We start from the raw sequence: 72089 nt of genomic DNA on the forward strand, positions 1-72089 counted from the left end.
CTTAGGACATCACACACATCCATGCCCGAGGCAGGATTCAAACGTGCGACCGTAGCGGTCACGCGGTTCCAGACTGTAGCGCCTCGAACCGCTCGGCCACTCCGGCCGGCACAGAACTTCATTGCTCGAACCAATGCACAGTTTTCTCTTCAAAACAAAATAGATCAATTCACGGCTGAGGGCCCAAGTAACTTCTCTAGAATAAGTTTCAATGATTGCATGATTGCTTTCAAAACACCAGGATTTAGAGTAACGACTGAGGGCCTTACTTAAGTAAAATTACAATATCTTCTCGGCTAAAGGCCGAAATAATATTTCCGATCAAATAAGGAAATTCTTTAAAAGCCAACTATTTACAAATTCCGTCCAAAGGCCATATTAAGGAAAATTCAAGTTAATTCTTCGGCTGAAAGCCCAATTCAAAAAATTTTCTTTGCATAATAAAACAGAGACTTTAAAATTAAGCCTTTACGCAGTACAACAGAAAATCATCTTACGAAAACTAGAAAAATCTTGTCGGCTGAAGGCCCAAGCAATTACTCAAGAATAATTAAAGACAACCTTAAGATAAACATTTACAGAACACGGGTGAAGGCCGTTTCAAGAATTCAGAACAATTAAAGAGAAACCTTACAGACAAGGATTTACATATTAAAGCCATAGATTCTGAAACAAACGCGGCTAAAGGCCTAAATAAAGAGCAACAGGAATTTAAAATGAAACATGGCTGAAGGTCTAATCTTAAAGTTGTTACGAAGTTCGGCTGAAGGCTACTCCGGTACGCAGACAGCATTCATCTGCTCAGCGAAAATCGCAGAAGCTACACACAGTTCGAAGTAAACACTGCTCACCGTAAATCACAGAAACTTCACACAGTTCCACGTAAACATTTGCACCAAGAACTCCGACAATCCTAAAACCAACCAACGTGGAACAACAAGGAGAAATGACAAGTCACACACACGGAGAGTTTTCATAAGCGGTCGGCGACCAAATACGCGTCGTCCGATGAGACGACCGACCGAACGACTAAACAAGGTCGTTCCCACTCCAATCTCCTTGCGTCGGACAGTTCATGTATGTGGCCAGTGGTCGGCAAGGTTCAAATGGTTCAAATGGCTCTGAGCACTATGGGACTCAACTGCTGTGGTCATAAGTCCCCTAGAACTTAGAACTACTTAAACCTAACTAACCTAAGGACAGCACACAACACCCAGCCATCACGAGGCAGAGAAAATCCCTGACCCCGCCGGGAATCGAACCGGGGAACCCGGGCGTGGGAGGCGAGAACGCTACCGCACGACCACGAGATGCGGGCAGCGGTCGGCAAGTACTGGCTGTCCGCGCCTCACTGGCGCTCCGTCCCCAGCTGAACTCCAGACACACGACGACCCGGAAATACTGGCGGTCGCTCCAGAAATAGTACGACAGTGCACTTATCGATAAGCGCTGCTGTTGTCACTCACGGCCAAGCAAACCAGCAACCTAGTGAGGCCAGTAAATCGAATTAAACTAAAACGAGGTGACAGAACCGTAAAAAAAAGATGACGTGTAATAATCGGCTTGACCGAGAGCCGCACACGGCTCAGTGGCACGAGTCGTTTCCATAAATAACCGGAATCGTCGCAAGAGGCAACTCTTGCAATAAGGCAACATCGACATCTGTCACACAAACAAGGTCTCAGAGTAATTGTATCTTCACCGTACTGCAAATCATATTATTATTGACTGTGGTCACATTGTACGCTTGTCCCAGGGTCGCTGAAAGTTGGTCCGTCACAGCTAACTGCAACGCCAGTGGGATCGCCGACGCAACTTCTTCATCGTCTCCCCATTCCGTTGTGGCACAGGAGTGTGCATAAAGTCTTCCCCTGTGACGGACTGGTGGTACAATGCCGACGGGGAGACCACTTTCTCTAGCCGTACGTTGTTCCTTATGCTGTCCACAGTGCGGACGGGCGCTATCGTGATCGTTGCGCAAGGTAGTCAGCCACTGTTACTGTCGGCTGACACTGAGAGATGGGCGTCGTCCGTGCAAGTGACGTCATCATCCTTTTGCGTCGGAATGTCACTGGTTCCTGGTACAGACCTGCACCTCTGCCTGCACCAACGTGGCGAATGTTGCTGCCGAACAAATCCTTCTGCGTCAGACGACGGCGACTCCAGCCGTCCAGGTTCGGAAGTTTCCGTCGGCACTACAGGTGACCCATGGGGGGACACGGTGGCAACGATAGCCGTGGTGATCGGTGAAGGAAGCCGCTGTGTGGCGGCCTCCCTGTCTATTAGTCCCTTTGCACTGTCCAAAACTTCACTTTGCAGTGGCTGTTGAGGGCTGTTGGCGGCCAAGCGCCCGGTTTCGTGAAATAGTGGCGGCGATGAGCACCGCAGAACAGTCGAGTTGGGTAGAGGCATCATGTCCATAGTCGGCAATTCTGCGATACTTCGCTGTATTGTTGAGTGGTACTTAAGCAAATAAATTAGTGAAATCAAAGTGAACTAGAAATTAGAATATAAATGAAAAACTTGGTTTAGTTTAGAGAGTTACATACACGCAAACAGCGGGCAGAACAGCAGAACAGAAGAGACAATGACTGTAAAGTCAGCAAGTTCCACATAAGCGGGCGCTGTCGATTCAGCCATCAGGGCATCGCCCGACCGGCTCACGTGTTTCTCAGTTGTCGCATGTGAGCAAAGGCCCTCGCCTACATCCCAAGAGCCAATGACCGACGTTAAGAAGATTCTTCGAGAAGCTTTTCAATGTGACAGAAGAGGCAATGACCGGCTCACGTGTTTCTCAGTCGTCACATGTGATCAAAGGCCCTCGCCTACATTCCAAGAGCCAATGACCGACGTTAAGAAGATTCTTCGAGGAGCTTCTCAACGTGACAGAAGAGGCAATGACCGTGAAGTCGTTCACCTCCAGTAAACTGAAGTGAATAAATACGCGAGACGCAGTGGGCCAGCTAGACGAAGACGGAGACGGGGATGGAGACGAAGACGAGAGAAGAAGGAAGAAAAGAAGAGTAGTAGTAGTTTTCAGTCAGTTTCGGTGCTGAAGACCGTCCTGCAAGAAGAGTCTGCATCATGCACAGACGAACCAACTCCGCCGCTGTAATGGAATAGCAAGCAGCAGCCGCGGCGCCAGAAGACAGAAGTTACAAGGTATTTGAAGTCTGATTTTTATGTACCTGGGTGACTCGTGGGGACGGGAAGGAGACGGCCTCACCTCAGAAGTCTCCTGTGAGCTGGGATGAAGACCTGACAGACGAAGACTGGCAAGCGGGAGTCCGTGGTTCGAGTCCGGGACACTGGCCTTCCCCCGCCGCGCCGCTCCGCTGGCCGACGCACAACACACGTGGCGGCTTAGAGAAGAGAAACACTGTGACGCCACATTCAAGGTATCACCATCCGATGCACGACTTCGCTTGCAATAATTAAACGGGCCACCTCGCGCTGCGGGTCTCCAGTCAGCTGGGCGAGACGGCGACACGAGATACACACTGCCACGCGTAATCAGACGCCGCCGCCGCCGCCGCTGCCGCAGCAGAAGACTTCGCAAACGACACAGCTGCCGCTCTCCGAGCCAGAACATCGAGTAAGATACAGTTGTACGAAACTTTCAATAAAAGTTATCTTATGTAAAAATGATGTTTCATTCGACCTCATACCCGAGCCAAGGAAGAACCCACCCTGCCCACATGTTGTTAAGAGAGAAAAGTTAATTACTTTAATATTTTCGCCCTGACAGAATGCTTTAGAATGCTCATCCTGACAATTGACAGCCTCCAAAGGGAAAACCCAGTTACATTTAGTGACGTGTCACATTTAGTATCACAACTGTTACATTTAGTGTCAGAGAAAAACCCTTGGTTCGATATGAGGTGTGAATGACAGTCACTAAAGGTTCACAGTTAGTATTGTTTAATGTGTGAAAGGATAGAGGTTTGCATAGTAGTCGTAATATTTTCTTTATTTAGAAATGTATTCTCTCTCATTATTTTAAGAGTTTGTTGAAAATATTTAAACATCCTTTTCATTCAGTGTGGTAAGATTATGTAACTAACAGTTTGTAAAATGACACGAAATCGTACAAAGGCAGAGTCAGCACCACAAGCGGTTTCTACTGATGAAGCTATTCAGAGCTTAGTTAATCAAATAGCACAGCTTAAAAGTGATAACAATGCATTATTTAAACAGTTGTGTGAGGTTAGGCAAGCCAGTTCAATCCCTCCCACCCTAGATTCCTCAGCAGCAGCCTTAGTAACTCCTTTTCCAGGTAAACCTGGCGAGGACATAACAGCCTTTTTTGATGATTTAGTAGCAGCTGCAAAGTTAGGATCATGGTCAGATGAACAGCTCTTACAAATGACAAAGTTAAGATTGCTAGGAGAGGCTAAAGCACACGTATTATACCATGAAGAATTACGGAATGCTCCAACATTTGAGGAACTGAAGAAAGGATTACTTAAACGTTTTCAAAAACAGAACAGCTGTAGATTTTATAGGGAACAGTTAAACACTATCACTCAGAGGCAAAACGAGTCTTTAGAAAGTTTTGTAGATAGGATTAGAAAAGTTAATATTAACATCTATCAGTTGACAACTAGTGATGAAGCAAATAAAGTTATTTTACAAGAGGCAGAAAACAGAGCTCTGGATACATTTTTACGTGGGTTACCTCCTGAAACGTCCCGTCGTGTCAGGGTAGAGTTTCCTAAAAATTTAGCAGAAGCTGTATCTGTGGCGACGGCTTTCGAAGAAATAGCCACTGCCACCAGATACAAGGAGAAGCGAAATGTATTTTCAGCAGGAGTACAATGTTTTAGGTGTGATCGACAGGGCCATATAGCAAAAAACTGCAGACAACCTCAAAGCACTAATTGTCAAAGAATAGGTCACACATTCAAGGAATGCCGGTCTAAGAAAGTTTTTGGAAATAGAAATCAGTTAAACTCAAACGGGAATTTCATGACATTAAGGCGAATGTGAAGGCGGAATGCTGGTTATCTGCTACCATACAGGATAAAGAGGCAAGGATACTGGTGGATACAGGCGCAAACGTATCAATAGTGAGTAATAAATGTGTTGGAGAAAAGAAATATGACCCTCCAAGGTATAGATTGAGTGGAGTAGGAGGAGGTACAGTGAAGTCATTAGGATGTACATCACTGATTTTCTATATTCACGGTGTATAATTTCAAGAAGATGTAGAAGTGGTAACAAAGGTAACTGACGGGTACGACGCGATCCTAGGGTTGGATTTCCTGAATAAACGTCACGCTAAAATCGACCTCAGACAGCAAACTGTAGAACCTAGCGGAATAGTGTTTCAGCTAGGTGATACCGCTGCAAAGGGCCCGCTGCCGCAATATTTCCCCAACCGGAAGGCGAAATCAACTACACTGCGTGCAACGTCCTTGAAGGTTGATTCGCGGGATCAGATACCATCTGGCTCAGGAAAACTTTTCTGGATGACCGTTGACCCCGAGGTACCTACAGATACAATATGTCTAATAGAGCCATTAGAGGAAAACGAGGAATTAGATGTATCACATTGTTTTGTACGTAGAAGTGTTGTACGGGTTCAAGACGTTGAGGGAGAAAGAAAAGTACCGGTACATATTGACAATTTCGGAGTGGAGGACAAAGAGTTGCATAAGGGAATATTAGTAGCTACAGTCAGTACTTTTGAAGAAGAAGATTTCATTTGGTCAGATATTAACGATGGTCAGAAACCAGACGCCTATAAAACCGCATTACGGCAGAAGATTGAGCATTTGAAAGGAAATGATAGAGACACGATAGAAGCAGTTTTAGTTGAGTTTCAAGATTTATTTAATGCAGAAGGTCCACTGCCAGCAACAGATATCACACAGCATAGGATCCCAACAGGAAATAGCCCCCCAGTTTATAGGAAGCCTTATAGAGTTGCGCATCACTTACAGCCAGTATTGGATGAATTTGTAGAACAGCATTTAAAATATGGAATTATAGAATATTCTGATTCGCCTTATAATTCAAATATCGTAATTATTCCAAAGAAGTCTCCCGACGGTACGAGACGATATAGATTTTGTTGTGACTACAGACACCTTAACAAACAAACTATCTCAGATGTTTATCCTCTTCCAAACAATACAGATATCATTGACAGTTTGGGTAACAGTAAATACTTTTCAACAATCGATCTACGTAGCGGATATCATCAATTGGAAGTTGCTCCTGAAGATAGGCATAAAACAGCATTTTCAACCCCTGGAGGCAATTGGCAATTTAAAAGAATGCCTTTCGGTTTGAAAAATGCACCAGCAACTTTTCAAAGACTACTCAATGGAGTATTGTGAGGACTCAAAACTCAGCAATGTTGTGTATATCTAGACGATATTATTGTATTCTCCAAAGACATTAATGAACATGCCGTGTGTCTGCGTAATGTTTTTCAGAGACTTAGAAAAGCTAAATTAACATTAAATATGGAAAAATGTACTTTTGCATTGACAGAGGTTACATACCTAGGGCATGTCATTAGTGAAAAAGGAATTAAAACAGATCCTCGATTAATTTTGGCAGTTAAGGACTTCCCAACACCACAACGCGTTAAGTAAGTACAAAGTTTCATTTGTCTCGCATCGTACTACCGGAAATATGTTCAAAATTTCGCTGAAATTGCCCGACCCTTAACCCAATTATTGAAAAAGGGTGCAAAATTTCATTGGCCTGAAGATTGTGAATCAGCATTTCAAACCCTTAAAGATAAGTTAACACACAGTCCAGTATTAGCCTACCCAGATTATAATAAAGAATTTATTTTATCCTGTGACGTAAGTGGTCTTTCAGTAGGAGTTGTTTTGAGTCAGAATATTAATGGCGCGGAACACCCCATAGCCTATGCTTCGAGACAACTAACAACTGCAGAAAGAAATTATTCCACAACGGAGAAAGAATTGTTAAGTGTTATTTATGGCATCAAATACTTTAAATGCTACTTGTATGGTAGGTAATTCAAGGTTATTACAGACCACGCAGCTTTAAAATGGTTGCTTGTGTTAAAGGAACCATCTAGTCGTCTCACACGTTGGGCCCTATGTCCGAAAATAAAATGGATTTCGAAGTTATCCATAAACCAGGCAAAAAACAGACGAATGCAGATTGCCTAAGTCGGAAAATAGCACTTTTGGAAGCAACAGGCCGAGATACTGAGGACTGGAGAAAGGCACAAGATGAGGATACAGAATGCAAAAAATACGCAACTCAAAAACAATTTTGCTTTGAAGATGGTGTATTATGCCGTAAAACAAAACTTGGACCGCAAATTGTTGTTCCCCTACACCTTAGACAAGAAATAATGGCAGAGGCCCACGATCATATCCTTTCAGGACACGGTGGACAGCGGACAACCAAAAGACGTGTAGCAGAGCGATTTTGGTGGCAAACCAGAAAGCAGGATGCTGCGCAGTAAGTTCGTAATTGCATTGCGTGCGCACAACGAGCTGAACTTTCTCGTTCAAAAATACCCTTACAGAGGCTCCCCGAGGCTTCATGTCCATTTCAAATCTGCGGAGTGGATCTCTACGGGCCATTTCATAAAACACCTGCTGGTAATAAGTATGTTCATACAATTATAGATAACTTTTCACGCTATCTAGCTGTGGTGAGTCTCTCAGATCAGCAAGCAAATACAGTTGCCCAAGCTTTAGTTAACAACTGGATACTTAAATTTGGCGTACCTGAAGCTATTATCACAGATCAGGGATCTAATTTTATGTCTGAATTAATGAAACAGCTATGCCACTTACTAAAAATACGTAAATTACGCACAACACCATTACACCCTCAGTGCAACGGGCGCACAGAAAGAGTTCATCGGACAATTGGCAAGATGCTTAGTTATTATATTAACGAACAACATTCTAATTGGGATACGTATTTACCAATAATTGTGTCGGTATACAACGCCAAAACGCATGAAGCAACTGGCATGTCACCTTATGAAGTGGTCTATGGCAGAAAAATGCCGTCCCCTTTTGATGTAATCAGGCAGAAAAACGGAAAAGTCGGAGAAACAGTAAGAGATTTCAGTCGAATGATGAAGGATGTATGGAAAAAGGTTCAAAAATCTAATACAAAGGCTTTGGAACGACACGAAAGATTAGGTGATACCCAAGCTAAATATCCAAATTACAAAATCGGTCAGTGGGTGATGCTGTCAACTCCATACATTGCGAAAGGAAAAACGAAGTAATTTGTAACAAACTACAGAGGACCTTATCAAATTATTGAGATCACGTCACCAGTCAACGTTAAATTGCAACTGCCCATCCGAACTACCATTGTCCATGCAAGTCGTTTAAAACCTTTTAAGGGCGCTCCAGATGTAATTCCTTCAACAATAGTGTCTGCTTTTCCGAGGGGTGGAGGAAGTTCCCGTAAAGGAAAAAGAGTGGCCACGCCAGCAAAACATACAGACATGGCACCATACAATTTTCGATCAAGGGTGCGAATGTCCTAGTGGAATCTTAGTAGACTGTGGATAATATACAAATGTGAATAATTAATACATGATAATGGTTTATTTTTTAAGAAAGAAAAGTTGAACGTAGAAACATGTAGATCTTGTAGTTAACAATGTATTCCTTCTTTTCTTTGTTTTTCTTTTTACTAGGTTGGTAGGTCCATAACCATGTTGTTTGCTTTTTCAGAAAACGCCATGGAAGCATTTCCTACATAAAACCTCTCCTACCTATATTACTCCCTTGACAGTTCCCTTCTGAAGTCATTAGATATGTTCATAAACTCGCAGCAAGGCAAAATTGATGCCAATTTTATGATGAAACATGTCTTAAAATTAAAAAGTGAACACAAAACTAAAATTATAATGCTAGGAATGGGTATATCTGGAACCTTTGTGTTGGTGTTTCTGCTTTGTACAGTTTTCTTTTATTTAAGACGAAAAAATAAGCCAAATAATAATATACCACTTCATCAAATCCCTGTTAACTTGATACCACACTCTTAACTGGTGTACTTCAGTGGTTACTTTTGAGCATTAGTGTATTAATTTTGTTTATTGTACTTCACTCTTTACTAAACAGTCTTATGTTAAAGTAACCAATACTGTAGAATAGATATTCTTGCATTAATATAGGGTAGATTAAACAGGTGTTGCTATGCAACTTTCTAAGTGAATAATCTATTTTTGTTTATTCATTGTCATCAAGATTTGATACATTTATTACAACGATTTGTGTGTACACTATGTGATTCATGACCATACAGTGCTTTAGTAAAGTGATAAAGTATTTTCAACATACTTAATGTGAAGCGTGTGTAATCTTCTAAGTCGAGAGTTTTCATTGCTTATGTTAGTGCTTTTGCCGTGTGAAGAGTGGAGGTATGTTGAGTGGCAAATTCGAGGGCGAATTTCTCCGAAGGGTGGAGGAATGTTGAGTGGTACTTAAGTAAATAAATTAGTGAAATCAAAGTGAACTAGAAATTAGAATATAAATGAAAAACTTTGTTTAGTTGAGAGAGTTACATACCCGCAAACAGCGGGCAGAACAGCAGAACAGAAGAGACAATGACCGTGAAGTCAGCAAGTTCCACATAAGCGGGCGCTGTCGATTCAGACGTCAGGGCATCGCCCGACCGGCTCACGTGTTTCTCAGTCGTCACATGTGATCAAAGGCCCTCGCCTACATTCCAAGAGCCAATGACCGACGTTAAGAAGATTCTTCGAGGAGCTTCTCAACGTGACAGAAGAGGCAATGACCGTGAAGTCGTTCACCTCCAGTAAATTGAAGTGAATAAATACGCGAGACGCAGTGGGCCAGCTAGACGAAGACGGAGACGGGGACGGAGACGAAGACGAGAGAAGAAGGAAGAAAAGAAGAGTAGTAGTAGTTTTCAGTCAGTTTCGGTGCTGAAGACCGTCCTGCAAGAAGAGTCTGCATCATGCACAGACGAACCAACTCCGCCGCTGTAATGGAATAGCAAGCAGCAGCCGCGGCGCCAGAAGACAGAAGTTAAAAGGTATTTGAAGTCTGATTTTTATGTACCCGGGTGACTCGTGGGGACGGGAAGGAGACGGCCTCACCTCAGCAGTCACCTGTGAGCTGGGATGAAGACCTGACAGCCGAAGACTGGCAAGCGGGAGTCCGTGGTTCGAGTCCGGGACACTGGCCTTCCCCCGCCGTGCCACTCCGCTGGCCGACGCACAACACACGCGGCCACTTAGAGAAGAGAAACACTGGGACGCTACATTCAAGGTATCACCATCCGATGCACGACTTCGCTCGCAATAATTAAACGGGCCACCTCGTTCAGCGGGTCTCCAGTCAGCTGGGCGAGACGGTGACACGAGATACACACTGCCACGCGTAATCAGACGCCGCCGCCGCCGCCGCTGCCGCAGCAGAAGACTTCGCAAACGACACAGCTGCCGCTCTCCGAGCCAGAACATCGAGTAAGATACAGTTGTTCGAAACTTTCAATAAAAGTTATCTTATGTAAAAATGATGTTTCATTCGACCTCATACCCGAGCGAAGGAAGAACCCACCCTGCCCACATGTTGTTATGAGAGAAAAGTTGATTTATTTAATATTTTCACCCTGACAGAATGCTTTAGAATGCTCATCATGACAACTGACAGCATCAAAAGAGAAAACCCAGTTATATTTAGTGACATAAGTGTCACATTTAGTATCACAACTGTTACAGTATACATTTTGACCGAAGATGTCATTTTCCGAATACCAAGATGACAATAGCTCGGCAGCCCCCTTTGCGGATGTGGGATGCCACATGCCTACGGATATGTATACTCACTTGGACACCATTCAACAAAGTATTTGTATATACTAAGATGGTATGTGTTCTTTCGGGCGTGTCTGAAAGAACAGATACCATCGGTGACCATGCAGCTCGTTAGAATGAAATTACAGTGAAATGAACATCCTTAGCTGCTTACATGCTTTGACATTCGTCAACCGGGACAGATGAAAATGTGTGCCCCGACCAGGACTCAAACCCGGGATCTCCTGCTTACATGGCAGACGCTCCATCCATCTGAGCCACCGAGGGCACAGAGGGTTGCGCGAGTGCAGGGATTTATCTCTGGCACTCCTCCCGCGAAACCTACATTCTCAACGTATTGTCCCGCACTACATTCGTAGTGCCCCCCGCCATTATAATCATTACTCGCGGGGCGTTGCCGATTCCCGTAAGAGTTCGGGCACTGTTTGTGCATTTGCGCAGAAAATGAAGATGGTCAAGTGGCCGGTGAGCCTTAACTATATATATACTAAGATGGTATCTGTTCTTTCGGACATGATATTAATTTATTACCATGATATTCAAAAGCACCCCATTTGCGTATATTGACTTCATTGGGATGGAAAATAGCTCCATTGTGAAAGAGAATACTTATTTCTATTGTTGCCGTGACATGTTTGGGAGGGAGGACATGGGCGAGGGAGGAGAATAAATATTCAAATGGTTCAAATGGCTCTGAGGACTATGGGACTCAACTGCTGAGGTCATTAGTCCCCTAGAACTTAGAACTAGTTAAACCTAACTAACCTAAGGACATCACAAACATCCATGCCCGAGGCAGGATTCGAACCTGCGACCGTAGCGAATAAATATTCTAGTCTGCCATTGACAGTTTCTTCGTTCTCAAATCATAATATCAAATTCTTAAAGGTGCATCTACGACATCTCGGCATCTCGTGTGTGTGTAGTATATGGCAGAACTATGGTACAACAGCGAGGAGTGGATGCTCAACACTCCGAATGCATATATGGTAACTGGTTTTTATTTCGTACCGACAAGAATAAACTCGTTTCAAATGCATAGATTTCTGCAACTAAATTCTCAGTCGTTACTTGACAGAACATTACAATAAAATCAAAATGTTATTCTTTCTGAGGTTTTGCAACTATTATTTATTCAGTCATGAACCAGTCTTCGGCATCCAGATGATAAGTGAATGAAACAGCTACAGACATGATAGGGATAGGGATACTGTCGATAAACACACGAATGTTACAGAGGAAAGTACTATTTCTTACATTATAAAGGAAATCGTTACGTTTGAAAAGTGAATAAAACTGACAAGTGAATAAGTGAAAATCACAGTAACAGTTGAGAAAATAGTAAATTCTGTTTGGTCATTTACAACTCATCTGACATTCAGTGTCATATTCATATTGGTTTTACAGTAGAGTCATCTTTCAGCTTGTTTTAACAGTACGTAAACCGTCACAAAGGGCCGTTTTCTGTTGAAAGGTGAACACTTGTCACGTCATGATTTATTTCTTTATATTTTCATTCATAAATTTACGTACATGTTTGTGTTTCATAATTTTTATTCGTCAGTGATTAGTCTTTCAGTGTAGGAACATATTTTTAGCAGTTCTTAATACAATTTTCAGCGTTAACTCCAGGTTCTTCATGACCCATCCTGTACGCCTTACGCAGTTGGTCTGCTGAAGAACGGAATTCCGAAACCATTGCATAAGCCTACCTGCATATCTCTACGTGATGGGACGTCCCTGGAAGGCAGTTCATTTTACTGTCACAAGAAATTTACGTTGATTGCTGACTGAGGATGCGAACAGAGACAGTACCATGTGACATTTTTAGTTGATCATCTCTTGTGGAATGGATTATTTGCTGACAGAAAAATCCTGTCATAGCTTCTCAACTGACAGACTGCTCCTTTTATTTATAAGTGAACATGTTAGCTACACTACACAAAATTTCTGCTGCACGTGTTCCGGAAGACACTTCCTGACGAAACAGAGCAGATACCGCGACCACAAGGTTTCCCTACACCGCGAGATAACGCAATAGCTGTGACACGTGAAACATCCTCGTCCAGTTGGCACCTTTATCATTTCCGGACTTTCTTTTTTAGTTGTGATGTTACAAGATGTCTAATAACCTTCTAAGAGGTGGAGGATGGCACAGGAGTGGGCTTTAACGAGACAGAGTTCTTCCAGTCTACGATACATGAAACATTCATAATAGTTAATATATTTCGCATTCTATACATTACAACAGCTGTTGCGAATTTTGGGTGAAGAAGTAACAAAATTGGGAAGCAAACTGAGTATGATTTGTCCCACTCACATTAGCATATGTTTATGTAGGACACAATTTTACATCAGCTAAGTTCTTAACAAAGGAAACCTTCATAGAAACTTCTCCAGAACATTTGGGGAACGTGCTTTCCTTTTAGTGGTACTGGAAAAATGACGTTTATGCCCTGTGTCACATACAACTGAAAACATCAGCCACTCTAAATAATTTTACTATTGTAATTGTTTTTTAATATCTTTGTGATAATATATAATTGCAATATAAACCTATGATTTTAATAAAGAGAGTCTGGGCATTACGGGTAAAAGTAAATTCAGGTGTCATAAATACAACATACTGTGCACTACACCCTATCACCTCTCTTGGCTCTAGCCCGAAAAACAAGTGAATTTACCTAACTCAGCCCAGTAATTGAAATATTGTGATAAATTAGAACGAAAATGAAAAACATACAATATGCTGACTAAATAACTACAGAAATTATAGTCTCCAGTAATCAGAAAACAAACAAAATTTTAAAATAAGAGGAAATATTAGCGTTTTATTTCCCGACTATGCAGGTGTCATTGACACAAGTTCGGATTTGGGAGAAAGTGAAGGAATTCAGCCGCGTTCATTTCAAATGAACCATCCCGACATTTGGTTTGAGTTATTTAGGAAATTTCACTAAATGATCGGATGGGGATCTCAACTGCTGTCCTCAAAAACGAAAGTCCGCGAGCTCGGTCAGTCTCAGAGTTAATACTCACTCAGTGATTTGTGCAGAGAATCGTTCAAAACCTGGTTAAGATACAGAAAATACGACAGGAAATAAATGAAATGGGCAACGAACGCTCCAAACAAAATATAACTGTTTAAGAGGTCCATGATTAAGGAATCTGTTGCTAGCGCACTGGAGCAGATGTGATTTCGGTGGATTGCTCGCGCTGCCTGCGATATGTAAGCTATAAGAGAATCTCAGACCAAAGAGCAGTGTTGTATGCAGTAGGAACTGTGTAGCAGGAGGAGTAAGTAGTAGCTGGCAGTTGTGGGTGTGGAGTTGGCTGGACCGGTCGTGGGGAGCGATGGCAGAGCCTGAGCGATATAATATAAAGTAAAAGCAGCCTCGCGCATATGTACTATTGTTATGTCAAGCCCCATGTAAATGTTTTTAAAAAATCTCTTAATAATAACCTTTCTTATAAAAAATTAACTTTTGATAATCATTCAACTCAATTTAAAGAACTAACTAATTTCTCCAATCCATGGTCATCCAGATTATTGTAAAGAAAAATCAGTTGTTTCTCTTTATACATGAGAAATCTATCGGCCAGCATTGCACAGGGATGTGCCAGAAAAATTTCCTATAGGAGCAGATATATACGCGTTATCCGGCGACCTTATTGAGGTAAGAATTTTCAGTTTATTCAGATTGATCTTTCAGGGCCATGACGCAGCGCTGCTGACGTCCAAAATTTACCAGTTTAAATTCACAGTCAATTATTGAAAGGTTATCTATGAGTCACATTTTTTTTATTAGGAGATTAGTCACATTTTATTGTTCCAAGGTTACAGAATTTATCTGTGGGAGGTTACGCTAAATGTGAATTATATACTTATATTTTTTACTGTTGGGAGGTTATTAGACATATTTATCTGTGGGGAGGTTACAACTGTCACTACTTGTCACCTTGTTCAATGAAACACTCACCTATCACACTTGGTGTGCTGTCGTAAAGAGAATGCGTAGCCACACGAAAGTTGGCAATGGGAATCATAACACAGACGTTAGCGACAGGTCACTGCTTTCTGCAACGACGAATGGCAGTAGCAGCTCCTGAAGGCCACGCCTCCCCTCTCAGCACGCAGCGCCCTCACACTAAGGTCAATATAGCGTCCAGTTAGCATGAGTTCCGCACAGTTCGTGACCTCATCTGAATGACTTCATAGGCCTTTCTTCCTTAATAAGTCTCGAAAGTCTCCTAGGGTTTGCTGCTGGATCCTAAAATCTACTTGATTCAGCATTTTGGGGATCCAGCCGTCTGCGATCTTCAGGAGAGTGCTGCAGCTGCTCTCTCCACACAGTGGTGAACAATGAACATTCTGCAAATTACGCAGCATGATGCCGACTAACCAATGCTTTGAGAAAGAAATACACCGACATCAGAATGCAATAATGATTTCAGAATAAATGGCGCCCGAGAAAGTGACCGAGTTTTACTTTAATATTTCATATTAAAATCTTAGCTCGCAGCAAATCTTAAACACCTGTCGCATAAGTACTCTTGTTGCATTATACCGTTACGAAGATCCAGGATACATTGTATCTAACATCTGAAGTGATGCAAATTAAGGTATTGTATCTAACATCTGAAGTAATGCAAATTAAGGTATGCCAACTGCCGACAGGCAGTTACCACACGTTAGATGATTGGATGGTGCCTGTTTCCGGAACAGAACTCTTTTGAAGTATTCTCAGTTGTAGAACAACGCGTCTAACGACAGTGATACGTGCCTCGGGATATGCCGGTATGTATAGCTCACATAAGATCTGTTGACTCTCTGATAAACAAAAATGCAAATCTGAATTTCTTTTCGTACCCGCTCTAGTTGTCTGGCTTTAGGTCGGAAAGATGTAGAAAAATATCTTGAAAGTCAGCAGCGTTTAGCAGTGTCGAAATTGAATCTAATACACGTATGTTGTCACATTGCGGGAACTTAAACGCAACCTGCGATATCTGAGTGGAAAACCTGTATGACGTACCATTCTGTAAGAGACTGATGGTTATCTATCAGCAACAGATATACTGAACGACTTACAAACATTTCCATCTTATGTCCTTCAGTATGTAGTACCTTCCATTCTTATACACCCCATAGTGTGGACATAAAATTGTAAAAACAATCATTTATGTTACATTTCACAAACTACTTGTTAGAAAACTTAAATGGATAAATTTATTCATGCTCTATAAAAAATAAATTTCTTTGGTATCGTCACGATGTTTTCTCGTCCAGAACATATGTGGCTTCGTAATTTCTTCTCGTCTTAATCAATATCAGCACATAACGAACTTATTTCTCTTTATGAAATTTATTAGCCCTCTAGCAACAGTATCATTAGAGGCATAGCAACAGCATAGATTCTTCTTGAAGGCAGGTGAAAGTTCTAACAAGATGTTCAAGGAAAAAACAGGAAATTGCTTTTAAGTGGAATGGAACTTGAAAAAAATTCCTTCTTAATAGTATTTGGTGCAGTGTAATGTCTGCGTCCAACTTTCAAGATAATTTATATGAGAATTAAATTGAATACTAATAACTAATGTATACAGAATAATTGTTGCGATCAGGCAAAATAAAGGTACTTTTGTTTCCGTTTTGTAGTTTAAATTTTTTATTGTTACCACACAAACACAAAGTTTTGGTTTTCTTTTTTGTTAGACTCTTCACATGGCGGCAATAAAACGAATTGCTCTTCAGCTCATAGACACGATTCCCCTCTTTTTGGGCTTCAGTATGTCACCAAACTGGGAAAATATCCAGACACATTGTGCGAATTGAGGATTTTCTCCGATGTTGCCTGTAAGGAAGGAAAATAAAGCTTTGAACTGTTTATAGAACTCTGATCTGTATACAGAGTGTCCCAACAGCAATGGTCAATATTTTTGTAGATAACAGGAACGATCATTCAAGCAAATAGCTCCTGTAAACAAGTGTTGTACAATGCGTGTCTTTGGAGCTATGACCACTTCTCCGTCTTCAATAATGTGAAAGAAATCTCGTATGCGGCGACGTCTTTGCTTTTCATATCTTGGCAGTGATAGTATGGAACAAGAAAAAAACCCTAATGAACTAAGAGCCCTTGCTCATCCTCGCTGCTGCGAAAAACATCTCGCCTACTGAACAAATGCTCATAGCTCTTAAGCTACGTATTTTAGAACCATATTTACTAGACTTCCTTGCTCCGAGTGATCGTTCCTGTCAGGCCCCTGAATACTGACAGTTCCTCATGGGACACACTAATAGTGTTACAAATATATTACGAACTGTAGCACAGTAACAACGGACAATTGTACAAAAGTGGAACAATGAGGTATCATTCGAATGAATGAGAGACAAGTATTCAGTAGCAAAATTTTACATTTCTACAGAAAGTGTATTTCCTATGGCACGAATCTCTGGTCACAGTTGGGCATCCCTCGCAGCTAATAGAGACACAGACATGCCAAAATTTGTTATTCTGTTGCGGAATGGGTGCGAGAGACATGTTAACACGAAATCGTTCCGCAGAAACATTGATAGACAGGGACCAGAGAAGGTCCATGTTTGCTACGGTCAACCAAGCTTACACACTACGTAACCTAAACTATCCTAAGGACAAACACACAGACCCATGCCCGAGGGATGACTCGAACCTCCGCCGTGATCAGACGCACAGTCCACGACTGCAGCGCCAAGACCGCTCGGCTAATCCCGCGCGGCCCTTCTCTACTATTTCCTTCCGTGTCCTTTAACTCTTATGACTGCCGTCTTATTGATTTACAAGTTGTAAATAATCTTTCGCTCCTTACGTTTTCTCCCTCACAAATTCGCAGTTTTAGGTTATTCCAGTCAACACTGGCAAAAACTTTTTCTAAATCTGCTAAAGTAGTACAAGAGTGAGCTTTTCCCATTTTCTCTAGCTCCGTCCTGCTTATTTTTTTAAAAATCAGCGGATAATTAGACGTTCTAGCCTACTGATAATGCAGAGTCATCTCTGCCTTATCGTACAACGTAATGTTGCAAGCTGCATGCGACGATACAAGGTATCCATGTAGATTCTGTCTGGGGAGACTGACCTGCTCTAGCGTACCGCAGGAAGATGTCATGGGAGACTTCACTACGATAAGTACCACACGCTATACACAGTATCTGGAATTTCAAAAGTCGACAAAACGGCACGAAAGGTGCAGTGAGCTGCATTCTCCTATACACAGTAACATATTCACACTAGGTATTCGCACTGCTGTCTTGGACGCATTGTCATCGAGATAAATTAAAATTAGCTCAAATTTCCCTGAGCCCATCAAGATTTTAGGCAGCATTTCCTTGGTTGAAGCCGCGCGGGGCAGCCGCATGGTGTGAGGCGCCTTGCCACGGATCGCACGGCTCCCCCTGTCGGAGTTTCGAGTCCTCCCTCGGGCATGGATGTGTGTTTTGTCTTTAGTGTAAGTTAGTTAAAGTTAGATTAAGTAATGTGTAAGTCTAGGGACCGATGACCTCAGCAGTTTGGTCCCTAAGGAACTTACCACCACCACCTTGGTTGAAAAACAAACGCTATGGCGAATAGTCCTCTCCAAAGATTCCCAAAAGGTAACCTCCTGTCTCAGTCCCATTTCACTGGGATCTGGTGTAAACAGACAGCCGTATCTTAGAACAAGTGTGTTGTGTTGTGTACTTCATTCCGAATACTGGCTTCATGTGGCGCTCCAAGCTAGTCTATCCTGTACGAGCCCCTTTATCTTTTCATAAGTTTGCAGCCTATATCCATTTTAAATTGCACACAGTAGTCTGCTATTTTTTCCCACACATACTTCCGTCCGTCACCAGATCGACGATTTTTTGATGTCTCAGGATCAATCCTATCATCAACCTCTTCTTTTAGTCAAGTTGTGTCATAAATTTCATTTTTCTCCAGTTAGTTCCCCTACCTCTTCATCACTTCTTCTATCTATCAATCTAATATCTGCATTGCTCTGTTACAGCACATTCCTAAATCTTCTATTCTACTGTTCTCTGTACTGTTTATCGCCCACACTTCATTACACTACAGAAAAGTATTCTAGGAAGAGCTTCATAATACTAAATTTATATTAGCTGATAAACTACGAGAGCGCGCAGAAAAGAAATGCCTCCGAATTTCTTATGTAAAAACTCTTAAAGCTTTGTAAATGAAACAAGTGTTATTAACATTCTACATCTTTATTCTTCATATGTTACTCCATTACTCTCTTATTTCTCAACACGTCGCCGTGGTGAAGAACACATTCCTTCCAACGAGAGACGAGTTTGTTGATACCGCCACTGTAGAATGTTAGACTTTCTACATCTACATCTACATTTATACTCCGCAAGCCAACCAACTGTGTGTGGCGGAGGGCACTTTACGTGCCACTGTCATTACCTCCCTTTCCTGTTCCAGTAGCGTATGATTCGCGGGAAGAACGAGTGCCGGAAAGCCTCCGTGCGCGCTCGAATCACTCTAATTTTACATTCATGATCTCCTCGGGAGGTATAAGGAGGGGGAAGCAATATATTCGAAACCCTCTCGAAGCCTGGACAGCAAGCTACACCGCGATGCAGAGCGCCTCTCTTGCAGAGTCTGCCACTTGAGTTTGCTAAACATCTCCGTAACGCTATCACGCTTACCAAATAGCCCTGTCACGAAACGAGCCACTATTCTTTGGATCTTCTCTATCTCCTGTGTCAACCCGACCTGGTACGGATCCCACACTGATGAGCAATACTCAAGTATAGGTCGAACGAGTGTTTTGTAAGCCACCTCCTTTGTTGATGGACTACATTTTCTAAGGACTCTCCCAATGAGTCTCAACCTGCCACCCGCCTTACCAACAATTAATTTTATATGATCAATCCACTTCAGATCGTTCCGCACGTCCGACCGGAGTGGCCGACCCGTTCTAGGCGATGCAGTCTGGAATCGCGCGACCGCTACGGTCGCAGGTTCGAATCCTGCCTCGGGCATGGATGTGTGTGATGTCCTTAGGTTAGTTAGGTTTACGTAGTTCTAAGTTCTAGGGGACTGATGACCTCAGAAGTTAAGTCCAATAGTGCTCAGAGCCATTTGAACCATTTGAACCGTTCCGCACGCATACTCCCAGATATTTTACAGAAGTAACTGCTACCAGTGTTAGATCCGCTATCATATAATCATACAATACCGGATCCTTCTTTATATGTATTCGCAATACATTACATTTGTGTACGGTAAGGGTCAGTTGCCACTCCGTGCACCAAGTGCCTATCCGCTGCTGATCTTCCCCTAGATCTTTCTTGAGAGAGCCACTAACCTGGCCTCTGCGTGCACCGATTCATCACTATCAAAGCGAAGTCATAGAAGGTCTGTAACAGATGACAATTGGATGGGGCCATGTCGGGACTGTAGGCAGATGTCTCAAGACCTGTATGCCGAAGAGCATATAACGCAGTAATTTACCTGTTGATGAGAAATCCTGGCTGGTCGCGGCGCATCTTGCGAAACTGGTCCCGCTACCCGCGTCCGCCGTTAAGCTTCCTCCTCTGGGTCTCTGCGTGAATCCTGGCTGCAGCCGCCGCAGCGCTGCAAGCAACAGGACTGCAGGTTACACTGATGGATGCACCGTCATTCTACCACTAACACATTATTCACAAAAAAGGAAACAGGAAATTATTAACCGAATCAGTGCTAGCAGTACGTCACCTCGAAGGGAACGATGTATTGATGCGTAATCAGCATGGTTTCAGAAAACATCGTTCTTGTGCAACGCAGCTAGCTCTTTATTCGCACGAAGTAATGGCCGCTATCGACAGGGGATCTCAAGTTGATTCCGTATTTCTAAATTTCCGGAAAGCTTTTGACACCGTTCCTCACAAGTGACTTCTAATCAAGCTGCGGGCCTACGGGGTATCGTCTCAGTTGTGCGACTGGATTCGTAGTAATAGACGGCAAATCATCGAGTAAAACTGAAGTGATATCAGGTGTTCCCCAGGGAAGCGTCCTGGAACGTCTGCTGTTCCTGATCTATATAAATGACCTGGGTGACAATCTGAGCAGTTCTCTTAGGTTGTTCGCAGATGATGGTGTAATTTACCGTCTAGTAAGGTCATCCGAAGACCAGTATCAGTTGCAAAGCGATGTAGAAAAGATTGCTGTATGGTGTGGCAGGTGGCGGATGACGCTAAATAACGAAAAGTGTGAGGAGATCCACATGAGTTCCAAAAGAAATCCGTTGGAATTCGATTACTCGATAAATAGTACAATTCTCAAGGCTGTCAATTCAACTAAGTACCTGGGTATTAAAATTACGAACAACTTCAGTTGGAAAGACCACATAGATAATAATTTGGGGAAGGCGAGACAAAGGTTGTGTTTCATTGGCAGGACACTTAGAAGATGCAACAAGTCCACTAAAGAGACAGCTTACACTACACTTGTTCGTCCTCTGTTAGAATATTGCTGCGCGGTGTGGGATCCTTACCAGGTGGGATTGACGGAGGACATCGAAAGGGTGCCAAAAAGGGCAGCTCGTTTTGTATTATCACGTAATAGGGGAGAGTGTGTGGAAGATATGATACACGAGTTGGGATGGAAGTCATTAAAGCAAAGACGTTTTTCGTCGCGGCAGGACCTATTTACGAAATTTCAGTCACCAACTTTCTCTTCCGAATGCGAAAATATTTTGTTGAGCCCAACCTACATAGGTAGGAATGATCATCAAAATAAAATAAGAGAAACCAGAGCTCGAACGGAAAGGTTTAGGTGTTCGTTTTTCCGCGCGCTGTTCGGGAGTGGAATGGTAGAGAGATAGTATGATTGTGGTTCGATCAACCCTCTGCCAAGCACCTTAATTTGAATTGCAGAGTAATCATGTAGATGTAGATTTACATGTAGATGTAGAAGTAGAAAACACGTTCCGGAAGAAACCTATTTCTTCTTTCAGTTTGTGAGTAGCTAATTTTCCTCTACCCAGCACCTTCACTAAGAAGAAAATATTCTGTAACGTAACACGTTGCGAACAGAAAACGTTTTTAAATAATAGTCCAGTTCCATTACTGAATGTGCTTTAAGTTTCGTCAGTAAAAACATTTATTTTTCAACAATGCCTTATTATCCCACGAAACAGAGTACAAAATGCGTATGCATTATTGACCAGACAAAACGTTGCAACGTAACTTCCCGTCTACCGTATACTTGGTATTCTGTCATGCAATAGCATTAGCAATACCAAATAAAATGTCAATTAATTTTTCAGTTAACTTGACACAGTCGACAGGTAGCGCCAGTTTTCTATGGAACGACATTACAATATCATGCAGAAAAAATTTAAAGATTTAGTCGACAGTGAAAGAGGAAAAATTATAACAATCAACAGACGGGATTCTTTGCTCTGCACATCAGGAAGCACTTTGTGCTAAATTTGCAGTTTTGGTGTGATGATGATGGAGGTCCCATACTCCGAGGAGAGTAGGGGACGATGTGGGAGACCCGCAATGCCGCACTAGGCAAGGTCCTAGCGGAGGTGGTTTGCCATTGCCCTCCTCCGACCGTAATGGGGATGAATGATGATGATGAAGACGACACAACAACACCCAGTCATCTCGAGGCAGGAAAAATCCCTGACCCGCCGGGAATCGAACCCGGGACCCCGTGGGTGGGAAGCGAGAACGGTACCGCCAGACCACGAGCTGTCTTGGTGTACGTGAAGAAATAGTGAGTACGAATAGTAAAATTTTTGAAGCCGCATCCATGATTTCACCGTCAGTTGCCACAGTTTTAGATGGAACTGAAATAAGGTATGGACACATTATATATAACTGCAATGTAGGTTCGTTAAGCCAAGGAGAATAACTAGAATGTTTTTTCGATTCAGAAGCCACTATTGTGGAATTTATGAAGGACAAAGGAGTCCAGGATGGAAAAATACAACGTCCAGAATGGATAGCAGACCTCGCGTTGTATGGGGACTTGACTGCACACTGCTCACAATAAGACAATGCAAGGTGAGAAACCACTTATTTCTGATTTGATGAGGATACGTTTCAATAGAAAATCACACTGTACAAGTGACATGTTCTGACTATTTCATACCAGTTTCCTAAGCTCACTGGTGTTAAAGAAAACGCGAGATTAGAAGAATTAATTCTGGCCTTGAAAGAATTATAAGGACACTTTTCCGAACATTATGAAGACAACGGCAATGTTAGATCTGTTTCTGATTTGTATTAGAGACTGCCATTTCAGTTGAAAGCGCCTCTGTGCAAGTGCTGATGTAACTGATTGATCTGCAATATAGTTCCCGTTTTAAGGACAAATCCTCTTACGTTAAAACTGCCCAGGGCGTCTACGTCGTTTTCCTCGTAGAGTTTCCACGTCTCCATAATGAGGTTTCAAAGGTACTATAATATTTCGACCAACATATGAGTGTGAAAAACCTTTTTTCGATTATGAAACTAAGTAAGTTCCTATTACATGGAAGTCTGAGTGCGAAAACTGTGTAATTTTCAGCGTCTGTCCACATGCTGACGGTCTCTACCAGATAAAAATTATATTATGTCTTCTAAGCGGCAAAAATAATGAAATACGATTTAAAATTAGTTTTGCTTGTGAAACATGTTGTTGCGAAATGTGAAATACACTCCTGGAAATGGAAAAAAGAACACATTGACACCGGTGTGTCAGACCCACCATACTTGCTCCGGACACTGCGAGAGGGCTGTACAAGCAATGATCACACGCACGGCACAGCGGACACACCAGGAACCGCGGTGTTGGCCGTCGAATGGCGCTAGCTGCGCAGCATTTGTGCACCGCCGCCGGCAGTGTCAGCCAGTTTGCCGTGGCATAAGGAGCTCCATCGCAGTCTTTAACACTGGTAGCATGCCGCGACAGCGTGGACGTGAACCGTATGTGCAGTTGACGGACTTTGAGCGAGGGCGTAGAGTGGGCATGCGGGAGGCCGGGTGGACGTACCGCCGAATTGCTCAACACGTGGGGCGTGAGGTCTCCACAGTACATCGATGTCGTCGCCAGTGGTCGGCGGAAGGTGCACGTGCCCGTCGACCTGGGACCGGACCGCAGAGACGCACGGATGCACGCCAAGACCGTAGGATCCTACGCAGTGACGTAGGGGATCGCACCGCCACTTCCCAGCAAATTAGGGACACTGTTGCTCCTGGGGTATCGGCGAGGACCATTCGCAACCGTCTCCATGAAGCTGGGCTACGGTCCCGCCCACCGTTAGGCCGTCTTCCGCTCACGCCCCAACATCGTGCAGCCCGCCTCCAGTGGTGTCGCGACAGGCGTGAATGGAGGGACGAATGGAGACGTGTCGTCTTCAGCGATGAGAGTCGCTTCTGCCTTGGTGCCAATGATGGTCGTATGCGTGTTTGGCGCCGTGCAGGTGAGCGCCACAATCAGGACTGCATACGACCGAGGCACACAGGGCCAACACCCGGCATCATGGTGTGGGGAGCGATCTCCTACACTGGCCGTACACCACTGGTGATCGTCGAGGGGACACTGAATAGTGCACGGTACATCCAAACCGTCATCGAACCCATCGTTCTACCATTCCTAGACCGGCAAGGGAACTTGCTGTTCAAACAGGACAATGCACGTCCGCATGTATCCCGTGCCACCCAACGTGCTCTAGAAGGTGTAAGTCAACTACCCTGGCCAGCAAGATCTCCGGATCTGTCCCCCATTGAGCATGTTTGGGACTGGATGAAGCGTCGTCTCACGCGGTCTGCACGTCCAGCACGAACGCTGGTCCAACTGAGGCGCCAGGTGGAAATGGCATGGCAAGCCGTTCCACAGGATTACATCCAGCATCTCTACGATCGTCTCCATGGGAGAATAGCAGCTTGCATTGCTGCGAAAGGTGGATATACACTGTACTAGTGCCGACATTGTGCATGCTCTGTTGCCTGTGTCTATGTGCCTGTGGTTCTGTCAGTGTGATCATGTGATGTATCTGACCCCAGGAATGTGTCAATAAAGTTTCCCCTTCCTGGGACAATGAATTCACGGTGTTCTTATTTCAATTTCCAGGAGTGTATAAAACCAAGCCCGTGAGCAGTGCGACTGCACTGCCATTTAAATGTGAGGCATTCACAGGTTCCTTCTCCAACCCCTCCTCACTCACAGACAGCGTGCTATGGAGTTGGAAGAAATGGACAGCGAGGCTGAGCGCTATGGCACTCGTGTTAGGGCATGCCTAACGATCCGAATTCTTGTCCGGCCCTGTTCTAATGTTTTCGTCCGCAGCTCGTGGTCTTGCGGTAGCGTTCTCGCTTCCCACGCACGGGGTCCCGGGTTCGATTCCCGGCGGGGCCGGGGATTTTCTCTGCCTCGTGATGACTGGGTGTTGTGTGTCTTTCATTAGCATTTCATCCCCATCGACACGCAAGTCGCCGAAGTGGCGTCAACTCGAAAGACTTGCACCAGGCGAACGGTCTACCCGACGGGAGGCCCTAGCCACACGGCATTTCCATTTCTAATGTTTTCAACACATGCAAAACATTTGTCAGTCAGCGTCAGCGGCCCTATAAGATTGTTTTCTGGCGGTGTGGTCATGTACAGGAAAACATCATCATTGGACCGTTGTAAACAGATGCAGGAAGATAAGTACAAAATTTCCACGTAGGGTAATGAATGGTAGTTCTTCTTAAATGTGGATAAATGTAAGATAATGCCCTAAATAAGGAGGAAGTACCGTATAGTACCCCACTACAAGATTAGTGGTTAAAGTGTCAAGTATATTCCAAGTTAGAAAAATGTAGAGGTCATTCTAATCAGCGATCTGGAATGAGACCGCCACATAAAACGATTAATCACAGGACTTTTGGATGGTTCTGGGAAAACAAAATTCATCTGTAAGGTCAACCACATACAAGACAGCAGAGTATTGTTACAGTGTTTCGAGATGTGATCAAATGGCCATGACAACAGATAATGATTTCAGAGACGCCATGCTGGGATCACAATAGGTATGTATAGAACAAGTGAAAGTGTAACTGAAATGCTTGCGGAACTTAAATCAGAATCCTTATTAGGAATACGAAAGTAGTTCTAGCAAAATCCTATTGGGTAAATTTGGTTAACGGTTGTCAGAAGAACACTGTGCACCAGTTATGGCGTCGTCAACATCGTACATCACACGTAGGGTTTGTGTGAATAGGGTAAAAGAGATTAGTGTACATGCGGAAACATGTGGGCAGACATTTTAGACTCGCTGAGTACGCTAACGAAATTGAAAAGAAAATGGATATTATTTTTTTGATATTCCTTCTTACACAGTAAACTGCCCTATGGAGCATCTGTACGGATGTAGAAATATTAAACTATGTGTATTATTTATTTTCCAGTACGTCTACATCTGCATACATATTCCGCAAGCCACTGTATGGTGCATGGGGGATGGTACGGCGTACCACTACTAGTCTTTTCCTTTCCTGCCCCATTTTCAAATAGAGGGGGAGGCGACTGCCTATACGCCTAACTTCTCTTATGTTGTCTTCGTGGTCCTTAAGCGAAATATACTGTACATTGACGGCAGTACAATCGTTCTCCAGTCAATTTCAAATGCCAGTTCTCTAAATTGCCTCAATAGTGTTCCTCGTGAAGAACACCGCCTTCCCTCAAGGAATTCCCATTTGAGTTCCCGAAGCATATCCGTACCTCTTGCATGTTGTCCAAACCTACGGTTAACAGACATAGCAGCCCGCCTCTAAATTCGATGTCTTCCTCTAATCTCACTCGGTTCGACACGCAAGTCGCCGAAGTGGTGTCAACTCGAAAGACTTTCACCTGGCGAACGGTCTACCCGATGGGAGGCCCTAGCCACACGGTATTTTTCTGACTCGGTGGGGAACCCAAACAACTGAGCGGTACTCCAGAATGGGTCGCACATGCTTTCTCTTTTACAGATCAACCGCGCTTTTCCAAATTTCTCCCAGTAAACCGAAGAAGACCATTCACCTTCACCACCGCAAGCCTGACACCCCTGTGCATTTCTTATCGCTTTGCAACGTTACCCATAGATTTTTACTCGACGTGACTTTGTCAAGCGGCACACTACTAATGCTGTATTTGCACGATACAAGTTTCGTTTTCCTATTCATCTGCACTGACATACATGTTTCCACATTTAGAGCGAGCTACTACTCATCACACCACCTACAACTCTGGATCTTCCATAATCACTGAATCGTCGACACCTTCCTGTACACCACACCATCATCAGCAAACAGCCGTAGAAAGCTGATCACCCTGTCCGCCAGACCATTTATGTGTAGTTAAAATAATTGCCATCCTGTCACACTTCCCTGGGGCACTCCTCACGATAGCCTTGTCTCTGATGAACACTCACCATCGAGGACAACGTGCTGGGTCCTGTCACTTAAGGAATCTTCAAGTCACTCACATATCTAGAAACCTATTTTGTATTATCGTACCTTCGTCAATAGTCTGCAGTGTGGCACAGTGTCAAATGCTTTTCGGAAATTTAGGAATTTGGAATTGGGTAGTGCCCTTCATCCATAGTTCGTAGGAAATCAAACGAGAAAAGGGCTAGCTGAGTTTCGCACTAGATTCTTTCTACAGCCATGCTGATTCGTAGACGCAAGTTTTCCCGTCTCAATAAAATTTATTATATTCGAAATGAGTAAATGATGAAATCTATGTTAACGTTCTTGGTCTGTAATTTTTCGGATTCATTTGTTTACCCTTGAAATGAAGAAGATAGATATAGCTGATGGATACGTTAATGTAATAGAGACAATGTACAGAGGAAACAATTGTAGAACTAGAACACCACTGGGGAACTCTGAATACTCGAAATAAGATAAGGACTTAAGCAAGGGAGTATTCTATCTCCTGCACTTTTTAATGTTTTGATGAAGGGAATTCATAGGGCAGTTAAAGATATAGTAAAAGAAAAAAGACAAAAAGCTCATTTTTGCAGATGATATGGTAATATCGGGTGATAAAGAGGTAAACAGGTAGATGTACAGTTACAAGTTGATGCGTGGAGGGAAATAATGAAAAGGCTTGGATTAAAAATAAATAAAGATAAGAGTGAAGTAATCGTATTTGGAAGAGAAAAAGAGATCAACGGGGAATATTACCTTAAATGGAGAACTCCGAGAACCCCTCAAAGTGGTAGAAAGTTTCATTTATTTAGGGAGTGAAATATCTAAGGATGGAAGAATAACTAACGAAATTAATAGGAGGTTACAGGAGGGAGGCAATTTCCACCAAACAATAAAACACCTGATTTGGAATAAGGAAGATTCAGAAAAAGCAAACCTCCTGATGTGTAAGAATTATTACTTCCCTATTGACACCTACGGTGGAGAAACATGGAAAATGACAGAAAGGGACTGGAGCAGACTGTAAGCAGAGGAAAAGAAATTTCTGAGAGCAGTTAAGGGAGAAACAAGAATGGACAGAATAAGGAATGTAGAGATTAGAAAGGACCTTAAACAAGAAAGTATGAGAAGAAATTGAAGAAAAGAGGTTAAGATGGTATGTGCGTGTTAAGAGGATGCATGGGCAGAGACTCCCCAAAATTATGGAAGAACTAAAGATGGATGGGAAAAGACCTAGAGGGCGCCCAAGAACACGGTGGAAAATGGGAGTGAGAATACCTGTGGAAAGAAGAGGTGTGACCTGGCAGCAAGTGGAAGAAGAAAAGTGGCGGGAGGACCGAGCCAAATGGAGAGGCTTCGTCAGCACCCAGACCCGGCAATAGCTGGAGCGGGATCCGGATATAGATACAAGAGTCACCTACACTTTTTCCAGTCACTTAGGAATATGCACTGGATGAGAGATCGTAATAAATGCAGGCTAAGTAGGAGACCAATGCCGCAGACTGCTTCTCATTCATCAAGGAAGGCCGTCCGTTCGACTAATGACCCGTTTTCGACACAGTGACTTTTCAGCACGCTGACAATGGAGCAGAACTAGTTCCAACTGGGAATACTTGACATCAGGATAGGGTCTCCTCTTTAAGGAATTTACCTTAAAACCTAGATAAACCACCTGAAAACCTCGGTATCAACTGGGTAATGGGAGTAATGGGAGTTATTTTTATTTTTAATGTAATTCTGGGACAGTAAGTCTTAACCTAATTTTTCAAAAGCCTAGTCTGTATAAGAAAGTATTTTTTAGGTGTATACAGAGGAAAGTCGATGACTTTATTGAGATGTACCGTGTACCTATGGGTCTGCCTTCCGCACTATCTGCGGAGTGATTTCTGTGTTCGCATTTCGGCTCCATGCCGTAAATTCCTCTCGAAATCCATGGGATAAAATAATAGAAAGTGTTTCGCATTAATATGCAACTTAAGTATCAATGTTATGAAAAGGAAAGTTGCTACTCACCATATAGTGGAGATGCTTAGTCGCAAATAGGCAAAAAAATTAAAAAAATAAGAAAATGATTGCCATAAATAAAGCTTTCGGCCATTAAGGCCTTCGTCAAAAGTAGTCTGCAGACACACACACACACACACACACACACACACCCATGCAAACGCAACTCACACACAAGACTGCAGTCTCAGGCAACTGCGCTTTGAAGTTGCTTTGAAGACACCTCTTCCGCCTGTTTAGTCGTGTCAGAGGATTCCGCTGCCCCCGAACTACCATTGGTTTCTTCGATATTAGAGACAGGGAATGAAAATGAAAGATATCTAATGACGTTGGGGTAGGAGAAAAAAGAGAGTTGTCAAGGGAGGCATATAGATAACAAAAGTCTGACACAAGTAAGTGGAAGAAATGTCAGACTTAACTAATGATCTTTGTGGTTGCCACCCACATGCTCACAAGAAAGAAATCCTCTAGAGGGACTGAACCTTGTCTGGAATCTCAACAAGCTACAGTCCAAATATATCTGTAAATAAAATTAAAACCACAGCGCTTTCAGATTATTCACCCGGTACGAACAAAACTAGTCCTCTACAAAAAAAAACCGATAGGGCAGGTAACACATTTCGAGTGTTTAGGATGCAACATATCATACGAAAAAGATACGAATATACAGAAAAACAATTAATATTAACCAGCGTATATGTGGCAGAACAAGAAGAACACCAAAGGGTACTGCAAGGAAAGAGACGAAACTGAAATTTTATGAAGTCATGGTAGTTTCTACTTTACTACATGGGGCGGCAAGTTGGACGCTGAGAACGAAAGATTTAAGGGAACCAAATGCATCAGAAATGAGATTTCTAAACTCTGTGAAAAACTACGCTAGGGTAGACAGAATTAGAAACGAAATAGTTAGGGAAGAATTACTTAACTAACCAATAGTCCAGAAGGCAATCCAATACAAATAAAAATGGAGAAACCACGTTGTTCGTATATAGACACAAAGACTCCTAAACCGGCAATAGACCATAAGCCATCGGGAAAGGGAAATGTGGGAGGACCGAGGATGAGATGGTGGGACCGGGAAAGACTCTAGGCCTAACCCTGGAGTAGCAGAACGGGAAGAAATTTTGACGGACTGACGTTCTCACGTCAAAAGTAAATCAGTCTGACCTGTCTTGCCTTCTGGCCGCCTCCTGAGCCCTGGACAGCTGTGGGGACCTGCCGTAGCGTCTGCGGCCGAGCCCGCGGTTCCTGGACAGCGGCGGCAGGTCGTACCAGGAGCGCAGCAGCAGCACGCCGCCGGGCAGCCGCTTGTAGCCCTCGAGCAGCTGCAGCTTGCTCGCGTCTGCGCGCAAGTCGGCTTCGGCCACCATGCGGCACCTCCTCCTCACGCCGTCCCGCAGGATCACGAACTCGGCACCCTGCGGCTCCTCCAGGTCGCCGGAGCTGGCGTCGCACTGCAGCTTGCGGTTCGGCCTCACTATCTCCGGGTACATGGACACCAGCCGGCGGAAGCGGTACGCGTCCGTGGTGCCGCGGTAGTCGCGCATGTTGTACGTGATGAACTTGCACGTGTAGTCGAGGCCCAGCAGCCTGTCCAGCTGGAAGAAGACGCCTCTGCTTCCGGAGGGCGGTTGCTCACCTTCGAAGCAGCCGATCTCCGTCGTCTTGGGGAAGTAGATCAGGAGCTGCGGCTGCGGCTGTGGTTGCATTTCGGACTCGAGACCTCGGACGTCGTGGCCGGAGGGCACGTAGGCAGCCGCCGGGACGACTACGGCGGCACCGACCGCCAGCAGGAGGTACGACACGGCGGACATCTCAGGAAGTGAGCGCGCGCCGCAGCCGCCAGCTCCTTTATTGAGTCAGACTAGGAGGAAGTGCGTCGCTGCGCCGCCGACCGGTCGCGGTGGTTACCCGCCAGTTTCTCTCTGCTCCAGTACCGTGCCGTGCCCAGGTCACTGACCAGCAGTGGTTCGTCCTGTTTGCTACTACTCACGTCTGGGGTTTCCTTCAAAACTGTGGTACACATGCGGTGGTTTGTAACGAGTGATCACATTTTCACTGGCCGAGCGAAGATTTTCGCTGCACAGCGAAGTGCATAAACCCATGTCAGAACAATTAAGGGTTTTATATACAGAAGTGTGAAAGTTACTAGACTCAAGATTGTGTTGTTGCGTTCTTCAGTCCTGAGACTGGTTTGATGCAGCTCTCCATGCCCCTCTATCCTGTGCAGGCTTCTTCATCTCCCAGCACGTACTGCAGCCTACATCCTTCTGAATCTCCTTACGGTATTCATCTCTTCGTCTTCCTCTACGATTTTTACCCTCCACGCTGCCCTCCAATGCTACATTGGTGATCCCTTGACGCCTCAGAACATGTCCTACCAACCGATCCCTTCTTCTAGTCAAGTTGTGCCACAAACTCCTCTTCTCCCCAATCCTACTCAGTACCTCCTCATTAGTTATGTAATCTACCCATCTAATCTTTAGCAGGCTTCTGTAGCAACACATTTCGACAGCTTCTATTCTCTTCTTGTCCAAACTATTTATCGTCCATGTTTCACTTCCACACATGGCTACGCTCCATACAAATACTTTCAGAAAAGACTTCCTGACACTTTAATCTATACTCGATGTTAACAAATTTCTTTTCTTCAGAAACACTTTCCTTGCCATTGCCAGTCTACATTTTATATCCTCTCTACTTCGACCATCATCAGTTATTTTGCTCCCCAAATAGCAAAAATGCTTTACTACTTTAATTGACTCATTTCCTAATCTAATTCCCTCACCATCACCCGATTTAATTCGACTACATTCCATTATCCTCGTTTTGCTTTTGATGATGTTCATCTTATATCACCCTTTCAAGACATTGTCCATTCCATTCAACTGCTCCTCCAAGTCCTTTGCTGTCTCTGACAGAATTACGATGTCATCGGCGAACCTCAAAGTTTTTATTTCTTCTCCATGGATTTTAATACCTACTCCGAATTTTTCTTTTGTTTCCTTTACTGCTTGCTGAATATACATATTGAACATCGGGGAGAGGCTACAACCCTGTCTCACTCCCTTCCCAACTACTGCTTCCCTTTCATGTCCCTCGACTCTTATAACTGCCATCTTGTTTCTGTACAAATTATAAATAGCCTGTCGCTCCCTGTACTTTTATTATTTTAAAAAATGAAGACATTTTTCAGTTTAGAAACATTTATTCTCCAAATTAAAATACATTAGTACTTTGTGTTCATACTTTGTTCTTGTTGAGCAATTCAACACGTCTTGGCATTGTTTCTATGAGTCTTGAGTATAAATTTTTGTCACTTTCATCATGGTGTCATATTTGTATGAGTTTCATCATGTAACTTCGATGTAATGTTGATCTTCCTCAACTTCTGCTGAACAGTTGTCTACGGATTCTCTATAGGGTTCATGTCTGGACTATTCCCAGGCTATGCCAAGGTTTCTACAGTATTTTCAGCTAAGAACTGCGCAATTGATTTAGCTTCATGACACGGTGCACCATCGTGCATGAACACAGTCACCGTCAGGAAACCATTCCTTCACCTGAGGTAAAAGCCTCTTTTCCGAAACTTTCCTATACTGATTCTGATTCATTGTGCCTTACACAGTGTAAAGTCTTCAGTTCACTTTGCTGACACGACACACTACACCATAACAGATGTGGGATGTTTTACAGTTTGCGCTATACAGAGCCCAGAAAACTCTTCGTCATCCGTTCTTCGGACATACTGCCTACTTTCTTCAAATACGGAGAATATTGACTAGTCAGAAAAGCAAACCTGAAAGGAATAAAACTTTTTTCATCATGAAAAGTCTGTTCTTTCAGATATTATATGCTCATATGAACTTTACTGTACATAAGAAAATTTCTCCATGTCTTTGTGGAATACCTTCTTGAAAACAATTATTCATTTTTCAAAAGAATTTTCACATATAGATTCTCAACTACTTTAAATGAAGTTTATTTACCTTGCTCCAGTTCTCCTCAAACTTACTCCTAACTTCATGAACCCATTTAAGCCTCTTTGCGCTCATTACAGGGGTAAGTTTTGCTTTTTTGCATGGACGATTAGCTGGAGCCCTTGCACTAATAAACTTTCTGCGGACTGTGGAAGTACAAACATGGACTCCATAGTTCTCCAAAGCCTTCTTCAAATCTTGACATGTAGCTCTTCTGTTGTCTTTCGCCATATGGACAAGTTTGCGTTGAGTTCTAGTGGAAATTTTTCTCTTGCGTCCACACTTTCCTCGACACGCTCTTCTGAAATTAACGCCATCTTTCTCTGCCTGGTAAATGCGGCTTACAGATTTTTGTGAAATCTGTAACCTATTTGCTATTTCTCGCCGTGAATACTATTCCTCTTCGACTAACGGTTGTACAGTCGCAACCTTTATTGGTGAAATATCACGTTTTCGACCCATAACCAACAAATATCCGACAAACAAAAGAATTATCCATACAATAAAAATATTTATATTTTATCACTAACAGTGAAAGTAGAAATACTCATTAGGTATTGTTTAAGGATAGATTATACAAAAAAGACCGTAAGAACGTCCCAGCTGAATTGTACTGTCTCCAAAACAGTTGCAACCATGCAATCTTTGCCTCAACAATGACAATTGACTGCTTTGGGAGTGCTGCCAACATTGTTAATAGCATAGAACTTCCAACGGCAAATGTAAATGTCGGAATATGGATGTAAGTCAGTGAAAATGCTGATATCACATGGCTGAATAATTCTAGAGTGAAAGAAACTAGGAAATATCCATATATTCGTTTTGAGTCTAATAATTTTCACATCTCTAAGTCTGCAGGCTTTAGTGGCCTTTGACGCTGAAGTTAAAATCTTCTTGGTTGTTAGGTCGCGTCATATTTCTACTGTACAATCAACGTTTCGATTGAAGTGTACTCCGGTGTTACATGTATGTAACCATACTGTAAACATTTCTTTGCAGGTTTAAAGTTGGAATTAAACTAGATTCAGAGGGTGGAGGATTCTGTTTGTGGACAACTTTTCAGCAAGTAAAAGGCGTCGATGTGATGAGTTATTGCACATGTAGCACTACTTAATTATTTTTACTTCTAAGGGAGATGAATAATTATAATTTTTCTACGAATGTTGTACTACAGCTTGTAAGTGTTTAAGTGACATCATGATCCCAAGTGGCTGGCTGAATAACATCATAATTAGCTCCAAAACATTGAGGCGGTCTGTAGAGTTCTCGTACGATATCAACAGTTATACTTCGCGAACTTCTTGAAATTTTAGCAAGGTGCCTGCTTTTATTAGCCCCAACATTTCACATTTGTGATCGACGTTTTTTGAGTATCGTAGATGCGAAGTCATATGTTTCTCTATTAGATTAGACTAGAAGAAGGAGTGCTGGGAAATAATGCTTCCGAAGTTTTCATGTGAAAACTCTTCGAGCTTTCCAGATAAAACAGACGGCTATTACAAGAAATTTCACGACACACTCCTTTTTTGCCGGTAATGCGTTCCGTGGCCTTCGCCTAATTAGCTGAGTGGTATCGTGTCTGCATACTGTACAGCGAGCCCGGGTTCCATTCCTTGTAAGGCTGGAGATTTTTCTCCGCTCGTGGACTGGGTGTTGTGTTGCTCGTATCATCATTTTGTAACTGTACCACCGACCACCTTAAACGCTAATCGATGCTAATGTTATACCTCTGAAAGGAATTTTTGGAAGTTGTGACAATGAGATAACCTAATGGAAACACAACAGTCAAACGTGGATTCGTTTCCGAAACACTCCAGCAGAGTATAACTAACAGCAAATAGGTGGGTCAGGAACAGACGTTCTCCCAGCACAAAAGCAATCGTAGCATTACATATTAAAATCGGTCGCCATCCTAATGAGGCATTCTTGTATGGAGCAAAATGATAAACCAGAAAGCAGTGGTAAGGCTAACTTAGCCTTTCTTGACACACACACTAAACTCTTTCCTTATATCTGTTCACACTAGAGCACAGTAACCTAACCTTGCAGATAAATGTGCTACTAACTAGAAAGTCAGATAAACAAATGGCCGGTGGGATACTAAACAGCAACATATGCCTCTCAACAACACGTACCTGAAATGAACTAGATGCAACAGTTTATAAAACCAGTTAACGACAGATGAAACTAGTAGTAATACTGAACAGGGAAAAGCTTGAAATGATTCTGAATTTAAATCACGGGGTATGCTAATGATCATACTCTGTTACTTCATTGCTTAGTACAGGGTCTCTATGCCTGTGCATTAACCAGCTTGCATTAAAATAGATAACACAGTAAATAGTTCTTTTGTAAATTCAGTTTGAAGCAACTAAACAGAATGAAAATCCAACTACACTGGCTCTAAAGGAACCTTTGCATTGCTTCCTCAACTAAATAGCCTAGTACATGAGGGTCCTTAAATTTTAATGGTTAGAAGAACCATGCTCATTTACAAAACTACACCAGTATTATGAGAAATGGTAAGTATTCTTGTAATTAATTATCGATTAAGTAAAGCACGACAAACCACAACTCTTTAAATAACAACTGAGCTTTCATAAACAGTCTCTTGATCTAATCAAAATTATAATTGACTATGCAACTGACAACACAACATTAAATTCAAGTTCAACCACTTTCTTATAATAAATTAGGAGACTTGAAATTAATTTCACTAGGATAAGATTCCTAGGTTTGTGATTTGGGATAATCAAGGGTGTAAGATAGAGATTTTAGTAACACCACGATTATTATCAAAATCAACCAAATTTCACAAATACCTGATCCATTTACAGAGTGCTTAATATAAACAGTTTATTGGAAGATTGGTGGTACTAGTGGCGTAATTTGCAGTGGCTATTAACCTGGCAGCGATGCAATCATAGCAGTACTGTTGGTCTCGCCCTGTTACATGTCTTCTTGGCGTCGGAATTATATTTATAGTGCCAAAAACCATGCCATGATAATGCTATCACCAAACGCAGCATCCGAGACCCATAAATACTGCCCTTCAGCTCTTCTGGCTTTAAAACACGAGGAATATGAGCCGCAATGATCCGCTACTGCTAGCGAGGTGTTAACCACAGCACTGATCAGCCCAGACTCCTTACCTGTTAAAAAGGACGAGTTGCCACTTGCGCGCCAACCACACCTTTTCCACTCCGCCAAGCTACTTCCGTAGGTGTGAGACTCCCCGACGTCTTTTACATTCAACCCCATTTTCCCTAACTATGGACCAAATCATATACAGTACATTACATAACAATCATTTCAGTAGTCATCTAAATTCACAAGCATAATTTAAACAACATCGTTCAAACATTTACATAACTGAATGATTCAAATGGCTCTGAGCACTATGGAACTTAACTCCTGAGGTCATCAGTCCCCTAGAACTTAGAACTACTTAAACCTAACTAACCTAAAGACATCACACACATCTATGCCCGAGGCAGGATTCGAATCTGCGACCGTAGCGGTGGCGCGGTTCCAGATTGTAGCGCCTAGAACCGCTGGGCCACTTCGGCCGACTCATATAACTGAACCATGTATATACAATCATAGCATTTCCGTGACAGGTACAACATTACACATAAGCAATACTGCAAAGTGACACAGAAATATCGATCTATATACAAAATAGGTCAAAAATAGGTTTTACAATTTCATCATCACCGACGCCCAGTTGCCCAGAGTGGCGTCGCCTGAAATAAGACTTACAACCCCATGGCCGAACTTTCCCGTATGGGGCCTCTCAGCCGTCAATGACACGCGATCATTTCATTTGTTTTATTGCATGGGACTGACTATGTACGCTGCGTCTTCCCGTACTATGTTATATATATCATGACTTGATTCCAGGAAGTACATTTTTCATTGCGGTTTCACCTTAGATTAGGGATTATTGATGTTTCTAAATGATTTTTTTCCACTTATGTACCGATCTGCACCTGAAAATCAGCTGTCAGTGGGCCGAAAAACCGGTAGCGCCTAAGAATAAAAGGATTTCACGCAGAAGCAATTTTATTTCTCAACGTTTGTTTATTTAAAAAGCCTTAAGAATTGTCACGCAGAAAATTCGGAGACATTACTTTCCAGCACGTCCTTGTACTATTGATGTCTATGCATGGTAAGTACAGTGACTTGATTTGTCGTGGGCTTCACGACATAATAATCGAAGACTGGTGGTAGCAGGTATACCAATACATATACTACTAATACTGAATGTTTAGGACTAGAAGAAGGAAACATTTTAGCAAGCATGCGAGCATTATCACGTGAGAGTCGATCCAGAAGACGAAAGTTCACTTCCTCGCTGCTTTATATGTAATAATTTCCCTGTACACAACGTGTTCGCTAGAGATGCTGGGAGATGAAAGTGGCGTGAACGAGCGAAGCTCTTGCTCATTTAGCCTTCTACTAGGATAGAATGCAGTAGTGGGGTAGTCATCGTTATTGGCGTCTAAAGCTGCAGTTTACGAAATATTTTGAAACGTTGCTACACAACAACGCTGCCGCTCGAGTGACAACTCGAGAAGATTTTATCTGTGAAATTCGCCGAGGAACCTGTCACTCTCAGACAGGTTACAAGTTTTGCAACATTTTAAACAAACAGTGCACAAATAGGTCACTTACGTTTTCCCCAAAAATTGCATTTTATACTCTCTTTAAGGTAATGACATCACATGCGATGTGAAAGAAAGAGCAAAACTTTCACTTCGTAGACACTTACTAGCATCAGTTTTAATATGAATCTTAATACAACTGCCGCGAGACACTGCGAGTTAGTTACAGCTTTTAAAAACCAGACGAGAATTGAAAACGCATATGAGATTTTATTGTTACCGTGCACAACTTAACACGATTCCACACGAAATTGTGAAAGTGTGTCCAGTATCTGAAGGAAAAGAGTGACGGAGATTTTCTAGCCTCATAGAGTAAAGAGAAATTTTACTAATTTTGTTATAAAATTTGTAATGAAAGAAGGGTAGTTACTGGTTTAGTTTGCGCCACAGGCATTGCTGATAGCTGGTTCTTGCTGTACCCTGTGCCACAGTCCACGCTTTGCGGCTTTCAGGAGATCCGGCGCAACGTGATACTGTTGTGAGCGCTTTATAGAACTGTAGTATGGCAGACGCGGCGACCAGTGGCTTCACGTTAAGCCAAACCATAGTTTTAGACATGCGAACAAAGGTAAATGCTGCCTTAGTAAAGATACCTCAGCAAAGGTCATTCTGGAGTCACCTCGTTTAACAGCTCTTCAGTATACCGAGAGAAACAAAAAAATTATGTTAGCACTCGATAAATATAATGTAAGACATATGCAACGTAGGCATGGGGTTACGCATTACAGTTTTCGCAGTTGTAATCTGTCTGGATCATATACGCGCTGCCTGATAATACTGAATAGAAGTAGAGTGTCTACTGGTGTATTGACGTAATGTCCGCCGGCATATGGACGGTACAGATATGTATCCTGAAGAGTAATATAAGGTTCATAAGACTTTACCGAGTATTTGTTCTGTGTATTATAATGCTGCACGTAGGAATAATACCTGTTGTCTTATTGACGTAGTGTGTTCCGCCACATGGCTGGCAGAGACAGGCATTTAAAAAATGCATTTCTAGACCGTAATATATCTCATGCACCGTTCCGTTCATGAACCGAAATGTGGTAGTTGTCATAAACTGCTATCCCCTTACTGGATGTCAGGTTGTTTATATGAACGTATTGCACTGGTAATGCAACTTGATAAAACGAGCTTGAATCCCATACCTTAAGGATCTGTGCACATTATGTATTTTAAGTGTTGTAACATATTATTGAGCGTCAGGTTGTTCATACAAATCTTTTACATTGGTCCTACTCTGTTCCATCGCGTTGGCATATTACATTTTTTGATAAGCGAGCTTGAATCTTCGTACCTTAAATATCCGTGTAATTTAAGTGTGATGCATTGAAACGCTTGTAACAAGTGCAATAATGTTCTATTACACACTCTTATGTTTGGCATATAGTCTGATGGCTGCAAGTAGATTTTAATTAACTGGTGTATTTTATTTAAATTATAATGGAGTATGCAGTGGTGTGACTTCCCATGTTAGTTATGACTTATGGACAATAGTTACGACTTAAGGTGTAAATGATCTGCGGCAGTTAGTTTACCTGTTTGTTAATGATGACTTAGGATCAGTTCCGCAAAGTATTATATTTTTTGCATGTTATACCTGTGTCGTCGTAAGCCTTTTCAGATATAAAGATGGCCATTGAACACATTAAAACTGGTTACCTATATAACAAAGTTAGAAATTTAAGTTATAACGTGTTCTAAAAGGATACAGGGGTCCCTTTACACGCTTACATGAACAGTGCGTTGCACGCTATAGGTATATCCATTTGAGAGACCACGGAGGCGGGAACTTTCTACGTAGCTATATATTCTCCTCCCAGTTCTATTCACAAAAGGAGCGAGAATAAGAGGATTGTTTGTAGGCCTCTGTACGAGCCCTAACTTCCGATTTATGACATTACAGTCCTTAGTGAGGTAATAATTGGAGACAGCAAACTAGTTCTGCAGTCAGTTCAAAATTCTGGTTCTCTGATCTTTTTCGACAGTATTTCCGGTAAGATCGTCTTCTTGCCTCCAAACAATCCCATCTTAGTTCACAGAGAGTTTCCGTAACACTCTCATACTCATAGAAGCGACCCCTAACAAATCTAAGAGAAGTTTGTGAATAACTTCGATGTCTTTGTTTAATATGTCGTGTCTGAGAACCAAAATGCGCTAGCAGTACTTGAGAATTGGACACAGAAGCGTCCTCTAAGCGGTGTCGCTTACAGGTGGTTTACACTCACACGGAATCCACTCAATAAACTAGAATCGACCGTTCCCCTTCGAAACAACTGACCTTATGTGCTCAATCAGGTTCATAATGAACGTAAAGGTTAACCTACATATTTTACCAACGTATCAGACTGCAGAAAGGATATCATTCCACGAATATTTGACTTACATATTTGCAAATTTACAAGATGTCAGTAACTCCTTCACAGTGCCTCAAAACTAGAAGGCAAATAACATTTTATACGGTAAGCTATTCATCTCATGGAAAATAAATCTCTCGGTTCAGTTGCTACCATTCGAGAGGAGCAACCTACTTGATGGCACACACACATGCAGCGATTTTGTGCTTCCACACAGAAATCGCTTGCTTTTCGAATTTGTAAATGTTATCGTAAATAAATAGGTTCGAAAAGTACACAAATCATTTATCTGTTACCTTACATTTACTACTTAATGCGACTCTCGAAAATAGGATTGAAATTAAAAAGTGAAGCATTTTGAGGTGCCGATTACATTAAAGGAAATAATCCTCTCAGTGCCATAACTGACCGTATATCTCAGGAAATTTACGATCGGTCAGTTACAACTACGGAAGCATAAGATACCTACGCACTAAAACAAAACACCACTCTATGTTGGGTCTATGTAAGGTGATCCAGTCGCCTTACCAGCCTATCGCTAAACACGCCCCTCCCTGTCTTAGCCCGGCTGTCCCGAAGAACATATGTCAACAATAAAGTCAGAAATCGAATCAGATTAGTTGGGCAGAAGCTAGTCTAATAGAACTGTAGTGTAGTGTACGACATTTTGGGTTACCATGGCAGTTTAGGTTTCCAACACAATAGCAACTGTTAGCATTATGGCTATGTAGGTCTATGACTTTCAGATTTATCGTATGCAGCGTGAATTATAACTCATTTATGAGACTGCCGACTTCACTATTATGAATGAGGAAAAATAATATTCGAAAACCAGTTATGTAGGAAAGAAATCACTTCTTTAGAGATTTTTACATTTTAAAATCCGATCGAACAATCTGCGCACTCTTATAGCGAGAACAGCGTCCTTGTACCCGACCGTTGATGCAGGAAATTGAAACCCACCATGTCTTTATGATTATAGATTCTGAGAATTCAGTCTGTGTATCCTAGCCGACAAAGCAGTCCCCCAAGTTACTATCAAAACGAAGTCATCGAATCCATAACTTAACTAACATAGGTTGGTAAAAAGGAAGAGATACTGGCATGACATGATATCTGTCAGATTCGGAGCAACAGTAGGAATGTCGTGTCGTGTGACGAGAGCGTCCCGTCGGGTAGACCGTTCGCCTGGTGCAAGTCTTTCGTTTTGGTGCCACTTCGGCGACTTGCGCGTCGATGGGGATGAAATGATGATGATTAGGACAACACAACACCCAGTCCCTGAGCGGAGAAACTCTCCGACCCAGCCGTGAATCGAATCGGGGCCCTTAGGATTGACATTCTGTAGCGCTGACCGCTTTTTTATTTCTTTTTTCTTCATTTTTTTCGTTGTTGACAATTGTGTTTGGTCGTTTCGGACGTCACATGACATCCGTTCAAGTTTGTTTGTTGATCCTTCCACTAAGTTTTTATTACAGAGGCGAACCAGCTCTCTGACCGAACACGATGAACTACCGTGCCGGCAACCACTCAGCTACCGGAGGCGGACAATAGGAATGACTTACTCTCACCTAAAGGGTGACAATTATTGCACTATATGAAAAAAACGTAAATTAGTTTCCACTACAGCATGAATACACTTTATTCAACATTTAATCGGCACTACAGATATTCGGATTTAGGTTATGACATTTTCGATATGCCTGCCATCATTGGCAATGATGTGGCCTAGGCGAGTAGCGAAGTTCTGCATTACCCACTGAAGTGTCGGAACATCGATGTTGTCGATGACCTCCTGAATGGCTGTTTTCAGCTCACCAACGGTTTTACGGTTATTGTTTTACACCTTGTCTTTAATATAGCACCACAAAAAGGAGTCGCATGTGTTCAGATCCGGAGAATACTGCGGCCAGTCGAGGCCCATGCCAGTTGCTTCTGGGTACGCCAGATCCAGAATGCAGTTCCCAGAGTGCTCCTCCAGGACATACTCCTCCTACTTCGATGGGGTCGAGTTCTACCTTGTATGAAGCACTTCTTGTCGAAATCAGGGTCACTTTGGATAATGGGGATGAAATCATCTTCCAAAACCTTCACGTGCCGTTCGATAGTCACCTTGCGATCAAATAACATTGCACCGATTATTCCGTGACTGGACACTGCACAGCACACAGTCACCCGTTGAGGGTGAAGAGACTTCTCGCTTACGAAATGGGGATTCTCAGTGCCACAAATGCACCAATTTTGCTTATTGGCCAACCCTTCCAAATGGAAGTGGACTTCGTCGCTAAACGAAACCATGCATACGCATACTAATTCCCATCATGCCTCGCAGCCAACCGTGCAGATGGAACGGGCTGACGCAAACAGTTCAGAAGTTATGACGATTTTATTTAATGTAGTTCAGTTCAAATGGTTCAAATGGCTCTGAGCGCTACGGGACTTAACATCTGAGGTCATCAGTCCCCTAGAACATAGAACTACTTAAACCTAACCAACCTAAGAACATCACACACGTCCATGCCCGAGATTCGAACCTGCGACAGTAGCGGTCGCGCGGTTCCGGACTGAAGCGCCTAGAACCGCTCGGCCAGAACGGAAGGCAATATAGTTCAGTAATTGTACCCGATATATGGTACTTGACTTTGCAGATGATCATAAAATTTTTGTTCGTCAGGTAGTCCGATGTCGCCGGACTGAGGAGAGGCTGGCTGGACGGAAACGTAACCAGTTGCGGCATGTTACACCGGCAGCGATTCGCGGAAACGCGACGCGGCAGATACCAGCAGCGGGATGCTGGCGCAACAACGGCAGCCCACAGCGAGCGGCCGTTGGCACATCATGAACACGAGCGACACGTCCGTGGATTCTTTTTGCTCCCTTATTCTGACTAGGTACGCATATCTGTACTTTCCGTGAGGTCTTACAGTCTCACAAAGAAAGGAAGCCGTGGAGGGGACAGGAATATTCCAGGTGAATGGTTCTCCGCGCGATGTGTAAACAAGAGTGCGGCGTGGAATTAATGCAAGTCTTTATCCACCCTCCTTAACTTCTGATGGGTATGTAGACAATACCGGCCACCGTTTTTCATAGAACAACAAACAGAAACTACAGATGTTAATACAAGAGCAGACACGGCCAGTGCCAGTAAGACAGGTATATAGAGGGTGCTCTAAAATTCCGCTCATGGACTGCTAGTACTTTGAACCGGAATCCATTTTCGGAAATGTACCGCTTCCGTGCTATAGCCGTTTCAAAACACGTTTGCTATGTGGGTATGCAAGAGGGTAGTCATGGTGGCGAGAGCCTACGTCGGATCGGCTGATGTCATTTGACGTCTACCCTACCTCTAAGACCGGGCTCGAGCCGCAATCACGTGTCTGTATGCGCCAGAGCAACATGGTTGAGTATACGTTTACAGAATACCCTGACATGATCGCCCTCCTTGGCGGAACTCACTGTAATGGAATTGCTGCTCGTCGTCTTTAACATTATCGTTATCAACATAATCCACTTCTATCGAATACTATTTTCGCCACAATTACGCAACGGCTTTGAGAAAGGAGTACCTTCATTGTCAGCGGGCTTGACTGCGGTGTTCCAGGAGACGCTGCTCACCTGAATTGGAAGTTAAAACTTATTAAACTTTCTTTTTTTTATTATTAATGAGTGAAATTGTAAAACAAGTGATATACAGGGTCACACTTAATAAATTACTTGTAAGAGCGATCGCATTACAAACTTCTTTTCAAATACACTACTGACCATTAAAATTGCTACACCAAGAAGAAATGCAGATGATAAACGGGTATTCATTGGACAACTTTATTACACTAGAACTGACATGTGATTACATTTTCACGTAATTTGGGTGCATAGATCCTCAGAAATCAGCACCATGAACAACCAACTCCTGTCGTAATAACGGCCATGATACGCCTAGGCATTACGTCAAACAGAGCTTGGATGGCGTGTACAGGTACAGCTGCCCATGCAGCTTCAACACGATACCACAGTTCATCAAGAGTAGTGACTGGCGTACTGTGAAGAGCCAGCTGCTCGGCCACCATTGACCAGACGTTTTCAATTTGTGAGAGATCTGGAGAATGTGCTAGCCCTTCTGTATCCAGAAAGGCCCGTACAGGACCTGCAACATGCGGTCGTGAATTATCCTGCTGAAATGTAGGATTTCGCAGGGATCGAATGAAGGGTAGAGCCACGGCTCGTAACACATCTGAAATGTAACGTCCACTGTTCAAAGTGCCGTCAGTGCAAACAAGAGGTGACCGAGACGTGTAACCAATGGCATCCCATACCATCACGATGTGTGATACGCCAGTATGGCTATGACGAATACACGCTTCCAATGTGCGTTCACCGCGAAGTCGCCAAACACTGATGCGACCACCATGATGCTGTAAACAGAACCTGGATTAATCCGAAAAAATGACGTTTTACCATTAGTGCACCCAGGTTCGTTGTTGAGTACACCATCACAGGCGCTCCTGCCTCTGATGCAGCGTCAAGGGTAACCGCAGTTATGGTCTCCGAGCTGATAGTCCATGCTGCTGCAAACGTCGTTGAACTGTTCGTGCAGATGGTTGTTGTCTTGCAAACTTCCCCATCTGTTGACTCAGGGATCGAGACGTGGCTGCACGATCCATTACAGCCATGCGGATAAGATGCCTGTCATCTCGACTGCTAGTGATACGAGGCCCTTGGGATCCAGCACGGCGTTCCGTATTACCCTCCTGAACCCACCGATTCCATACTATTCTAACAGTCATTGGATCTCCACCAACGCGAGCAGTAATATCGCAATACGATAAACCGCAATCGAGATAGGCTACAATCCGACCTTTACCAAAGTCGCAAACGTGATGGTACGCATTTCTCCTCCTTACGCGAGGCATCACAACAACGTTTCACCAGGCAACGCCGGTCAACTGCTGTTTGTGTATGAGAAATCGGCTGGAAACTTTCTTCATGTCAGCACGTTGTAGGTGTCGCCAACGGTGCCAACCTTGTGTGAATGCTCTGAAAAGCTAATCATTTGCATATCACAGCATCTTCTTACTGTCGGTTAAATTTCGCGTCTGTAGCACGTCATCTTCGTGGTGTAGCAATTTTAATGGCCAATAGTGTAGTTGCAGCAGACAAGGGTTCCTATTCAAAATATTATCTACTCAGTCCCCTCCAAAAGTCCTAGAAGTTTGTAAGGGGAATTTTAGAGCACTTCATATTGTGAATATTACGGCCTATATCGTTTAATAATTTTTTTTATTTATTTCGACAACTGGTATCATCAGGTACCTGCAGCTAAGATAAAAGGAACTTAAGGAGCGACACTGACACAGAATCTTGTTTTCAAAGTTCTAGGATTTCTGGTAAAAGAAATTTTCTTAAGAAGAATTAACTTTCTAACTTTCTTCATTTGTATCTTGATAATGCTTAACAAACGGCAGTATATCTTTATGTTCCTTTAATCTTAGTTGCAGATATCCGACGATGGCAGTGAAGCTGTTCCTACAGAATCACTCTACGCTACAGAGACGCCACCATTAACTACTAACGTCAACGACATCCAAAAAATGGAAAGATAAATACTGAGAAAAGTATTTGCAACCAGACGTCAAGGTGATATCCGGATACGCCAACTCTCAGAAGAATTGTATTCGCTGACTAACATGTTAATCTATCTAGCACAGAAAAGACGTATGAAGTAATACGGCCATGTAGCACGAATGGAGGACTCTGACTTGACCAAGAAAATCTTCCACACCATCAACGGTCGAAAATAGTTAGGCTAGTACACACTGAAATCAGGTAAATCGGTGTTAACTCACTAGAGACTATAAGGACTACTTACTGGCAGAAAATCATTACACATGACTTCATTCCCTAGAACATAGCAATTGTATTTGAAACTTCGCATCGAAAGAAGACAGGCCCGAAGTGAAAGAATGATGAGGTTTTGGAATGATAAGAAGAATAAGAAAGCTAGTGCTAAGTGTCACTTAGAGCATGAAATACGAGTATAAAAGGTGAAAGTTATAGAAGCGCAGATATTTCTGTTGGTGCCTGAGGATGGTGTACTGAACATCACTTCTGTTTTTACTTCATTTGCAGACTAATAATTTTAGCTATTACTATTCGTATGTTTGTAGGTTGGTTAGTACCTGGAAATACATGTGGCAAGACCAAGCCGTTAATGATTACTCTCCCCTGGTGAGCATCCCAGGTGTTGAAGCGCGAACACACGGACGCGAAATGGTTAGTCTGTACTGACAGGCGTCGTTCACTTTGCGGCCCAGGTACATCCATGCAGGAAACATCAGGTCATTAAGTTGGTGACATGTTTGTGGGAAGACTGTACGACACAGAGAACAAACAACCTATACACTGATGTGCGTGCATATTGAAGTACCATTTTCGAGTATTTTACATGTCACTCTTTGTCTTCCCCACCCTTAGGAGTAGAAGCGCTGTCGGTTCCCGTAGTATTTTTATACGAGTAATGAGTCATGTATATGCCAAATATGGCTGAAACTGCGCCAGACGATCCTGAGTTGCGCTTTTATATCACTTCGTTTCGTCTCTACCCACAACCATACGCATGCCAGGGGTGTCTTACTGTCGACGATTTTTTTTCAGTGATATGTGTACCAAACACGGTACAAATTACTCCAGTCATTACTCTGATATGTTGATACGTCACTACCACTGTACCTCTCATCCCACTAATCCCATTCCAGGGGTGTAAAATAAGCTTCGCGACCCCGAGTATATGAGCAGGCTTAGGTAAACAAACCAACATTACGTGGTTTCCATAATAACCAAGACTTACGGTACCATCGTAAGTTTACCTAAAGTAGCGGTCAGATCTACTTCTTTGACTGTTTATTCTGACTAACGTCGCTCAGTACGTCATTCATGGTCTTTATATAAATACGGTATATTCTGAAATATTTACCAAATTATAATCTTTAAAAAAATTTATAATATTTTTATATATTTTTGCGAACTATTATGTGAAAAAATTACAGCACAAAAATTCCACTTTACAAAGAAATTTTGTAACCATGAAAAATGTAATTTATTTTGTTTTATATCATTCACAACTAATGGTACGAGGGCTTGATTATTTTCCAAATTTAATTTACATTATGATAAACGTGACCTTATTATCTATCAAATTAGGAAACACTACGTTTCAAAAATATGTTCAATATCTGTAAAAACAATTTGTTACAATGTAAAATACGGACGTGAACAAACATTGTCACGTGACATATATTGACATTTTACATTTTTATTTTATGACTATGTGCAATAATTTATATTACTACTGCTACCCTCAGATTTTTGTGGGTATAAGAGAGATAAATGTTTACTTAGATTCCTACTGTTTCTAAAACTGAAACAATTTGAACAGGTATTATACACTCCTGGAAATGGAAAAAAGAACACATTGACACCGGTGTGTCAGACCCACCATACTTGCTCCGGACACTGCGAGAGGGCTGTACAAGCAATGATCACACGCACGGCACAGCGGACACACCAGGAACCGCGGTGTTGGCCGTCGAATGGCGCTAGCTGCGCAGCATTTGTGCACCGCCGCCGTCAGTGTCAGCCAGTTTGCCGTGGCATACGGAGCTCCATCGCAGTCTTTAACACTGGTAGCATGCCGCGACAGCGTGGACGTGAACCGTATGTGCAGTTGACGGACTTTGAGCGAGGGCGTATAGTGGGCATGCGGGAGGCCGGGTGGACGTACCGCCGAATTGCTCAACACGTGGGGCGTGAGGTCTCCACAGTACATCGATGTTGTCGCCAGTGGTCGGCGGAAGGTGCACGTGCCCGTCGACCTGGGACCGGACCGCAGCGACGCACGGATGCACGCCAAGACCGTAGGATCCTACGCAGTGCCGTAGGGGACCGCATCGCCACTTCCCAGCAAATTAGGGACACTGTTGCTCCTGGGGTATCGGCGAGGACCATTCGCAACCGTCTCCATGAAGCTGGGCTACGGTCCCGCACACCGTTAGGCCAACACCCGGCATCATGACGTGGGGAGCGATCTCCTACACTGGCCGTACACCACTGGTGATCGTCGAGGGGACACTGAATAGTGCACGGTACATCCAAACCGTCATCGAACCCATCGTTCTACCATTCCTAGACCGGCAAGGGAACTTGCTGTTCCAACAGGACAATGCACGTCCGCATGTATCCCGTGCCACCCAACGTGCTCTAGAAGGTGTAAGTCAACTACCCTGGCCAGCAAGATCTCTGGATCTGTCCCCCATTGAGCATGTTTGGGACTGGATGAAGCGTCGTCTCACGCGGTCTGCACGTCCAGCACGAACGCTGGTCCAACTGAGGCGCCAGGTGGAAATGGCATGGCAAGCCGTTCCACAGGACTACATCCAGCATCTCTACGATCGTCTCAATGGGAGAATAGCAGCCTGCATTGCTGCGAAAGGTGGATATACACTGTACTAGTGCCGACATTGTGCATGCTCTGTTGCCTGTGTCTATGTGCCTGTGGTTCTGTCAGTGTGATCATGTGATGTATCTGACCCCAGGAATGTGTCAATAAAGTTTCCCCTTCCTGGGACAATGAATTCACGGTGTTCTTATTTCAATTTCCAGGAGTGTAGCTTCTATATCATTCTGGAAAAACATGACTTCTTATACAGAACTGAATGCACACCAAAACAGTTAATTCGTGATCAGGCTGCGTTCAGTTGTCACTGAGGTTGTGATGTGTGCTGTGCCTGCAGAAAGTTTTTTTTTTTTTTTTTTGATAAATGTAGCACAAATGTCTCCCTTCACTGTAAAACTGTAGGATGTGGTCCTGTAAACAAAACTGCTCGGAAATAACCACCACCATGGGAAATCGTCCAAACAAACAAGTTAAACCCGTGTTTTTAAGTTCCCTGTCGGTACCTGAAAAACAAAACTTATTTTCACATCAAAATATGTAAATCTGAGCGCAGGGCAACAGAACTGTATTAAATTATTAACAGAATATTTGAAGCTGACGCTACACGATGCGAAATTCAGACTAGCCTGTACATCAAGCAAGTCACCTGCCAGAAAGAAATCCGTTTCCAAAGAATTTTAAATTGGGTGTTTGACTGCAAAACAAATGACGTAGAATAAAACGTTGGCCATGACCACAGCCAATCTTTATCTGTAAGACATTTACACTTTAAAACCTGGTTCTGAAATCTCTGTTTTACAATTACGTAAATCTGGAACCTTCCAGTGTCTCCAGATCTGTTCCATATAGGCAACCCTTTTTCATTATTTTCAAGCCAAGTGTTAGCGACGGTTAAATTATGCTCTCTGAAAATTTTGCCAGAGGACTTCCTCTTTCATTTGACCCAGTCCATATTCTCTTGCTATTTTTCCGTGTCTTCCCTTTCCCACCGTCGAATTCCATGCCACCATCAGAATTCAAATTTCCTCGTTCTTAACTACCTGAATAATTTATTTTATATCACTATACATTCTTCCAAGCTATTCATCATCTGCAGTGCTAGTTGGCATATATACTTTTAGTACAGTGGTGGGTGTTGGCTTCGTGTGACTACGATAATGCTTTCTCGCACTCCTATTTTCTTATTCGTTATTAGACCTAATAATTCCAATACCAAAGAAAGCAGGTGTTGACAGATGTGAAAATTACCGAACTATCAGTTTAATAAGTCACAGCTGCAAAATACTAACGCGAATTCTTTACAGACGAATGGAAAAACTGGTAGAAGCCGACATCGGGGAAGATCAGTTTGGATTCCGTAGAAATGTTGGAACACGTGAGGCAATACTAACCTTACGACTTATCTTAGAAGAAAGATTAAGAAAAGGCAAACCTACGTTTCTAGCATTTGTAGACTTAGAGAAAGCTTTTGACAACGTTAACTGGAATACTCTCTTTCAAATTCTGAAGGTGGCAGGGGTAAAATACAGGGAGCGAAAGGCTATTTACAATTTGTACAGAAACCAGATGGCAGTTATAAGAGTCGAGGGGCATGAAAGGGAAGCAGTGGTTGGGAAAGGAGTGAGACAGGGTTGTAGCCTCTCCCCGATGTTATTCAATCTGTATATTGAGCAAGCAGTAAAGGAAACAAAAGAAAAATTCGGAGTAGGTATTAAAATTCATGGAAAAGAAGTAAAAACTTTGAGGTTCGCCGATGACATTGTAATTCTGTCAGAGACAGCAAAGGACTTGGAAGAGCAGTTGAACGGAATGGACAGTGTCTTGAAAGGAGGATATAAGATGAACATCAACAAAAGCAAAACGAGGATAATGGAATGTAGTCAGATTAAATCGGGTGATGCTGAGTGGATTAGATTAGGAAATGAGACACTTAAAGTAGTAAAGGAGTTTTGCTATTTAGGGAGTAAAATAACTGATGATGGTCGAAGTAGAGAGGATATAAAATGTAGACTGGCAATGGCAAGGAAATCGTTTCTGAAGAAGAGAAATTTGTTAACATCGAGTATAGATTTAAGTGTCAGGAAGTCGTTTCTGAAAGTATTTGTATGGAGTGTAGCCATGTATGGAAGTGAAACATGGACGATAAACAGTTTGGACAAGAAGAGAATAGAAGCTTTCGAAATGTGGTGCTACAGAAGAATGCTGAAGATAAGGTGGGTAGATCACGTAACTAATGAGGAGGTATTGAATAGGATTGGGGAGAAGAGAAGTTTGTGGCACAACTTGACTAGAAGAAGGGATCGGTTGGTAGGACATGTTTTGAGGCATCAAGGGATCACAAATTTAGCATTGGAGGGCAGCGTGGAGGGTAAAAATCGTATAGGGTGACCAAGAGATCAATACACTAAGCAGATTCAGAAGGATGTAGGTTGCAGTAGGTACTGGGAGATGAAGAAGCTTGCACAGGATAGAGTAGCATGGAGAGCTGCATCAAACCAGTCTCAGGACTGAAGACCACAACAACAACAATATTAGACCTAGTCCTGCAATACTCCTATTGCATTTTGCATTTGTATCTGCCCCTGTAAGACATTTACAGGGGCAGATGTGGACTATGATCACAATTTATTAATTACGAGCTGTAGATTAAAACTGAATAAACTGCAGAAAATTACGGTGAAGGGACCTGAACACGCTGCAAAAACCAGAGGTTGTTGAGGGTGCCCGGGGGACCATTAGGCAACGATTGACTGAAACAGTGGAAAGGAACACATTAGAAGACCAATGGGTAGCTTTGAGAGATGAAGTAGTGAAGACAGTACAGGATCAAATAAGTAAAAACATAAGGCATAGTATAACCCCTTGGATATCATAGGAGATTTTGAATTTAATTGATGAAAGTAGAATACATAAAAATATAACAAATGAAGTAGGCAAAAGGGAATACAAACGTCTAAAAATGTGCCTTGCAGAAAGTGCAAAATGACTAACCAGGAATACACTCCTGGAAATGGAAAAAAGAACACATTGACACCGGTGTGTCAGACCCACCATACTTGCTCCGGACACTGCGAGAGGACTGTACAAGCAATGATCACACGCACGGCACAGCGGACACACCAGGAACCGCGGTGTTGGCCGTCGAATGGCGCTAGCTGCGCAGCATTTGTGCACCGCCGCCGTCAGTGTCAGCCAGTTTGCCGTGGCATACGGAGCTCCATCGCAGTCTTTAACACTGGTAGCATGCCGCGACAGCGTGGACGTGAACCGTATGTGCAGTTGACGGACTTTGAGCGAGGGCGTATAGTGGGCATGCGAGAGGCCGGGTGGACGTACCGCCGAATTGCTCAACACGTGGGGCGTGAGGTCTCCACAGTACATCGATGTTGTCGCCAGTGGTCGGCGGAAGGTGCACGTGCCCGTCGACCTGGGACCGGACCGCAGCGACGCACGGATGCACGCCAAGACCGTAGGATCCTACGCAGTGCCGTAGGGGACCGCACCGCCACTTCCCAGCAAATTAGGGACACTGTTGCTCCTGGGGTATCGGCGAGGACCATTCGCAACCGTCTCCATGAAGCTGGGCTACGGTCCCGCACACCGTTGGGCCGTCTTCCGCTCACGCCCCAACATCGTGCAGCCCGCCTCCAGTGGTGTCGCGACAGGCGTGAATGGAGGGACGAATGGAGACGTGTCGTCTTCAGCGATGAGAGTCGCTTCTGCCTTGGTGCCAATGATGGTCGTATGCGTGTTTGGCACCGTGCAGGTGAGCGCCACAATCAGGACTGCATACGACCGAGGCACACAGGGCCAACACCCGGCATCATGGTGTGGGGAGCGATCTCCTACACTGGCCGTACACCACTGGTGATCGTCGAGGGGACACCGAATAGTGCACGGTACATCCAAACCGTCATCGAACCCAACGTTCTACCATTCCTAGACCGGCAAGGGAACTTGCTGTTCCAACAGGACAATGCACGTCCGCATGTATCCCGTGCCACCCAACGTGCTCTAGAAGGTGTAAGTCAACTACCCTGGCCAGCAAGATCTCCGGATCTGTCCCCCATTGAGCATGTTTGGGACTGGATGAAGCGTCGTCTCACGCGGTCTGCACGTCCAGCACGAACGCTGGTCCAACTGAGGCGCCAGGTGGAAATGGCATGGCAAGCCGTTCCACAGGACTACATCCAGCATCTCTACGATCGTCTCCATGGGAGAATAGCAGCCTGCATTGCTGCGAAAGGTGGATATACACTGTATTAGTGCCGACATTGTGCATGCTCTGTTGCCTGTGTCTATGTGCCTGTGGTTCTGTCAGTGTGATCATGTGATGTATCTGACCCCAGGAATGTGTCAATAAAGTTTCCCCTTCCTGGGACAGTGAATTCACGGTGTTCTTATTTCAATTTCCAGGAGTGTAGTTAGAGGACAAATGCAAGGCTGTAGAAGCATAAATAACTAGCAGAAAGATAGATATTACTTATAGGATAATTAAAAAGTCCTTTGGAGAAAAGAGAAGAAGATATATAAATGTCAAGAGCACAGGTGCAAAACCAGTAACATGCATAGATGGGAGAGTTGAAAGAGGGAAGGAGTATATAAGGGATATGTATAAGAAACATCAACTTGTAGTTAATGTCAACAAAAAGAGAAGCATAAGTAGGTGATAAGAAAGACAGAACTGACACTGCGAGAAGAATTTGCCACAGCACCCATGGACCCTGGAGTAAACGTCATTCACTCAACATTACTGGTATTCTTGGAAGAGGCGGCCATGAAAAGCTTTTCACCTGGTGTGCAAGAAATGTTACCCAGGCGAAACGTCCTCAGACATAAAGACGAATGTGATAATAATAATTCCGAAGAAAGTAAGGGCTGGCAGATGCGAGTATTACTGAATTATTAATTAGTAAGTTCTAGTTGCAAAATACTAACATGAATATTTACAAAAGTTGGAAAAACTGGTATAAACCGACCTACGAAAATATCAGTTAAGGTTCCCGAGAAGTGTGGAAACACTGAGGCAATAACCACCCCATGTCTTCACTTGGATGATAGGTTAACGATAGGTAGACACTCTTTTGTAGCAGTTGTAAACATGGATAAAGCTTACTATGATACTGACGGGAATACACTCATTGAAACTCAGAAATTAGGAGGAGAAAAATACAGGGAGCAAAATGTTATTCACTACTTGTACAGAAACCAGACGGCAGTGTATGAGGTCGAAAGGCGTAAAATCGTTCAAATGGCTCTGAGCACTATGGGAATTAACAGCTATGGTCATCAGTCCCCTATAACTTAGAACTACTTAAACCTAACTAACCTAAGGACATCACACAACACCCAGTCATCAAGGAGTAAACGGGAAGTGATGCTTCAGAAGGTAGTGAGACAGCATATCCCGGATGTTATTTAATCTCTGCTATGAGCAAGCAGTAAGAAAACCAAGGAAAAATTTGGAGGAGGAATTAAAGATCAAGGGGAAGAGAGAAAAACCTTGATGTTTGCTGATACCATTGTAATTCTGTCAGAGACAGCAAAGGAGTCGGAAGAGCAGTTGAACAGAATGGAAAATGTCTTGAAATAAGGATATAACATGAACATCAAGAAAAGCGAAACAAAGTAACTCGAATGTTGTGGAAATAAACCAGATGATGCTCAGCGAATTAGATTAGAAAATGAGTCACTAAAAGTATTTGATGAGTTTTATTTCCTTAGCAAAATATAAGTGATAGCCGAAATAACGAGGATATAAAATGTAGACTGGTAATGCTAAGAAAAGAGTTTCTGAAGAAGAGAAATTTGTTGACATCGAATATAAATTTCAGTGCTAGGAAGTCTTCCGAATATATTAGCCTGGAGTGTAGCCTTGTATGGAAGTGAAACGTGGACTATAAAAATTCAGAAAAGAAGAAGAGAGTGGAAGGTTTTGAGATATGCTACAAAAGAATACTGAAGATTAGATGGATAGGGCGCATAATTATTGAGGGGGTACAGGATAAAATTGGTGGGAAGAGAAGTTTTTGGAAGAACTCGAATAAAGGAGGAATCGGTAGGTAAGACACATTCTGAAAATTGACGAAATCATCAATTTGGTATTGGACGGGGCATGCGAGATCATGAGACGAATGCAATAAACAGGTTTAAATGGATGTAGGTTGCTGTAGTTATCCGGAGATGACGAGGCTTGCATAGGTTAGTGCTGCGTGGAAAGCTTCGTCAAACCAGTCTTCGGACTGAGGACCACAAAAACAACAGCAACTATGAATATCCATGTTCCTGGTGAGCTTTCTTTACAGAGTCTTATAGTGTCTCTTAATGTGTTTTCCCAGTGCGTTTGAAACTATGTTTAATGTGCAATTTCATTTAGTGTGCATCAAACTAACACTGCTTTCCCCAATTTTGCATACCGTATAGTGAATTATACAAGATCCTTAAGGTGGTCCGCTTCCCACGCCCGGGTTCCCGGGTTCGATTCCCGGCGGGGTCAGGGATTTTCTCTGCCTCGTGATGGCTGGGTGTTGTGTGCTGTCCTTAGGTTAGTTAGGTTTAAGTAGTTCTAAGTTCTAGGGGACTCATGACCAAAGATGTTAACTCCCATAGTGCTCAGAGCCTTAAGGTGTTCCTTGTACACAAGCCAGTAATTTTCTGCGTCATTCCTCTCATCGTACACCAACCTTATACACGTTTGTGGCAACTGGTCTTACGCACGCCGCGAGCGGAGATAAATATGTGTTCCTTGTCAGCGTATTTGGTTCAGTTCGTTGCTCTGTGGGTCTACGTGATGCGGGACAACCACAGATTGTCCATTGGGCATAATCTCGGATCCACCTGGAAAAGGTTTTCAGCTTGAGGGCATGATTCTGTCAGCGAATTCACATTAACGTTAAAATGAACTTCTTTTTTTAGTGAGAAATATGCTGAGTTCGTTCAGATATAGTTTAATTAACGTCAGATTAGAGTTATTCTGTTTCACAACAGGACACCAAGTACTCTCTTTCAGTATTCAGTCTAATCTTTATATGATATAAATTAGTACAATTAGTAAAGAGAAATACAAATAACAGAATAAACATAGTACAATCAAGTGCTGTATGTAACGTTTGGTGGTGAATCGTTAAGTATTTGTTATGTCTAAAAATATGGATTTCTAATTAAAACACCTGTTTCGATGTCACTATCTGTTGCTCCAATTCGTGCGAAGCTTCCTCAATGATCCTACACATTGATACCATTTATGTATATTAAACCCTAATATATTATCGTCTCTTAAGTACTGACTGCCAATTATAAAACAGGACAGACAAGAATTGTAATAGAACACTTGGCCTACGTTTATCGTAATCATTAACGCAGATTCGCCCTCTGCTCCTTAATATTCGTCAAAGAAGCGAGAAATGACATCACCATATATTTATGAGTAAGTCAGAGTAATCAGTACATACACACACACACAAGCGCGCACGCTCTCTCTCCGATACTGAATGTTCTCTTGCTCGTCGTTTCATTAATGCATGTATTCTGAGCATAACTAGCCCTATGCACTACGTCTCCAGAGATCGATAATAACAATGCATTGCATGTTTTAATGGAACAGGAGGTTTCATGCAATCTAGCTGATCAGTTTACAGCAGGAAGAATGGTTAGCTTTATTTGTGGAGTTGGGAACGCTTTTTATCGTGCCGACTGTCAGAGGCATTTCTGTCAGATGTCAATAACACTGGCGTTCGGTGTTTCCACAATCCCTCTTTTGAGATTCATCACATGTTCAGATTCCTCAAACGTTTTCACCTCTCGAAAAGTTGTGAGATTAATCAATCAGCGTTGGTTCGTTCAGCTACCATGCTTTCTTAGCCGTGTAGCCCGTACATGGAGTAATTCTGCCGAAAGTAAATACCTGATTTATTTACATTATAATTTCACAAATAAAGTCAGTTTTTTGAAGTCTTAAATTTGCAAATGGCAACATCTGGGAGTTTTGTTCATTAAATAATGCGTAGAAAAGTGCACCCTTTTAACTTCCCATATCAGATATTCAATGTCTCCTTTAGTATTTCCTAATAAACGAGACTGGTGGTGGATTGAATTGTGTGTTTGCATGCCAGTTCCAGAGTTCTTGATTATGGGGAAGCCTGGCAGCAGAATTAACCATTGATCTGAATTACGGTAGAAAGTGCAAATGAGCTTAAAAAAAAGGTAAACCCTTGGACTCTAGACAGGCACATGAATTCTAGGGTAATGTAGGTGGGGCTTGTGTGGTTGGCGATATGTTTCCTATTAAGGAAGCTCATCGAAGCCAAGCTCATTCTATTTAGAAGCTTGCAGATAGCTCAGTGGGTAGGTGCTGTCAGCTGCCCCCGACCCGCATCCCACGGTGTACCCACCTGCCAACAGACCACCAAAATGCCACACAAAGTAAAACAGAAATAGCTTGAAATAGCGCAGGAAATGTGTTTATAGGTACGAGCGCTACTCGTAAGACTTTTTTCACTTCGGAAATTTAAATTTACGTAACTAACAGCTTGTTTCCTGTTAAATGTCTGACCCTCTAGGAAATCCCAGCTAAAACAGTTAAACCAAAGTGGCGTATTTCATTGCCAAAATGCAATATCGTACGGCAGTTCACTTTCTTCATTTGAAGTGAAATAACATGACAAAACTAGATACAGAGTTGCTAGAAGCCTACGATGACAATGCAGCATCGCATGACGCAGTGACAAACGCTTCCAATGCCATCAAACAAGTCCGAATGACGAAGAACGTAAGGGGGACCATAGCCCCATGAAGCGCCGGGAATCACTAAAGACATCGAGGCCCTGGTGCTCCACGACCGCCATAGCACAACAGAGCCGATACTAGTATTTTTTGGATCTTGGTTGGTGGCGTGCTAACAGGCCATATACGCTCATAAATCCTAACGCGTCACAGGAGCGTATTACTGAAATGTCTTGACGAAGTTACGTGAAACTGTCAAGACCACACACTGGGGAAACTGTCCACGGAGGGGTTTTTGCCCCACAACAATGTCTCAGCTGACTCTCTACGAGGAGCAGTCATACGAGGTGCTTCTTTCGGCCTCTCTCCTCACATGGCACCCAGTGGAATTCCTCCTCTTTCCTCGTACGAAGGAGCTGCTGCGCCACAGCAGTTTCCAGAACGAGGCGCAGTTGATTTTAGAAATCGGTCGTTTCCAGAAAAGACATGACGCTGACTTCTACAACCTAGGCCTCTGCCAACTCATCCATCACTGGGAAAAACGTGTTGCATTGGAAGATGAATGTGTAAAGAAGGAATAATATCAAGTTTCATAGCCGTAGCTACTTATTTTTCTCGAGAGCATAATTAAAACTACATTACTGCTATTCGTAACGATGCTCCCTTATCGAATTTATTGCTACAGCTGTAGCTGTTAGTGTACGCCCACAGAGCCATCAAAAATTGTTTCATTTCCGACCGTCCGTGATCTGCGAATACAGATCGCACTTGCCCTGCTTCACGACCGAACAGGATTATTCGAAAACATTCGTAGATGCAAAAATCATTCCCATTATCCTGGAAAAATCTTGTAAGTTAGGAAACGTTTAGTTGCTTTGACATTTGAAGAATTCGACTACGTCTTTTGCACGATTGGTTTCCTTCGCCATCGTGCTGCACTGTATACCGAGAACTCAAGTTGTGGATATCCCGACACACATTTCACGTTTCGGTGATTTTAGCAGACGGGATGGTAGAATCCACGGACGAACCAGAGCAGTATCTGCTAGACAGGATTCGTATTTTCGCCATATCTGACGTCAAAAGCAATACCAGTCATAATGGATTACATTGGTCGTCAGAGAAGCATGGTATTATCAGTATCATCCTTCTTCCCTTTGAAGTGAGGGTCTGCTAAAAGGGATATCGCTGTCCGCAGGGTGATGTTGTAAAATCGTGTTGAAAGCGATTCTGCCTGTGTTTACATTTCATCGCATGTGTTAGGTCTTGAAACGCGCTCATTACTGTATCATCCTTCTTCCCTAAGAAGCGAGGGTCCGCGTACAAGGGATATCGCTGTCTACATGGTGGTGTTCTAAAATCATGTTGAAACAAATTCTGGCTGTGTTTACATTTCATCGCTTGTGTTATGTCTTGAAACGGGGTTCATTATTGTGGCACCAGAGAAGTTGTCGAACGATAACAGAACAGGGCCCCATTGTTTTGATTTTCGGATCTTTTGAAATTTGAGAGATAGATGGATGGCAGACTAACCTTTGTCAAACTTACGATAGCAAGAACGATACATACGTTTGAATTAAACTTCAGATGTCACATTAAGTACGAGTATAAACACAGATGTGGATGACTGAAACTCATGAAATTCCCAATTATTGCAGATGGAGCTGCAAATATTGTGGCGTGGAATCGAAAGAGACTATATATATTTCTGAGTAACCTTCCTCAGTGTAGTCTCTATGCGAATCCACATATAGTCAACCTAGACCCCAATTTAGACTAACGTGGAGACGAATGACTGCACATCTCTCTCCATACTGGACTGCATGTTGTCCTGTTCTTCAAAACCTTCAACGTCCAAAAGAACAGGGAAGAATGATTAGGGACTAACATCTCATCCAAGTCGATGTCACACTAGACAGAGAACAAACTCTGATATCAACTCACTATCATAGTTCCACAACAATATTCAAGGATTGTGGTAGCCACACTGTCACTTGACCATTATTGCTCTTCAATATTATTTGTGATAATGGTAGTGGGAATAGGAGAGTAGAAAGACTAATTGAGTTCTGTAATAAATTTCAGTTAGTAATAGCGAATATTCTACTCAAAAATCACAGCAGGTGTAGGTAAACTCGGAAAAGACCGGAAGATACGTGTAGATTTCAGCTAAATTACATCATGGTCTCACAGAGTTTAAGAAATAATATACTGGATTGTAATGCGTACACACGAGCAGACAGATTAGGATCAAAATTCAGTAATCGTGAAGAGTAGGCTTAAGGGAACCTGGACGTGAAAATATTGAAATTTTCGAAAACATTTTTTGTCACCATCTGAAAGACTATTTTATCCCACTTCAAAAAATTTATTTTTATCTACTTTTCAGTTGTTGATTTGGTCTTAAACTCACTTTGAACAAATGTCTGCAAACCAGTCACGCTCATGCGACAGGCAAGGAACATCAACATAAACATTTCTTGCCTGCCACAGTCATGGAAACAATAAAGCCAATATACAGGGACCTTGTAGATACAAAATTACTTAGCAAATATCTACATGGCCTTTCACAAAACCCTAAGAGTTTCAACAGCAGCGTGTGGCAACGAGTACCAAAAACAGTGTTTGTTGGATGGACAGTACTCAAAATGGGTTTGGTGGCTGCTGTCATCTGTTTCAATGATGGTGTAATCAGCAGGGCAAAAGTATGGACAAATAAGGCATCCAGCCAGGAAATAATATGATAGCTCCAGAATGAGATTTTCACTCTGCAGCGGTGTGCGCCGATATGAAACTTCCTGTCAGATTAAAACCGTGTGCCCGACCGAGACACGAACTCGGGACCTTTGCCTTTCGCGGGCAAGTGCTCTACCAACTGAGCTACCGAAGCACGACTCACGCCCGGTACACACAGCGTTACTTCTGCCAGTACCTCGTCTCCTACCTTCCAAACTTTACAGAAGCTCTCCTGCGAACCATGCAGAACTAGCACTCCTGAAAGAAAGGATATTGCGGAGACATGGCTTAGCTACAGCCCCAGCAATAGTAGAAAACTAAGGGCAAAGCGCACGGGTGATAAACTGTGTAAGGCAGGTGAGATGTGGCAGGGTTGCTGGCGTCGCCTTTCGAATTCCTGGCGCCATTAGCTCGATTGCCGTGAGATGTCGCTCTGGTTTGAGGCTACTAAAATCTTTTTTCTAGGCTGTTGATGGGAGACGGCAATGTTCTGGTGTGGCGAGTTGGGGAGTAGTAACGGACTGAGGAGGACGGTATGAGAGGTCCTCCGGCGCCTAAGACAAGCACTTGTATAATCGTCTTGGGCACGGAGTCCGGCGAGTACTTTCTGGGCATATTTGTGGGCTGGTTTGAATTCGTGGCTGACTACGAGTGCCCTCTTCGTGTTTTTTGCATTTTGAGCTCTTGACCGTTATTTTCTTATTAGTAGACTCGCTATAGGTCTGTTGCGATGGTTGTGATTCCTTAGCTGATCTATTTCACCATCAGTTGGTTCCTTGTATTGTGGCCGTTGCTTGCTTTTCCTGAGTCGATACTGGCCTTGGTTGTTTATTAATAGGATATCTTGAACTGTGTGAGCCGATGATGTTTCCTGACCCAGTGCAATAACGTGTTTCTTCTACGCTGTGGCCGGACCCCTATTCTGTCGTCGTCCCCCCCCCCCCCACTCTTCACGCAGTACCTAGATGGTCTGGTATTAGTCGACCTTCCTGTCATACTTCTTCGAACAGCGGGCCCCGTCCAAAGTCTTCGAACACCGGATCAGTACCTTTCCCTTCCAATACGGCAGGGTGCCGCTTTTGAAATACTTTCGGGCATTGCAGACGTCATCGCACTGTTAATTGGATTGGATTAGGAGGTTCCTGCGTCTCAAAATTTGCGGTTGCTGAGGCTACGTAATTGGGTTTGGAAGCCTAGTTTTCTTTCTGGCGTTTGGCCGATAGAGACGGTATCCTGCAGTGACGCGGGAATACCTTTTGGCTAATTATTGTTGCTTTCGCGTAATTAATCTTACTGTGTTAATATTTCTTTAACCGGTCTGTACCCAACGAAAAGGGCCTTGGAAGGCCGGTCCTCTCGTTGTAACCTTTCTTGGCCTTCCTATTTAGTGTAGTCTTGTACTCTTGCGTATAAGCCTTGTGGTGCTCCTCTTGTCAGGAGGCAATTCAAACTCTTGGTTACTTAAGTGAAGCGGTCATTCTTGAAGGCCTACCTGTTTCCTACTTGGTAATTTTATTTAACTGAAGCTGTTATCGTTGAAGGCTTGCATGTTTTCTGTTTGGTAATTTCACTTAACTGAAACTGTTATCATCTTTCTTCTGTTATCTTTTTCTACATTTCTCCCCACGATCCTACAACGTCATTATTTAATCCTTTTCCTATTAGTCCATTATAGACAATCCACGTCTATATAGAAATGCGTTAACCAATTCTTGTTAGCCATTGAAAAAGTCCCACTTCTTCTCTTCATGTGCAGCTTCTTTAGGGCCATACACCCTAATTAATTAGAATTTTATTCCATGAATATTTATTCTTTCACTGATTATCCTTTGATTCACTTCTTTTGAATTAATTATTCGTTGTTTCCATTTTCTTTTATGAGTACTGCTGATCCTGGTTTTGGGCTTTCAGTTTTTTCCACTCCATCCAAATCACAATATATTTTTCAATTACTTGCTGTCCAGATCCTTTCTTTTTCGTTTCTGATATCAACAGCATATCCATTTTCAGTACATCCATTCCCTTAAATATGTTCTCAGCTTTTCCTGCTAACCCCTGTACATTCCACCTTCCGCAAATCAGAATTCTTGTTCTTAACCAAAGTCGATGCTTTTTGATGCGTCTGGTTTTTTTCATTTTGTATGGAAAACATAGCAAAAACTTTTTTACCAGGGTGAGGTCCCAACCCCTTCACTGAACCCCCAACCTGGAGTACTGGGATGTTTCCTCAGGTTTTAGCTTGCCTTCACTATGGGTAAGAGTCCCCCCTACTACGTGTTAGCATTTCAAGAAAGGAAACCTCAAGATTGGATAAAGGAAAACATGGGATGCTGTGAGATACTGTTTGTCTGGGTCCTCTCCTGTTCAGCAAATACCCTGCCAGTAGCTACGCTGCACTGGTATAGCACTCTACTTCATTGAAACGCGGAAACATTCTCTTCCACACAGACAGCGCAGCATTAAGGCGGTATAACCTCAAGAGGGCACCGAAGAGGTAATGACGGAAATAAAAGAAAGGTGAAAGAGAGGAATTAAAATTCAAGGGGAAAGGATATCAATGATAAGATTCGCTGATGACGTTGTCATCCGCAATGAAACTGAAGAAGACTTACAGTATATTTTGAATGGAATGAATACTTCAATGAGTACAGAATATGGAATGAGAGTAAATCGAAGAAACAGGGAAGTATTGAGAAGTATAAGAAATGGGAACAACGATAAACTCAACATCAGAAATGGTGATCATGAAGTAGATGAAGTAACTAACTCATGAAGGATGGAGAAAGGAGGGCATAAAAATCCGACTGGCCCTGGTAAAAAGTACATTCCTGACCAAGAGAAGTCTGCCAGTATCAAACGTAAGCTTTAATTCGAGGAAGAAATTTCTGAGAATATACATTTGGAGCACAGCATTGTATGGTAGTGAAACGATGTTGTGGGAAAAAGGGAATAGAAGAGAATCGAAGCATTTGCGATGTGTTGCTATTGAAGAATGTTGAAAATTAGGTGGACTGATAATATAAAGGATAAGGAGGTTATCCACAGAATCGCCGGGGAAAGATACATAGCTTAAACACTGACATGAAGAAGTGACCAGATGATTGGACATGGGTTAAGACTTCAGGGAACAACTTCTATGGTACTAGAGGCAGTTGCAGAGGATAAAACCATTAGAGAAAAGAAAAACTTGAACACGCCGAACAAATAATTGAGGGTGTAGGTTGCAGTTGCTACTCTCAGAAGTAAAGGTTGCCACAGAAGAGGAGTTCCTGGTGGGCCACATCAAACCAGTCGGAAGAATGTTGACTAAATAAAAAAAAGAAAGAAAGAAAAAAAGGGAAAAATGGTAGTCGCCTCATCAACTGAAGATCATTACTCCGTGATAGTATCCGGGGTAATGGTAGGTACCACATTTTACGTGACCATCATTGCCCTACAATAATATAGGAGGTGATGGTATTCACCATATGGCAAATGATGATCATTATCCCACAAAGTATCTAGGAGTAGCGGTTATCACTGTTATCTGTTAATGGTGACACTTATTTCCCTAACAGTATCCATCATGTGTTTCCAATGTATGGTAACAACCTGTTACGATTTCCCGTCACAGTGATGATGTATGGCGTATTTTGTTACTACTGTGCTGTAACATGGTGATGTGTGAAGCAATATTTGCTGTAACATGGCGCAATTTTTTACGTTTTTGCTATATCATGGTAACTGAATAGGGAGGGGGAGGGGGGGAAAAGTCGAAGTAGCATGTAGTCTCCACTGTGCAGCAGCATAGTTAACATTAGCTGCAGAAGATGGCAAACATTTTGTATTGCAAGAGAAAGTGTAGAGTACCTAAATTATTTGGTTGACTTTCAAAAGTATTTGAAAGATTACCAAACGTCATTTCTTACTCGTACCAATGCATATTACTACTGTTCAGTAAGAAATTTCTTCTAAATGTCCTATAGTCTGTACTGTGTGGCAGCATATTTACTTCTGTAGAACGATCAAAATATTCTCATCGAAAAGTGTACTTTAAGCTGTAAGATGGGTCTACAGTTGTACCCATGTTTGTTTGTCAATGTTATACAAAAAACGTTTACATATTTTGGTAACTAATACGCACAAGTTTTGATTCCTTTTTGTTTCCTACAAGTATCGAAGTAAGCTTATCACCAAGTGCAGTTCAACTTGTGAATTTTATCAGTAGTGCTGTTATGCAAGTCATAGCAGTGTCGTACGTGTTTTCTAGCCGCAATTGAGATAAATAATTTTATTTTGATGCAAAATACAAACTTCATTCACAATCAGTCATTTTTAATGAGTACAGATACTCGCATATTAGTGTAAGCAATCGAGGTGTGTGTCGATAAATAACATCATATTGGTGCAAAGGTCGTATTTTGAACACATTAAACATTCATCTCTGTGTATAAGATTCTTCCATCATTGTCTCTCATCCCGTTGTGTTGTGTGTAAACCTTTCTTATTTTGTGCTTTACAAAGCTGTTGTTGCTTATTTCGTACTAGTTAGGTTAACTGATAGAATGCATTAAACATCTCGTCAGTACACAAAATTTTTGTATGGGCTGTTCTGCCAAAGTATCTGGAAACGTGACGCTGGTGTAGAGAACACCTGTGGAACATAATTGCAGGTATACTACGGATAAAAAAAAATTTAAAAGTTGTTTTAATCAGGCAATAAAATCAGTTATATTGTTACAGTACAAAACGTGTTACATTATCTTTCTCCCTCCTGAAATGGTGCTTAGTCAGATGACGCATTACTGAGATACTTTGAATAACATCAAGTAACGAAATTTCGCTTTGTGTACTATTAATAGCATAGCGACAAGGATGCCTAAGATGAAAATGCCCATATCTTTGAGTTTTTGGAGTCAGTTTATACATGGAGTTAGCATTGTAGAACTTAATTTGAGACGTCACAGTCATGTTACAGTCGTTAGGTGAGACGCTGTAATAACACTGTAAAACTTCACATTTCCAGTTGCTGACAGTTACAGAACGTAGATCAAACTACCTATTTGGTAACTACATCAGTATCTCCTTGGCCGTTTGGCATAGTATTTTAGCCAACATGTGCTATAAACAGTTGTTGACAAATTCGGACGTGGAATTAGCATTGTGTCATTTAACTGGAGAGATCACAGTTATGTTTTAGGCGTCGGGTATACGTTACCACGTTAATGCCACTCGTCCAATAACTGACAGGTATAGAACACTAACAGACACTGGCTATGTTACCCTGTTAGCAATCACTGCTTTTCAACTTAGCATAGTGTTTAAACCAACATGTTTTTTCTACAGTTACAGGCTTGGGAAGCTTCGCTTTTGTGAATAGTCTCAGTTAGGCCTAATTTGAAGTCTCAGTTATCTGCTTATCATTTTCTTTTTGCCCCTCTCTTTTGCTGCTATATTACAGTTTTGGACAAGGAATTAGTATCGTTGCGTTTTATTTCAGAATCACCATTCATGTTTAAGGCAATTTTGACAGACCTCTTAGATGTGGAAAAACATCGTGGCACTTAACATAACCATTGTGTGTGTGTGTGTGTGTGTGTGTGTGTGTGTGTGTGTGTGTGTTTGTGTGCACATGCACATGTAATGGAGCTTATTTGTTTTTGATTTGGAAATACTGTTTGTTACAGCCTTTACGTAATTTTTGATAAATGCTTTTGCACACGGCGCAAAATACTCAGATGATTCGTATACTTTCGCTAATGCGCCATTTAGGATTGTAATATCAATGGGCTTCCAAAGCATAACTCAGCTAGTTCCACCTTTTCGGATTTCTTGAAAATGTTTTAAAAATTGTTCCACGTTTCTTCACTTTGGTGGATGTTGACATATTAACCACATGTCTTTATTGGCATCCAACAAAATCTCTTCAATCTGGTATTTTCTACTCCAGATTTTTAATTTTTCAGTTTCGTCCTAAAATTATTGAAAAACGACTCAAAGCAATTTTTGTGAATATTTTCTGCTTTGTTTCCTATCTGGATGAGTGTCCTCCACTTTATCATATAGGGACGTATTTTAGGATCAATAACTAAGACACGTGTCAAGAATAGTATTTAAATATGAAACATTGCGTATGCTAATAAAATATGCTTACATTTTAGTTATGAAGCGACGATGACTTTTGCCAGATCCAATGAATATTATGTTTCGTGTGGAACATCCCGTTCTTAGGGAATGAGACATTTTCAGGCCCACAGTATCAGTACAACAAAAAACGATAATTTTTATAATCTTGCTCCGTCTTGGATAGATTTATGCAGATTCCCATGATTGAGTTGTAAGGTAAACGTGAATAAAAGCTATGAAGACCGATCGTTGTATTTAACTACTTTCTACATCCGACAGGAATCCACGGGCTTCACAGCGTTTGAAGAGTTCGGGCATAGACGTAGATACAGAACTAAATTTGTCAAAACCACGGGGACCTGATGATTTTTTTTTCTTTTTTGAGATCATATTCGTTGACTTAGTGAGAGACATAGTGAGAGGATAATTTACGTCAGATTGGAAACTAAACAAAGAGACACAACCATAATCCAAGTATACATGCCAACTAGGAGGCACGAGGATGATGAAATCGACAAGAAATTGTTGGCAGAATTAAAGGAGCTGAAAACCTTGTCATCATGGGAGATATGAATGTCGTTGTTGGGGAAGGTAAAGAAGAGGGTGTGGCAGGGAATTTTGGATTAGGATTAAGAAATGAAAGAGGGGATAAACTTGTAGAATTCTGCCAAATAAATAAACTTTGTATTACAAATACCTTCTTTAATCATCATCCAAGAAGGAAGAAGATATACTTGGAAAATGCCTGGTGACATTAGCAGATATCAAATTCATTTCATATTAGTGTAGCAAAGATTTAAAAACCAAGTTAAGGACAGCAGATCATATCCAGGCTGTGATGTCGAAAGTGACCAGATACTCTTTATGATGATGACTGAAATAAAATTCAAGAACATTAAAAAAAGAATACATGTAAATGGGACTTGACAACCTCAAAAGTGAAAATGCACTGAAGCACTATCAACTAGAAACAGACAAGAAAACAAATATAGAGGGCAGCAATGACATCCAAAGCAGCTAAGAAAAAATAAAAACTGGTATTTTATAAGCAGCAGAAGATGTAATAGGAACAGAAAGGACAAAGAAAAGGAAGTAATGGATCACTAATGACCTACTAAATATGATGGAAGAAAGAAGTAAATTAAAAAATTCTGTGAAGAGGGAAGACCAAGAAAAATACAAGAGTCTGAAAAACAGAATAAACAGAGAGGCAAAACAAGCAAGGGAAAAATACCTTGATGATCTCTGTATTTCAGTTGAGGACAACATGAGAAAGGGAAATATCGACAACGCCTAAAAATGTGTAAGATATTTCTTTGGAGACAGAAGAAACAAGTGTAGGGCTGTGATGAATGGAAATGGCAATATGTTGGATGACGATGATGAAGTAGCAAGAAGATGGAAACAATATAGAGGAAAACTGTACAGCGGACCAGAACTGTCTGAAAACATCATAGAAGAAGACACAGAAGTAGATGCACACAACATAGGTGAACCTATATTAAAGGAAGAGTTTGAACTAGCTCTGAAAAAATTGAAAAACAACAAATCGCCTGGTATAGACAATATCCTTGGTGAACTTCTGAAATCTGGAGGAGCAAAACTGAATCAGGAGTTGTATAATCTTGTTTTCAACATGTACGAGCAGGGTAAAATTCCTAAAGACTTTGAGAAATAAATTATGACTCCCATTCCAAAGAAGGCAAATGCTACAAGATGTGAAAATTATAGGACACTCAGCCTAGTTACTCACGCCTCTAAAATAGTAACCTCAATTATCCTAAAACGCAAAGAACAAAAAGTCGAAGCTACACTCTCCGAAGGCCAGCTTTGATTCCGGAATGATAGAGGAACCAGAGAAAATATTTTCTCTAAAACTAATAATAGAGAAACGACTAGATAAGAACCTGACAACATACATAGCTTTCGTGGAAGTAGAGAAATACCTTGGACAATGTTAAATGGTATAAGATGTTTGAGATACTCAAAAAAGTAGGAATAGACTATAAAGATAGAAAAATGATATGGAACCCGTACAAAAACGAGACAGCAGTTATCCGTAGACGGACAAAACAAGAAGAGGTGCAGATACGGAAAGGTGTCCGACAAGGTTGCGCACTATCACCTGTTATCTTTAAACTATACATTGATGAAGCGCCGAAAAAATTAAGGGAAAATTCAGACAGGTGTAGTAATTCATGGCCAACGAATAGATGTGATAAGATATGCCGATGATATAGCTGTCCTAGTTGAAAGTGAAGAAGATCTAGTAGTCCTACTGAATGGAATGGATAAAGTTATGGGGGAAGAATAAAATATGACAATTAATAAAGCAAAAACAAATGTAATGGCATGCGACAAAAAAGATCAAGTGGAAGTCCAAGTTCATGCAGGCAATGAACTGCTTGTATAAGTTGATAAACTTACTTATCTGGGCAGTAATATTACCAGGGATGGAAGGAGCAGGACAGAAGTGAGAAGTAGAATTGCTCAAGCAAAGGCTGCTTTTAACAAGGAGAAAAACATCTTAACATCTAAGAGCATCAGCCCTGAAATCAGGAAAAGATTTTTTAAATCATATGTGTGGAGTGTGGCATGCTATGGGTGTGAAACATAGACTCTCGGGACAGAGGAAGACCAGAAGCTAAATTCTTTTGAAATGTGGTGCTATAGACGCATGCTCAAAATAAAATGTTCGACAAGGTCACAAACGAAGTGGTTCTGGAAAGAGCAGGTGAGAAGAGAAGCTTCTGGAGTTTCATTGTTAAAAGAAGAGTGCAATTTACAGGCCATCTATTAAGACATAAAGGACTCCTGAACACAATCATAGAGGGATACGTCGAGGGAAAAAGACCAAGAGCAAGACTACGGCTGAGGTACACGGATCAAATCGTGAAAGATGTAGCATGTTAACACCTGTAAAAAAATGAAGAGAGAAGCTGAAAGACGCACAGAATGGAGACAAGCTGCCATTGTAGCTGTTGCAAACCAATCCTTGGATTGACCACTACAGAAGAAGACTCCTTGACTTGTACAAAAAACATCCAAAAATTATGATCAGCATATCTCACTATTCGAGCAACATTATTATAGGACTACAATTCTGCGTTGGTTATTCAGATTATCTAGCGATGCAGGAAGACAACAAGCGGGTACTGGAAGACTATGATGCACCAACATGATGTCGGAAATTGCGGTCCGTCACACGGGCAGTGGTGAGAGCTAATAGCGTTTGTTCATTATCCAGATGAGTGTTAAATCTACCTTCCGAAATCAAGAGGTGAAAATCTTTTCTTTCAGTCCTACACTATAGCTACCCACCACGGGAAAATTTGAATTGTCCGTTCAGCTACGGAGTGCTTTCAACTGTCTTACAATCCGGTCATAGCTACGATATTAGTCTACGTGGCTAGGAATGGTTTCCGCACAGGACGAATCAGAAATGAACAGAGCGATTTTCTGCAAAAGAAGAGCTCCTGTACGATGCAATGATGAATATACACAGAAGACAGAGATTTCTCGGAAATAATGAAGGACTCTTGATTTCTCGGACTGCAGAAGGAGTATTCTGAGTAACGCTCATATTTCGGAAATACGAAGCAGCTTTGTATATACCATTCAGTTGGATTCTTCAGCGTTTGTATGTCTCTCACAGCTTTTCTTCAGAGTCTGGTAACATTGCTTGAAGTATTATGATTCGTCAATGCTGTTTGATAAGTGTTATGTAACCGTAAATAAAAATACGACTCTTCGATATTATTATATTATTATATATTTTCAACATTTTACATTTTCGCCATTAATACGATACCAAAACTTCGTCTTAGAATTCATGGCCGCGCAGCTAACGCAGCGTACCAGAATAATGTTGTAAAGATAAGTTTACTGTTAATATTTCTTTTATTTTTTAATAATAAGGTCTTGTTTTAGTTTCCTGCGCCTAATGTGACGAGAGAATAGAGTGCTGATATTGTAAAAGAAATGACATTCGGGGGAGAAAATCGTATTAGATACCCAACAGCGAGTGTTACAGTTGTTCACGAGTTAGGGAAATGGGCAATTTTCACGAGCAGTTTAACAGAAGAGAGTCAGAAGATTCCTGGGTGTAAATTTTAAGAAAGTGTCCGCAGATCTAGCACGCTGGTCTGCGTATTCGAGTCACGTAAGGAGCGCTCTGTGCTTTTTCGCAGACTGAGAGAAGTTTGTAATTTGATTTCATACTCTGAGAGCTATTTAAATGTCAGAGGAATAAAGCAAACGTGCGTCTCCGGCCAGGGAAAACGTGACGTCATTCCAGCAGCCATTCTTGTATCGCACACTGGTCGGCTGGAAGAACTTTTGCCTTGCTTCAAGAAGTGCTCGTCTGATGTTTCACCTTCACGTGAAAGCACATACTACTCAAGGTTGATACATAAAACGTCTGAAAACCTTCAAATGTAAAAATGACTTCGGGCGTACTGCCAAATGGACGGAAATGCCCATTGTTGTTTTCTTAGCCGATTGACTCTCAGCCATTTCTGTCATACCTACGATGCACACATGAGAATGCGTCTGCAATGTCTGAGTGGAACAAACACGTTACGATATTTGCAACAAAGGCAGTGCCAGACATATTCACAAGATAAGTCCTAAGGAAATGTAATTTACTCACAGAAGAGGTAGCTTATAAAATTCTCATTCGAACGACACTTGAGTATAGCTAATTAGTCAGCGATATTTATAAAATATGACTGATTGAGGAAACTGAGAAGGAACGAATAAAAACAGATTCTTTTGAAAGGTTTGTATAACCCTAGCATTACCAAGGTAATTTTTATTACATGTAAAGCCGACGGAAGTCTTCACAGGTGCAGAAAGGAAATAGCAATTTAATTTTTCCTAATGGAAGTTTACTTACTTCTGATACCACTGAGAACACTTAGAACTGCTTAGACATTACTTTTGTATATTGTATAATAAAAAGATAAATTATAATAGGAACAAAATCAACTTCGTATTTTCCAGTAATGTTCATAATTTTGTTCTCTTATAAATACAACTATTTAATTTCAGCCCACTATATGAAGCAAACAGAACTTTCTGTATCATTCTGAAACACATTGTTTTCTCGCTGTTTTCCCCGAGGCTTTTCTGGCACTGAGAGCAGATGACAGTTGGTTTTTCCAAATTTTTGTACTGGATACTTTTAGACGGAGTTTCTTGGCACGTGTTTCTGACTCTGCTGTTGATGGTGAAGTTTCCATAGTCCAGCCATGTTCCTTGTGATGCTTTCCACTGTCATTACAACTGGCATCTGAAGGCCGCACAAATTTCGGGACCGTTTACCGAGACTCTATTAGTCCAAGATCTAAGTTAATGAGATACTCTTCAGCGATTTAGCAGATTCTTTTTCCAGTTTGGAAAGTTGAGGAGGAAGATGGAATATGCATTTAGGCTGCTATATCAATGAGTGTCCAGAAGAGTGACAGGCCATCTCCTTGTACCTCTCTTTGTGCTTTAATGTCTTGCCATCTGGTCTATGGTGTCCACGTCTCACTTTGTAGAAATATAAAAAAGATTTATGTTAGTCTTTTTCTGAGCCTTCTCTAACCATCCCTTCTGAGTGATAAGTTGAAAGCAACAGCATTCGCTTTGGTTTCTCACGCACTAGAGTTGATGCGAGAGTAACTGTTGGTCTCTGTATCTGAGGGTCAGTGTATGAAAAGGATGATCGTACACTGTGGCCAGTATTAGTCTTCAGCTCTTCAGAAACATATTGTCTATTCGGCCGCATGGTGCCAACAAGTGTGAGGTGAAAATACACTCCTGGAAATTGAAATAAGAACACCGTGAATTCATTGTCCCAGGAAGGG

General features: G+C 42.3%; 1 protein-coding gene across 1 annotated transcript; it reads right to left on the reverse strand.

Annotated features, from left to right (window-relative positions):
• Positions 1 to 16437: 16437 nt before the first annotated feature.
• Positions 16438 to 31041, reverse strand: LOC126259542 (uncharacterized). The gene is made up of 3 exons (XM_049956418.1): positions 30387 to 31041; positions 20299 to 20421; positions 16438 to 16662 (listed from the first exon to the last, which is right to left on the reverse strand). Exons 1-2 carry the CDS (start codon positions 31031 to 31033, stop codon positions 20352 to 20354), a joined length of 717 nt encoding a protein of 238 aa, XP_049812375.1. The 5' UTR covers positions 31034 to 31041; the 3' UTR covers positions 16438 to 16662; positions 20299 to 20351.
• Positions 31042 to 72089: the final 41048 nt, after the last annotated feature.

The sequence above is a fragment of the Schistocerca nitens genome, chromosome 5 (genome assembly GCF_023898315.1).
Source record: "Schistocerca nitens isolate TAMUIC-IGC-003100 chromosome 5, iqSchNite1.1, whole genome shotgun sequence".
Classification (NCBI taxonomy): Eukaryota; Metazoa; Arthropoda; class Insecta; order Orthoptera; family Acrididae; genus Schistocerca; species Schistocerca nitens.

Bases quoted from the DNA above. Each gene is read 5' to 3' on its own strand.
- LOC126259542 (XM_049956418.1), bottom strand. From the start codon at position 31,033: ATGTCCGCCGTGTCGTACCTCCTGCTGGCGGTCGGTGCCGCCGTAGTC. The intron at 20,422-30,386 runs GTCAGACTGATT...TGTTGCTTGCAG, and splicing joins GCGGCCAGAAGGCAAGACAG to CGCTGCGGCGGCTGCAGCCA.